Source organism: Lytechinus pictus, chromosome 12 (genome assembly GCF_037042905.1).
Source record: "Lytechinus pictus isolate F3 Inbred chromosome 12, Lp3.0, whole genome shotgun sequence".
Lineage (NCBI taxonomy): Eukaryota > Metazoa > Echinodermata > Echinoidea > Temnopleuroida > Toxopneustidae > Lytechinus > Lytechinus pictus.
Genome location: NC_087256.1, coordinates 5,956,105 through 6,028,193, shown reverse-complemented (window position 1 = coordinate 6,028,193; position 72,089 = coordinate 5,956,105). Strand labels below are relative to the sequence as shown.

Sequence of the window (72,089 nt, the reverse complement as noted above, 5' to 3'; positions counted from 1 at the left end):
GAAAGCTGCTAATGAAGCTTCCGTGAAATTGAAAACAAAAATCAGTTTATTTGAATATCACTCATGATCTCCAAAACCCCTGGAAAAAAATATTGCATACGGCCCTAATAGCCGCCGAAAAATTGTGACAGGAGCCCCCCCCCCCCCCTCAAAGTGAGCGTCCATATTATGATGTTGCCCCCCACATCTAGAATTGTTTCCGATGCACCTGTACAAGAGAGTAGAAATTGTAATGCAGGCAGGTGAATCGGCAGGAATGTATTTCTTGGTTGAACTTGTAAGGCTTAACCCTATATAGACTGGGCTATTTTGATGCCTAAGAAGACTGGGGGGGGGGGGGGCTGATTCAGCCCCCCCCCCCTTTGATCTCAATTCATTAATTATGCTAATTTATGCGTAAAATCAAAGATTTGCTCTAATTAACTAAATAAGGCCTCTAAACTGCTAACTTTTTTTTTCACAGACTCTTTGAAGGATTCTGATCAAATGTACTTTTTAAAAAATTCAATATCACAATTCTTTTCTTATGTATTTTATTGTTTTTAAAATTTCTTATGTATTTCTCTGTTTTTCGACTTTTTGTTTTTTATTGTTTTTTCAATGGAAATCGTCCGCTACTTTATTCTGACCATAAACAAAATGAAATTAATTGAGTTTGATTAGTAAAATTGGAAATAGTGATACATTTATGAATTTTGGCTAAAAACACAATTTGCATTGGATTTGTACACAAATTCACGTTTTTGAGCAATTTCGGGTCGACATGCACTTACAAAATGTTGTGTAATTTCGAAACCACGTACCTGGGCGTCGCAAATTTGGTCTCAAAAGTTGCGCAAGACTTGAAAAAAGAAAGTCATGGAACGGCGCGGCGCCAGCTTTTCGCGTTACAGATTTATCACGAAAAATGTCGAGGGGGGCTGAATCAGCCCCCCCCCCCCCAGTCTTTTTAGGGTTAAGAGATCTTCCATAACCTTAAAAAAATATATATTCTGCGCAGGAAATTTGCATTCATATTGCAGTTGCTTTGAGATTAAAATTTTACATGCAGGAATTTCTGATATTTCACTAGAAATGTTTGGCGGGGGATTTAATTTTCTTCATTATATTAGAGACATTCATGATAAAGGGTCAATTGAGGACGTCTGTTATTAGAGCAACATGATGTTTCAGAATACAAATTTACAAACGTAAATCGTGTAGTTGGTTACTTGCAAATGTATTTCTCCCTAAGAAAATTAGTCATGGCGTTTTATAACTGTATGGGCTGCAGTGATCAACGAAACTCAAAAGTTTTTCTCCCAGTGAGTGATGATTGATGCCGGGAAAAGTACCACCTTATCACGTGATTGACTTCTTACCAAATGCACAGCAGTAATCTCAGTGGAATAATAATAATAATAATAATGATAATAATGATAATAATGATAACAATAATGATAATAATAATAATAAATCTAATAATAGCAATAATAATAATAAAACAATAATAATAATGATAATAAAATAATAATAATAAATCTAAATCTAATAATAGCAATAATGATGATGATGATGATGATGATGGTAATGGTGATGATGATGATGATGATGATGGTGAAGATGATGATGATGAGGGATTCTTCTAAAGTGCACACGTCCCCGCCAGGCATGGCGCTCATTGTACAATCATAAAAATTCGTTATTGATAATAAAATGTGTTAAGTATGGAGGGGTCGTGTTTGTCATTATGACACACTTGGCGCCCCTCAAAAAAATGTTTAAGCGTGCACCATATGGCTTCAGATGTATTGTATTAATTCCTCGAAATTACAGACAACGTTTTAACTTTTGAATTAGGATATTCATTCGAAGTTATTATTCACTGTAATTTCTTTATTAATTCTTCTGTTGGGGCGGGCATCTAAGATAATAAATATTGAGCAGATCAACACCTGTGATCCATAGAAAAGTTATCCCTTTCAAAATCGAAATTGTGTCGACCATGAAGATTAATGCAAATAGTTGCATCGTAGAACACTTCTTTAAATAACTCATATAATAGTGGTTAGCGTGTTTTGTTGTAAGTAAATAAACCTGTTAAGATAAACGCTATCGGCAGATATATATGTATATCCAATTGCTAGTTCAACAAGTGACGTCTTACGTACTATTGACATATGTGATAAAGATTTAAGTACATGTATTCTGCATTAAATATTCCTCGAAAATAAGTGGGGAGTTTTAGACCTTCCCGCAAATTTCTATTGTTAATGCACACTAAAACGGGATTTGTTTTACAGTTTTAGGGGCGTACATTTCTTTTGAAATATGAAATTCCCTCCATGGTAAATTTCGTACACTTTTTTAGAAACCATATTATTAAATATGCTCTACTAGCATGTTCGCTTCTTAGAACATCAAATTCTGTATTTCAAAATCATATTCTTGCTACTCACGACGAGCTGATTCTGTGAAGTTTTTCCTTCAATTATTGTATATCATTTAGACATGGATGCATTTTTCCAGCAAAGTACACAACAATAACACAACTATTACAAACTGATAAAATTACCTTACATCAATACAAAAAAAGTAAAATTTGCATATTGGTTTTCCTTTTCCATACAAGGCTCATTCATGGATTTAATCATGTTATCAGATTTTCCGAAAGGTAATGATACTTTCATGTAATATCCAATGAAAGGCCGTAGGTTATTTGCTAGGATTTGCATTTAAAATGTGTGGGATCGATTCCCTCCCTCGATGTAAAGCACTTTTTAGGTCAGTGTTTCATTTGTCATTACAATTAGAACAGCATGATCAGAGTATGCAAGCATAACCTATGTCACAAATTGGCCTTAAAACTTCACGTCGTATCAGAAACATCCCACGTAAAACCATCCTAGTGAGCATGGATAGAGAAATGAATTTAATGATTAAAAAATTAGGGCGGAGCGGCAGGAGCTAGCCTACAAAATCAGCGTTTGTAAGAAAGATAGAAGGGTATATATAAAGCAATAAAGGAAAGTAGTATAAGTAAAATAAAAACAATGTGGTTATAATTTTTCCATCTCGCCATTTATTCCAAAAGATAACTTCATAAAACAAATGTGCATCATTTATCTGGTCATATTAACTTCATGAGCTTCTTCACTGAAACCAGAGTGCGTCGACTATATTTGGTTTCCGCGTGCCATATTTCGGATCGATATATTTATATATAGTAAAGGATAATCAGCAAACAAGTCAAACTACATCGTAGAGTACAGTCAAGTCAGAACAGTGTTAAGCAGCGGTGGGGGATACATGCCCCAGGTGAAGGGGAAGAGGCGAAAAATAAAAATAAAATAATACTTATTATGAGGATTTAAAAAAGTCACTCTTAAAAAATATATAATGAGACCATTGCTGATTGGACCAAAATAATGATAAATAGACAAAGTGGAAATTAAACCATTTGGGTAATATTAGTCTAAATGGGTTTAGAAAACTCATTTCAATCTCATGGACAACTAAAATATCAGCGACAAACATTAGAAGGGGCGTGATTTCGCTATCTATCCCGGAAGGGGCGGGGTTTGAAACACCTATTGAATAGCAATACTTATGGTGGTAAATGATAATGATAGTCATGATGCCATGAAGAACAGCAGCAATACTATGTTATTTTTACTATATTCAAGAGCTTACATCCCATTTGACTTTTTTACATAAATATATCCTCGGGTGCAATTTCTGTGTAATAGAATTAGGAACTTGTCTGGAAATGAAGACATAAATGAGATACAGAAAAGATACACACGTTCAGAAAGATGAAAGAAAGAAAAAATGAATAAGAGGAAGTGGAAGAGATGATGATGGAAAGTAAAGGAAGGAAAAAGAAAGAATGGCAAAAGGCGGCTGAGAGAATAAAGGAGATACGATGGAAGGAAGTATGAAGAAAGAGGAAATGTGAATATGAGCGAAAGGAATAAAAATGAAAGTTAGGAAGTCACAAAGAGCGGATTAAAAAAAAGGACAGAAGGGGGGGGGTGTAAAAATAAGAAGAAAAGAGGGGAAACGGAAGACAAATTAGGACAATGAATTAAGGAAAGAAAAAAAAACCCAGATATTAAAAAACAAGAGAAATAAGCTAAAGGCAAGCTCATACATTGTGATAAGATGCATGGTCGAAATGATATAGAAATGAGATGCTTACAATAGGTCCATGTTACAACGAAAACTTTTTTATAAGCTATACCTTCAAAAATCCAGTAATGAAAGTTATACAGATTGCCCCAATAGAAAGTACCACAACCCATAGTCAGACACATGATATAATATCCAGATTACAGCATATCATCATCCAATGTATAACTATCAGCATAAACTTGGTTTTGGTATTGTTATTCAGCCATTTACGCTGTACATCCAATGACAAACACATTAATTTAGGTTAGGTAGGTGTAAGGGTCCTGAACACATTAAAGAATAATTTTTTAGAAATTTGAATCTTACCCCGGTCGAGCTCAAAGTTTTACTCAAATTATATTTTCCAATAATTCTGACTCATGTTATTAATAATGTACAAAACATTATTCCTAAATGTTGGCTAATCATTTTCAGTGTGTCTGGGTAAATTATGTCAAATGACATCAAATGATTGAAGAGAGAAATATTGAAAGAACCTGCGTTGGAAAAAGGATGTTTGCGGTTAAAAAGGCAGCTTTTCTGTATCGGATGTCCGGATCAAAAGGGGCAGTTCCGAAATCCGGGAAAATTCAAACCATGTGATGGGAAATGGGAATAATTCGCTCCCTATCAAGGTGGTTGAATACATACTTTTCCAGAATACAGTCGGTAGAATTCGACTATCATTATTACAAGTGCTGACAGGAAGTTTAGATGAGACTGGAAGTGTATCTTGATTTCAGTGTAAAGCGCTTAGAAACATATAGTGTATTATGCGCTATATAAATGTAACTATTGTTATTTTTATTATCATTATCAATAATAGTAGTAGAAGTAGTAGTAGTAGTAGTAGTAGTAGTAGTAGTAGTAGTAGTAGTAGTAGTAGTAGTAGTAGAAGTAGTAGTAGTTATAGCAGTAATAATAGTAGTATATAGAAGTATAGTAGTATCATTATTATCAATATTGTTATCATCATATTTATTATTATTATTGCTATTATTGATATTATTATCATTATTATTCATTTAAATATTGACAAATATGATTGTCCAAACATATTTTGTGAGCTATGTATTACCATTGTTGACAGGTTTTTTTTAATGTTCATGACCGAAGTGAAATGGACAAATGTGTTAAAATTTATAGGCATGTATCAGTACAATAATGTAAAATGTAAGGTGATTAATGATAGATATAGACCTACGATCAATCACTGATGGGCACAACAAGCACGCATTTGGATTGTTTATAACCAGGATTAAATCGTTTGCTTGACCAATGTTGTTTCCAGGGAGAAGGGGGATTCGGGGACCATACCCTCTGTTGATCACGAATTGACCCCCCCCCCAAAAAAAAAAAAAAAAAAAAAAAAAGTAAAAAAGCAAGAAAAGAAAATAATCGATTCATGTGAAAAGAGCAAAATATTCACTTATTTAATAAGTAGGTATATTTGATAACTTAGTTTAAATGATGTAAATGTCATTTCATTTTCATCGCTCAGCGAATATACTCCGTCACACACAAACGCCTATTAAAGGGGAATCCAGCCTTGGCCATAAAATGCTGTGTTAGGAAGGAGAAAAATAAATTAAACAGAATGGTGAAAGTTTGAAAGAAATCGGACGAGCAATAAAAAAGTTATAGCTGCTTTAAAATTGAGATCACTAATACTATGTAGATTTCAAATTGGCAACTGTGTAAGTTAATTATGACAAGGGGCAAGGACAACTTTCCCATAGGCCATGTACTTTATTATCAGGGATTTGTGGTTTTCTCTTAAGTACCCACTCCCCTGGGGAAGTAATCTAAACATAACCCAGGTGACAATGACAATGACAATGACAATGATTTTATTTCTTTGACGGCTCCTCCTGGGGGCATAGAAGAAATATAACAACTTACAACAATGGCAATAATAGGCATAAGAAAAAAATACCAAGGTAACAAAAAAAATAGATTAATAAAAAGAAAGAAAAAAAGAATCAAACATGATGATAATAAACATATGTACAATACAAGAGCAGTAATAGAAATAGAAACGGGCACAAATTTACGCACCCACTCCCGACATGCCAGAGAGTATCTGGAGACCGGTACCCCACTGAGCATATATTGTTTTATGTACTCATGAAAGAAAAATATAATTTGAAATAAAACTTTGGGGGAAAATGACATTTTAGCCAAAATATGTATTGGAGTACATGGAAGAGTAGTCCTTGCCTTACATCACTAGGACATCCCATATGCAGCCAATTTGAAGTCTCCATGAGTATAGTGATTACAATATTTACAACTTTTAAAAATTCATAACTTTCTTGTTGTTTGTCCAATATTGTTCAAACTTTCACCTATCAACTTGTCTGATTTTTATTGTCCTTATAAAAACAAGTTTTTATTTGGGTTGGATTCCCCTTTAAGGGCAATATTTCATTTGAATATTGTATTCTGGGTTCAAATGACAAATTTTCACTTAAAAAAACATGATCTTTTTTCAATCGGTTGCTATACTCCCTCGCATATTCAGGGGGATGCCATCACAGACCCCAACATGGCTTTATACTCGTCTTCCCTAAGCCCATCTTCCATTTGCATCTACGAATGTTTAAATTTTTCCTCCCACGAGAAATTAAAGCCCTTCCACACGGTTAATTTTTACGCTTTCTCGCCCTCTTGAAAACGAGGGTAAAAGAAAAAATCATAAAATGACTATTTATCTGTTTTATAAGATGAGCTATTAATAGGATTAAAACCATATAAAACAATATCGGTACAAAAAATATAAACATGTACGGTGGATTCCATGAGCAAAGCAGAATGATGCATTGCAACCGAACAAGCGTTCCGGTCACATGATACAAATCTCTGCATTAAAATGTATTGAAATGGCTAACATAACGAAAAGTCAAAACGCTTCCTTCGCTTTATTTTCCTTTGAAATCTTTTGCTATGAATGTTGGTTCTCCCCTGAAATTAAGTGCAAATGAGGCGAAGTTCCAATATCGTTGACATTATAAACATAACTTCAGACTTGATAGTATAAATGATTAATCAGTCGTTAGTATCAAACCCACTTTCAACGCCTACTTATGACGTCATAGTTATGACAATTTGGTGGTTTATGGGTACCTGGTGCTATCAATGTATCATTCCATTTGGCCACGGTTTCTTAACAAAACAGACATAACAAACGCATTGTTTTTCTCTACAATAAACAAAGAGAAATTATCGCTATGTCTTCACGGAAATAGATGTAAAATTATATGTTATTTTTGTTCATCTCGGTTTGGAGTAGGCGTATAGTGGTCTAGCAGGGAAAGGAGTTAACTCCCACTTCCCTGGTTCCAGCATGGACCTAATATGTACCGGTTGCCCATAAATCTATCATCAATGTTAATTCTATATTTAGTGGACATTTCCATTGTACCAATGCTTATTAATAATTAAAAAAATAATAATGATAATAATTGGATTTATATAACGCTTTTTCCAGAGGATATAAAGCGCTGTTGATGGCATATGGTTATATAAGTGTGTTTTGAGGTTTTTTTTTAATAGGTCAAGAGGAGAAAGGTTTCAGAGAGATGGAGGGAGTTTGTTCCAAAGACGGGGGGGGGGGAGAGATTGAAAAGAGTTTAAACCGGTCTGTTTTCTGGATTTTGGAATGACATTGGAAGAAGCAGCCAATCAAAATCGAGATTGAATAATGACGAAAAGGCTACTCTTAAGTTGGTAAGGTTTCAGAGAGATGGAGGGAGTTTGTTCCGAAGACGGGGGGGGGGGATTGAAAAGAGTTGAAACCGGCCTATTTTCTGTATTTTGGAATGACATAGGAAGGAGCAGCCAATCAACATGATCAAGATTGAATAATGACGAAAAGGCTACTCTTAAGTCGAATACTCTATGAAATTGATTTCATCTTAACGTTTGAATTGTTTCTCGACCCCATTGTTGCCATGAAATGTGTTTGTGGGGGAAGGGGTATGGGTGCGTGTTTGATGAGGGAGAGAGGGGGTCGGTGGGACTTTCACTTCGGAATGATAACCTTTGAAAGGCCTTCAGCTTGTTTGTAATCATCCCCTCTGCCAAATCAGCTCAACCAAGCCCGATCAATATATTTTCGACTGAAGTTGATTTTGCTAAGCTAGGTGTTTGGTGTCATGCTCGACGATATTTTGCCATTTTGGTTCCTTTCTTCGAAACGAGACGACCTTTTCCCATTGCTATTATAACACTATATATAAAAATTCGACATTCAAAGGGGATGGCAAGTCCCCCCCCCCCCCGATCATGATCGGGACACACAACATAGGGCTTCCAAAACACCGCTCGAGTGCAACCACTTTCCTTGCTCCTTAAAAGTGGTGACATCATATCTCCAATTTCAAGATTTTTTTTTTTTTAACAATTTCATTTATTTCCAATTAAAAATCACAATATAAAAATTCATAAAAATACATAATTGAGCAAATGTAAACCATATTCATGTACATGTATTACAAAAGTCTTCCACATAAAATATATATGTATACAATAAGTTAACATTTTAAACAGAGGAAATAGGGAAATTATAAAAACCCCAAAATAGAGTTTGTCAAGATAACCCCCCTTAAAGGAATTAGACAAAATATAATTAACAAAATAAGATATAAGAAACTTATTTGCCCACAATAAAACACAAGATCAAACAATAAAGGGGAACAAACAAAAAAACAAACAAAAAAAACCAAACAAACCCTACACAAAGGTAAAAGGTGGAAAATAAATCTACACAAGTTGAAGATTGATTAAATGCTGCTTTATACTTATTTTAAATGCATTATAATTATTTATTGATGCTATATTACTTGGCAGGTCGTTCCAAACTGTTGGTGCTTTATGACTGAATGAAAATAAAAGATAGGATTTTTCGACTGCCCATCAATGATATTTATTTTTATTCCTTGTATTATAGTTATGTACTGACATATTTAATGAAAGCATATATCATTAAGTAAACAAGGTAAAAACCCAATTTTATGTTTGAAACATAAAATCAAGATGCAATATCTATTCAACTGATAAATGTCAAGAATTTTGAGTGATCTGAACAGAGGCCTACTATGGGCATAATATGAATTCAAAGAACATATTCTAACAGCTTTCTTTTGTAATAAGAAAAGGGACTTCAACTTAGATTTGTAAGTGTTTGCCCAAACAGCATTACAGTAAGTCAAAAATGGTAAAATAAATGTATTGTAAAGCAATCTCAGTATGTTTTTAGGTAATACTGTTCGCAGCTTACCAACGATACCAACACCCTTTGACACTTTGTTTGCAATATACATAATGTGATCAGTCCATGACATGTTTTCATTTATAAAAATACCTAAAAATTTAACAGAGTGGACTCTCTGAATAATCTTGTCGTTCATTGATATCTTTAGTTGTTCAGAAATATTTGTATGAAATTGAGATTTTTTACTATGAAAGTAGATTAAATTAGACTTTTCAGCATTCAATGATAATCTGTTACAATTAAACCAGTATGAAACATTGATTAATTTGTCATTTAAATTGTTGTTAATAGATAGGTAATTTTTTGTTGAGTAAAGAATGTTGGTATCATCGGCAAACAAAATAAATTTCAACTCATCATCAGAGCAATTAGGAAGATCGTTAATAAATAGTAAAAACAACAGGGGGCCGAGGATTGAGCCCTGCGGCACGCCACATGTTACGTTTAGTGGATCAGATAATGTGTTTTGATACAGAACGTGTTGACTTCTACCATAAAGATAATTCTCAAACCAAGATAAAGCCTACACTGGAATTTGATTATAGCACGTCTTACATGTCTAAGAGCTGATTAATCTTAATTTTAGGGGCTCTGATAGGGATTATGCTTTACTGATTTTTAAGTTTCTAAAATGCTATTGTAAAAATCCCTGCCACAAACGAAATTGGCAAAAATTGTTTACTAGTCATCTCAAAAGTCACGCTAATATTACTTTTCCACCATGTTCATTTCTTGGCCATTATAGATTTGTGATATAAACAAAGAAACATGGAAAAAGTATAAACACTTATACAATTTTTGACGTACTATATGAAAGAATGTTTGTGATATAACATGTTGACCCCACACAAATAGAAATGAAACTGAAATCGAGAAACGGAGAGATATAATTCATTTCATTTTATTGTTTCCTCTGTAAAGTAATTATAAGAATGGATGCATGGAAATTTTTAGATGATATCTCGTCATATTATATTATGCAATGCCAGATCAGGGAACCTCCCACTTTCCTGGCCTGATGTAGAATTCCATGACGTAACAAGAGTCAGAACACAGCAATCTAATCAAATATTTTTCAGATAATAGGGAATTTCTATCGGATTGTTTCGAGGACTTCCATATACGTAGATCATTATACTTTTTTTAAGAATGTAACAATAGTTTTCATGACCATTATACCTATACGCATTGTATAAGGAACTTTTTATTCTCCATTAGTTTGCTATATTGGATGAACTTGAAATTTGCTGCAATTTCTCTTATGTCGCTTGTACTTTGTAATGACTGTTAATGCTATGCACTCTAGGTACCAGGCAAAAATGGCAGAGGTAAAAAGTGGCAAAGGCAAAAATGACAGCGGTAAAATGACAGAGGTAAAATGGCTTAATTTTCGGTTTTAAAATTTGAACGATGATAAATCATCCAAGTACTTGATTGAATGAAGAAGACATTCAGTGAGAGCCGCAAAGAATAAGAAGAAAAGACGATTTAAAGTTTGAAGTTCACTCAAACATGAAATGCGCACAAGCAACCTCAGTGAATTTTCCAAACAGTCCAGAAAAAATGGTGTCAAGGGAACTATCGTATCTCGTCTTTAATTTAGCTCTACAACGACAGTAAGGAAAAAATGCTCTTTCAGATAAGCAAATTTTCTCATTTTTAGTCTTTTAAGACAAAATTACTTTTTTGACTATTTAAAGAGGACCTTCCCTGGTGACTTATTGTCGGTTTTTGTTGTTGTTGTTGTTGTTTTTTGGTGACAGGTCACATATATTTAAATACTTATCATTGTTATTTTTTTATTTTGGAAATATCCTTTCAGGTTTCCTTGTAATGATATGTGTAAAATATAGTGGTAGTGACAGTGTGTCATAATGATGAATCCATAGTGATAGTGACAGTGTGTCATAATGATGAATCCATAGTGATAGTGTTTTATAATGATGAATCCATAGTGATAAAGGAAAAGCTAGAACAATGATTTCATGCCAAACATCCTGATTACATCTTACTAAGATACTTTCAAATCTATTGAAGAACGCAGTCATATCTATAATCTTTTACTCAGATGTCATCATCGGATATTAATGTTTACGGATTGATAGCCACGTTACCTGACAAGGAAGTGAATTGTCTTATTCGAGGCTCGTTGCCATGGTTTTATACAAGCATTTTTAACATATGATGTGACAACCCTTCAGTGCGGTGATACAATGTAAATATCTATGTTTATGCATGTATATAGATTTTAAAAAATACATGTGTGTATAATACACACACACACAGATCTGTCGTCACTTCCCTGTCCAAAGGTTTAAAGATCAATATACTCTCTTTCTTTGGATAAAAAAAGTAGATTAAAATATTTATTACATCATATCATATTAATGAAACACTCATCTAGTAGTGAACGCTCTTCATTTTTTCATAACGGGTTTTTAAATACCTAATCAATATCATACATGTACAAATGTTATAGTCCTTTTCTTGTTCCATAAACATTTTTCGTAGGGCATTGTTTTTACCGTGTACGCTGGTGGTCAATCAAAGAAGTACTTATTCTGGAATAATCGCTTTGGATTTTTTTTTTTTTAATCTATAAATTATGGTCTTTGGTCAGAAGTGGGGTATCTTTAAGTTATTTACAAGAAAGAGTTGATCTTACGTGAAACGTGCAAATATAGAGAACGGAACGATAAAGTCGTCTTGTTCCCCCACCCCACTCCCTGCTTGCTGAGCTAGTCTGTTTTTCAGCTTCAATAGACCTTATGTATTGACGTCATCTCGCTGCTATCCTAGAGGCTGAAGCCATAGCCTTGCATGCATGGGTGATCTACATGTGGCGCATCTCTGACAAATCTATAAAGGGATGATCCGGGCTGGGGATAATATGATTTCAGCAGATAAAGAAAAATCAGCCACAAAACACTGTAAATTTTGATCAAAATAGGACTAGGAATAATAAAGGTATTGGCTGCTATTACTCAAGCATTTATTTTGCTTATATAGTTTGCCACTGCATTTGTTTTTCACTACTTTGTCTTATCCTTAAATTGTATTCATGTCTAAATTTTGTTATGACACTACTATAAATTTGTCACATTACAATGTACTTTCATGTCATACTATATTTATGTTTATGTATTTTTAATTTATTTTTGACTTTACAATAAATGCAGAAACTCCTGCAAAAAAAAAAAGTTACGGCATTTTAAAAATTTGCATTATTCCGGCAAAACAGTTCTAGGTATGTCTTCATGAATATTCAATGAGCAACTTGATGATGCCATATCCCCACTTGTGTTTTTGTATTTTATTAAATGAAATAAGGTTTATTCAAATTTTTTCTACCAAGAACTGAAGAAAATAGATTGACAACTGATTTAGTGCATTAGATTGCTACAAATTATTTCATTATGAAGGAGACACATTATTCTCACATATATGATAAATAAAACAATATTATGATTTCATGTAATAACATAAGAAAAGGAAAGTGGAAATGTGACATCATCAGCCCATCTAATGAATATTCATGATGACGTGCATATAACTATTTTCACAAAATATTGCTAAACTTTAAAATATTATTTGCGATCCGATTTTGATGGAATTTTCAGCATTTTTCTCTGTGAATTTTACTCTTCTTATTGAGATGTAAATATTTTCAGCCCGGAGTACCCCTTTAAGGCGTATTGCTATATCCTCTGAGAGAGGGCGCTATGAGAAAATGACGTCATATGCATAATATCTATGCGCGGATGCATGGGTAACATACAGAGTGCATCGAAACTTTATAAGATAATAAGCAGTGAAACGTAATAAAGAAGTACACAATATACAGCACACTTTAATTTTGCCCATGAACCCCCCCCCCACACACACACACACTTACGCACCCCTACACACACACATCTATATATACATATTTGAAGATGTCTCAGCTCTTCAAGAACTGCAAAAATTAAAATGCTTCTAAAGGCATGCCGCGCCGTCACTGCCGTGTTCGTGATACGCTATGCATATTCATGTCATGGAAGCCATTAATGTGGAGTTTCAATTTGTACCCCCCCCCCCCTCATCCCGTTTGAATATCTGTCTGATTTTTATCAATTTTGGGGAGCTATCCCTGCTGAAAAGAACAAAGTGTCGCACGTTGTGATCACACGGTGTTCACATTGTGAACTAGGTGAAAACGTTATTCACGTTATTAAAATGCTCAAATTGAATAATGTGAAAATATTTTCGCACGGTGGACACCTCGACAGTGTGACTGTTCACAGTGTATTCACAAAGTCGACTATGTGAATTGATTCACATAGTTGAAATTCTCAAGTTTAATAGTGTGAACGCGATTATACATTGTGTTCCACACTGTGAAAGCACGGTGACCCGACAATTGCTCCGCCGACATCTGCTCCGCCGACAATTGCTACGCAAAATAAGACAGTTGCTCCGCCGACAATTGCTCCGGACAATTGCTCCGCCGACAGTTGCTCCGTCGACACTTGCTCCGCCGATATGTGCTCCGTCGACACTTGCTCCGCCGATATTTGCTCCGCCGATATTTGCTCCGCCGACATGTGCTCCGCCGACATCTGCTCCGCCGAAAATTGCTCCGCCGACAATTGCTCCGCCGATAATTGCTCCGCCGACATCTGCTCCGATTATACGACAATTGCTCCGCGACAATTGCTCCGCCGATATTTGCTCCGCCGAAAATTGCTCCGATTATACGACAATTGCTCCGCGACAATTGCTCCGCCAATATTTGCTCCGCCGAAAATTGCTCCGATTATACGACAATTGCTCCGCGACAATTGCTCCGCCGATATTTGCTCCGCCGACATCTGCTCCGATTATACGACAATTGCATGAACATCTTATTTCTCCAAGTTGGTCTATGTTAAATGATAAGAAATTCATCCTGATACAAATTGTTTTGTCGTTGTTTTGTTCTTGTTATTCGTTAATGTTTTATTTATTTTATTCTCCCCCTATCATCACAGCTTTCTGCTTAAAAAACAAAACAAATTGTTCTCCCTGCCGCTGCCACTTGACAAATTGTAACGGAGAAGGGGAATGACACACTCCCCATTGAAATTGTGAATCTGGATTTTTGTTCATATATTATTATCACTGGTTTCACTCCGGTCTTGAGCGGGGAGAGAATTTGGGGGGGGGGTGCTGGACACAATATCTCTTCTGCTTTCCAGCAACTTATACACCATACATTCGCGCGGGCTCTCTCTCTCTCTCTTTCTCGTTTTGTTCTTTCACGTTGTTTATCTTTATTGGTGACCGCTTGATTTATTGTATATTTATCAGTATTATAATTATTAATATTTGTATCAATAATTTTTATTTACGTCTTCGGCCTTATCTACCCTTGCACTTTTTTTCCTTCAATTTGTTTCAAACGAAAGTATGACCATCACTGGCGTACAGATGGTGGAGGGGCGTGCTAGGGGTCACGGATCCCCCCATTCTCCCTACCAATGAAAAAAAAAGAATAAAGGAAAGGAAAATAAATGTCATCCTTGTCTCGCCCCCTCCATTTTTTGTTGTTGGCTCATTACGCTACTGGTGAGTTACTATAAAACTAGACTTCGGTTGTATTTTTGTTCTATTCTGTGCAAAGCGACAATATAAATATATCATAATAAATGAATATATGTATGTATCTCTCTCATTACGTCTAAACAAATAATGTTATTTTTAAAAGACAATAATATATATACCAGCAATAATATAGTTACAAATTCATGAAACCCAATACGCATCTCACTGAATTTATAATGCGAGCACAAAGCACGAGCTGTTATTGACATGGAAAGGGGACATTTATACGCTTTTTTTAAATTGTAAACATGAAGCATATCTCGGGGGGGGGGGGGGGATATCTCGTAAAAGAAATGAGAGCACGATGCGTTAATTTAATATTTTGGATATATTTACCAGAGTTACAATTCTATATATTTCTTTTTCTTTGTGTTATTTCTTTCGACAAACTGTAATTGAAGTATTGAAGAGTATATAGGCTGTTATGCCTGCTGATCATGATAGAATGTGGATTATTTTGCTGATTCATTAGATCTTAACATGTGTTCTTTAAATTGGGTAATTTGGGTACATGTTAGAAACACAGGCATTGTGCATTCAGATGCACATTGTGGAAATAAGATTCAGTATTCCTTGCAGCTAAGAAAGGTTTTGAAAATGACACTACTCTCAATTACATGTATACTGTGTCCATAGTTGCGAGTGTGAAAATGAAGGTGTTTGCAGTCATTAAAGTGTAGTTTTGGTTGGAAAACGTTTATAAAACTGTCGAGAACGTACAGTCTTCATGATTTCATTTATCTCATGTTCTGATCAGTAAATCAAATAAAAAAATATAATGACAAGAACTTGTTAAGTTTATCCTTCTATTTCAATCCCTTGAATAAACAGAAATCGCGATATTCAGAAATAATAAGTCTTACACCTCCTTTTTTCCTCAAGTTCTCACTCACTCCCCCTCTTTCTCTCTCTCTCTCTCTCTTTCCCTCCATAACCCTTTTCACAATCATTTTTGTTTGATTTCCGCATAAGCAAAACGACGACGACAATGATAATGATGGTGATGATGAAGATGCTGATAATGATGCTGATGATGATAATGGTGGTACAATGATAATGATAATAAGTACATGAACACACGTTTTTTTTCATATAGTTCATTCTTGGAAAATACATAGGCGGCCATATACACATGAAGGTATATCATTTATAGAAGAAAATCTTGTTTGATTGATTTTTTTTATTTTTTGAAACTACGTGTAAAATTATATCCCCCATCAACAACAAATTGTTACTTACATTATAACATCATAATGAATATAATTCGACTATTGGCGGACCATATTTAGATTTAGATTAAGATTTATTCATTTTCCGTTCACAAAGCACAACAAAATCAAAGTAACAATACATAACAATAAACAATATAAACAATGAGAACTAATGCGAACTAAAGTAACCTTGACTAATAACTATATAAAACAGAACATATGGATTTTATTTTTGGATTATTAAAAAAAAATTAATTATCCTTTTTCTATCAGTGAAGAAAACAATCATGATCAACATAAAACAAAAATGCAACTCACTATTATATACAGTATTATCATAATTAAAAACCTACGGTGTGTATGACATGATGTGGATGTGGAGACCAGACTGAGAGCACTGTGTGTACGAGAGGATATGGAAACCAGAGTGGAGGGGTGTGCCGAGAAGGTGACACGACATGTAGCCTTTCACAAGTTGGTATTTTCTTGAATATTAATTTTTACTTACTGAATATCTTGGTCATGTTTGTATGGCACAAAATTTGCCGACAGTAAACATTTTGCGTGACTACAGTACAGGTTTTCGACAAAATAAGGTGGGGTATACCGTTGAATTTCACCTGGAGCAAATGTCTCCACTTCGGAGCATATTTCGCCAGTCTGAGCGATTTTGACGCTAAGAATGGGGTATGTATAATTTGTATCTACTGTTATAACATGGAGCTATATGGTTATAATAATTACATGAAAACGCGTTTTTTTTCTTCATTTTAATCGCCAGGCACGTAATAAAACTTACACAAATGCTCCCCCCCCCCCAACCGCGTAGCCAGGATTTTATTTTGGAGGGGGCGGTACATGCACCCGAAGCGTTCCAACACTTACAGAGCGCGCGAAGCGCGCTCCCTAGGGGGTGGGTGCAGGGAGGGGGAGTTTCCCCCTCCCGCGCGAAGCGCGAAGCTTTCGGTGTTTCATGAATTAAAATGAAAAGGAGCCGTCTCTCTTGTCTCTAGTACCTATATCAGCTAGCTCCAATTCAGTTGACTATATTTTGATTTTGAACCTTTTTTTCAAAAGTGATTGTGAACGCACAAAAAAGGGATAAAATGGAAGAAATTAAAATAATAATTACCCCGCGCGAGGCGCGGAAGCTAAAGCATTTTATCAAGTTTTTTTCCAAATAAAAAAGGGTCCCAAGATAAGGGTTTTCTAAGTTAAAATGAATGCGTCCCTTAGAAAGATCAGATTTGATTACAAACAATTATATCTTTAACTCGCAAAACAGAGGAGGAGAAGGGTATATGCCGGGAGGAAGATACTCCTCCCTGCCATGAGCAATGAAACTGAAATTTCAAAGGGCGGACGTTTCATCAAATGCAGATATCTCTAATACCTCATCGGCTCTAATTCAATTGATTTTCTAAGATTATTGAACTTCATTACGAGGAAAATAGTGCGCAAAAAGTTGAAACTTCTGTGATTTATTTAAATTATATAAAAAAAGATGATTTCTTTGACTATTATCCTGCATGAAGCGCTTCATTTTGAATGATAAAGAAACTTAGGTGTCATTAAAAAATTCAAACTGAGGGCGCAAAACAGGACAGGAGATGAATGTGCAGGGAAATGAAGTTTAATAGAATTTGATAAAAAAATATTGTACTTTTTTTATTTAATACGACACGAATTGTATACTTTCCTCTTTTTAAATAGGTACCTGTTTGCCCCCAAATTATGGTTGTTTAGTAATGAGCTGAAATGCGGGAGAAGTTGCCTATATGGAGGTGACGGCAGAAATTGATATAAAGATTTTACCCGCCCGGAGTCGACCCGACCAGAAGTTGCCCGATCAATAAAAAAAAAGATAACTTCATATACATGATATACTTCAGACTAACCTTACTCTAATTCCATGGAGCTATAAAACATGTCTAATTCCACGCCCTAATGTATACATTTGAACTTTAACTGGCAAAAAACACACATAGCTGAGGTGTAAAAACAGGGTTAGAGAAAGGGTGAGGGGATACAAAGGAGAACTGCAAAATTCATATAAGTTTAGAGCAAGAGTGAAAGAGTTTCTCTTTTGAGAAAAAATAAAGAATAAAAAGAAAAACCCACAAAGCTATACCTTTCTTCCCTTTCCTCCCTTCGCTTTTCCTTTTCTCCTCTCTTTTTTCCCTTTTTTTCTTTCTTTTTGGGGACGTTTTTTTTTTTTTTTTTTTTTTTGGGGGGGGGGGGGCGACCGCCCTCCCTGGCTACGCGCCTGCCCCCCCACCATGAATAAGCATTAAGAATATCTATCCCTCCTTTGTGCTTACCCCTTTTTTTCTATTTCTTGCTATATGCATGTATCAGGGGCCGCGGAGCCGGGGGGCTTTAGCCCCCCAATTTTCCAAAGCCGTGTACAAAAAACGTAAGAATGACCATATGATTGTGATTTTTAGCATGGACAGCCCCCACTTTTGACTCAGCCCTCACTTTGAAAACCGTTCCGCGGCCCCTGTGTATATGACATTTAATATATCATGCAAGCATAGTTTAAGTTTACTTTGTAAATTCATGGAGCTATGCTCCATGGTAAATTGACGCCTTCAGCCTGTGCTAAAATTGTTATGCGTATGAAAGTACGAATAAAAAAAAAAAATAATTGTCGCATTATCGGAGCAATTTACGGCGGAGCAGATGTCGGCGGAGCAATTATCGGCGGAGCAATTGTCGTATAATCGGAGCAGATGTCGGCGGAGCAAATATCGGCGGAGCAATTGTCGCGGAGCAATTGTCGTATAATCGGAGCAATTTTCGGCGGAGCAATTGTCGTATAATCGGAGCAGATGTCGGCGGAGCAATTATCGGCGGAGCAATTGTCGGCTGAGCAATTTACGGCGGAGCAGATGTCGGCGGAGCAGATGTCGGCGGAGCAAATATCGGCGGAGCAAATATCGGCGGAGCAAGTGTCGACGGAGCACATATCGGCGGAGCAAGTGTCGACGGAGCAACTGTCGGCGGAGCAACTGTCCGGAGCAATTGTCGGCGGAGCAGTTGTCGTATTTTGCGTAGCAATTGTCGGCGGAGCAAATGTCGGCGGAGCAATTGTCATGGAACCGAAAGCACTGTAGATCACACTGTTGGACACTGTGTTCTTTCTCGCAGGGAAGGGTGTAACTTTTTATATATTTTTTTTATTTGAATTAAGATAAGACAATAACAATTATTCTCATTTTGTGCATTTGATATTCAATTGTGCACACAAACTTAGTGGAGGGAAGTGCGATTTACATCGTTACCTATTTTTAGAAGACTTTTTATGTTTGGTGAAACAGGATAATATCCTAATTTGTTCATGAATTTTCCGGCTTTACTTCAATGATGCAAACTTTTCATGCATATAGCATCTGGTATCCGGCGGATGAAGAATGACTTTGTATGTGATTCGTGGAATTTGTTTTACTCCAGAACAGGTTTAAAAATTTACTTATTTTGGCAGAATATCTCCCGGGAATTGTCCTACCGACAAGATAAATTTGGAAATGTAGATCTTGTTCCGTCCATGCTTAGGGTATACTTAAACATCTGTAAATCTATATATATATGCTATGTAAGGCATGGTTACATAATATCTTGCTCTGAAATCTGCGTATCATAATGAAAGAAATGAAAGATTATTTGACCAAAATTGCCCATGATGTGACTCCGAACTGGTCTATTGATGTTCAACCTAGGGGGGGGGGGGGGCGCGTTGATTTGATGTTCGACATAGGGGGCGTCAAATTTATGTCATATAGTTAGGAGCACCGACTTGATGTCCCACCTAGGGGGCGCCGAATTGATGTTCAACATAGGGGCGCCGAATCGATGTTAAACCTAGGGGCGCCGAAGTAATGTTTTACATAGGGGGGCTCCAAATTGATATTCGACATAGGGGGCACCGAATTGATGTTCAGCCTAGGGGGCGCCGAATCGATGTTTGACAAGGGGGCACAGACTTGATGTCCGACCTGGGGGTGCCAAATTGATATCTTTCTAAGGGGCGCCAAATTAATGTTCGACAAAGGAGGGCGCGGAATTGAAGTTCAACCAAGGAGGGGGCGCCCAATTCATATTCGACCTTTTGGGCACCAATTTGATTTTTTACCTGGGGCGCCAAACTCATGTTTGCTCGCATTAAATGCTTAGTTAGATGCCCATCCTGTTCATGATAACCAAAAGTGCTTAAAAATTCCAAATTTTATGTCAGAATATCAAACATTTTCATATCTCTCTTCGCGCTCGCATCAATTGTTTAGTAAGATGACGATCTTGTTCATGGTTAGATAAAGGCTTAGCATTAATTTTTTTTTCACAAAAGTTGGTATTACAACATATTCATGGTTATTTTTTTTTCATGAACACATAAAAAAACGGCACCTATAATTGCCTGGCGGGGGGGGGGGGGCTGCTATGCCCTCTGAGATATCAAGACTGGATCAAATGTCGCAGGAGCAAATGTCGTGTCACCCCTGTGGTTATCCCATAGTCGTACCCCTTTTTTTAAGGGCCACCTAGGATATCGGCTTGCGTGCTAATCCTTTCAGATTATTGACTACAGATTTGAAAAAAAAAATCAATATTGTTTGTCAAGGTGGAATCGTTTTGACGGCTTAGTAAAATTTCTGTTTGCATGGGCATGATAAGATAGTGTACTTAGATCCAGGTTTTTTGGAAAGGGGCACATTTTGCCGAGGAAAATTTTGACAAGCAAAAAAAAAAGGCTTTAACCCCAAAATAGGAGTATTTCGTCCGCGAAAAAAATTGACAAGCAAAAAAATAGGGTCTTCACTTAAAAAAAAGGGGGGACACACTTCTGTTTTAACGGCATTTCTACATTACAAATTTTAATTGTGCATCTCTAAAGGGGGCATCCTTTTTGCGCAGTTTAATAATCACTTGTAGGTGAAGGGAAACAACGAACTGCTCATTATTCTTTTTTTTTCTAACGTGCTTTCACATTGGAAATTTATTGATATCAATCCACTGTCATGGCCAACATTGCGGGTTCCTCTGTTATCAAAGTTTCTCTTTTTTCTTGTTATCCCTAGTTGCAGTTGAGAACCGGATCCAGGAGTAGCCCTAAGGAAAACTTATCGGAAATACATTTTCCTCTGTGCGGATTCAAAAGCAAATAGGATGAGGTTCTGACTTTGTGTCTGTCGGTTTATCACTGTTGAAATTCGTAAAATTTCGCAAAGGTTGGATATGCAAATGGGGTGTGACGTCTGTTAGAACCTCACCAAATCCTATTCTTTTATTGTAGACAATTGTCCTTTTAACGATAATTTGCGTATGTTTTTTTTTCGTTGACGGGGGTCAATGATTCCTACGTTTGAATTCATCGAACTCATAAACATTATGTACGGAATCAAAAGCAAATAGAATGAGGTTCTGACTTTTTGTTTGAAGTTCGCAAAATTTCGCATAAGTTGTATATGCAAATGGGGTGTAAAGTCACCAAATCCTTTTCTTTTCTCGAAGACAATTATTTGCGTATGTTTTTTTTTCGTTGACGGGGTCAATGATTCCTACGTTTGATTTCATCGAATTCATAAAACATTGTGGTCTTCATCTTATTTAATGAATGAATAATAATAATGAAGAAAACTCAACATTTCAGCGAAATGAAATCCTGTTTATTAAAAATGTTCTTGTTTCTCCATGTCCGTCCATGAAATCATTTTTTCCTCAAGTAATTATCACGCCACTCTATTATCAATACATTAACACATTAATCATGTTAACAATATAAAGCCTGTGATGACTACCCCGATTCTCTCGCCCCAAATGTATTGTTTTGTCTTTGTATTTAAGGTGATGATGGTGATTCGATAATTGGATGAACCGTCAAAATACATATCATTAGTACGCTCAAGAGCGAAGGCTGGGGGTGCACCCTCCAGCTGAGACAGAGGAGTTCCGACACTGGTAAGCAAAACAAAATTTGTACCCATTCTTCTGCTTTCAACAGCTGATTTTCCTTTCTGGAAATGTTCCTGCGTTAATTTCTAGTGGAATTATCTACCACAGAATTATCACATTACCATGATAATGATGATTAGATGAAGCTTATGAAAAAAAGTACATAGACGAAGAGTAGCAAACACATGGTATGGAACTAAATATCAAGGTACCTTGTCTAAGAGGAAACCAGATCCAATTATTGTCGCAGGGGCTGAAAGCCTCTTTCCTTCCTTGGAAGCCTTTCAAAGATTTGTATCTATCTGCCATCAAACGAGATATATTATCAAACCATTAGATCATGAAGGTGAAGGATACATCAATGATCAAACCGTGATCATTCTAGAACCAGTACACCATCTATAGATTTGAATATGAGAAGGAAATCATAAAAGCTTAACGCTGAAAAAAAAATCATCAAAATCGAATAAGCATACAGTGACAGTTTAAAGTTCACAAAACAGTTGTTTGCATAGTCTGATCAATATGCAATTCTACATCTTTGTATTTCATTATATCAAATATAAAATAAAATAAAATATTTTTAGAGTTTTATTTATTAGGAAGGAAGGAAAGAAAGAAAGATAGATAGATAGATAGATAGAAAGATAGATAGATAGATAGATAGATAGATAGATAGATAGATAGATAGATAGATAGAAAGAAAGAAAGAAAGAAAGAAAGAAAGAAAGAAAGAAAGAAAGAAAGAAAGAAAGAAAGAAAGAAAGAAGGAAGGAAGGAAAAGAAGGAAGGAAAGAAAGAAAGAGCCTGATAGAGGTACTACCCTCGAAGAAGGTTACTGAATGTAGACTCAGTAAAGACTACCAGTTAGTAAATCCTAGTCCATGTACATGTAGGTAGGCTAAAAGCCCTACTAGTTAGCAAAATACAAAGGACAAAAAGATGGAGCTTTAAAATACAACGTAAACCAAAAAGAGCTTATGAGTTTGCAAATTATACCACAACTATTGACAATTTGACTTACACTCTAGTTTTGCAAAATGAGGAGAGGCAAGACCAGTTAAAGAACATGTTGTAGGGCGAATTTCCAAAGTTGAAGTTAAATAATTATTAAAGACATAGTATAGTTGGCAAATTATGGAGTAGCATTTTAAAGTGGCAAAACATTGTATAGGCTCTACCAGTGCCGGGTAGTGCTGTACAATATACTGCCCAGTCGGCAAAATTCAGATCTGAAAAAAAAAACCAGAACACAAAATTAAAAAACTGGTCACTCATGTTCAGCCATGTAATGTGCAGTTGGCAAATTCATGATGATGGCAACTCAATAAGTTTGCAGTTGGCAAAAACACAAAAATGTCCTAAGTTAATAGCAGGCCTTCATTTTTTTTATAAAAAAAATTCTGTAAAAGACTTTTTTTATTTCATGGAGTCAGAAAGTGCTTGGGGTTGGGATGGATGGGAGCGGGGGTAGGTTTGGGTTGCAATCAATCAAGTCATTGGTGCAATCAATTCCAGGCTTCCAACATGCAGTTTGAAAACATTCTAATCCCTTTTATTCCCAGAACTGTAATCAAAATAAATCCACATTACAAAATCAATTTTAGTACGTTAAAATCATGTTTAAACATACTTAAAATAATGTTTGCCCATAATTAGTCTTTATGAAATGACATGCTTTCCTAATCATCAAAAGAGTCTGGTACTGTATCTAGCTAGCCTACATGTTGCTAATTATCTGCCCTGATCCATGTTAATAGTTGCTGTTACACACCAAGAAATTCGGGTTCAATTTTACACCCCTAGGGGTGCACAGGCTTGTCCCTGTACGAGTACCCCTAGGGGTGCACACGTACACCCCGAATAGGGGTGTACGCGTCTTCCCCTTAGGGTGTATAATGTAACCCACCTAAAATAACAAAAAGATTGTCAAGACTTCCGGTCCATTCAATTTCTGTATCGATTTTTTAGTTGGATCATCTCTAGCGATAGGATCCGATTCTTTTTTTTACTTGCGCTGATAGTTGTGATTCAAGTAGCTCTATTTACTGTTTCTCCAAATGTATACGTAATCAAATGTGTTTTTGAAACAATTATCACATAAATATTAAATATTTTAAAAATCATTTCACGTAGGTAAAGTGTAGCGTGAGTGCATTGTTATTTCGGGTAATCTTCGATCACAAATCAACTTTATCTATACCATACGTCTATCAGCGAGACTGGTGGGGTGCAGGCAAAGAGTACAGGGGTGTACAACAGACACATACTCTCGCATAAGAGCTAACTTGCACCTCGATGGTATTGCGAGGTGTACACACGTATCGTACACCCCATTTGCACCGAGATTTCTTAGTGTGTATTTTTTTTTTATTGTGATCCTGAAAGTTGGAACAGGTTTGCAGAGGCGGCCGAACCGTGGACAGGGGACACTTGCCCCAAAAAATTCCTCGAAGGAATTTTTTTTGTTTTCGAAATCAAAAGTGCTCTTTTTCAAAATGAAATGTGCCCTTTTCAAAATGAAATACCCTTTTTGAAGTAAAACATATTATTTTAGGTTAGAATATCACAAATTTCCAGCTCGCGCTTTGCGCTCTCATTATTCTATTTGTGAGATATATATCCTATTAATCAGTCACCAAATGCAGTCCTTATCAAGTCCTTTTTCTGGTCAGTTTACTAACAATTTCAGCTCGCGCTCGCATTATTCGATTGGTGATATATATATCCTATTAATCAGTCACTAAATGCAGTCATTATCAGGTCCCTTTTCTGATCAGTATACTAACAATTTCAGCTCGCGCTCGCATTATTCGATTGGGGAGATGTGTATCTTATTAATCATTCATTATGCAGTCCTTATCAGGTACCTTTTCTGGTCAGTATATTAAAAATTTCAGCTTGCGCTTCGCGCTCGCGTCAATTCTTTAGTTAGATACACATTTCGCGAGGATGCCCTTTTAACAGTAATTCGCGCCATAATTGACCAAAAGTGAGTTTCACAACTTCAGATTTGAATTTTTTCCAAAAAAAATAAAGCCTAAATAGGCCTGTATATTTTATCAATCAGAAATCACCTCAAAAAGGCTTTGCTCAATTACTACTTCACACAGATGACAATCTCATGGTGAAAATATCAATTTGCACCAAAATGCAAATTTTGATGCCCTGTTTGGGCTTTGCCTGACGACCCCCCCCCCCCCCAAAAAAAAAAGGAAGAAAAACGAAACCGAAAATACGTTCCCCCGGCCTTGGTAGCTTTGACCATTGTCAACAATGGATCAACCTGAGCAACCTCATAAACGGAAGCGGATCAAACCTCAATGTAAAATTAGTGGAGCCGTATTTTCTGACTACCTGCAAGTTAGCAACTGAGGCACAGTAGCCTTTCTATTTTGATTAAAAATGTGTATTTTTTACAGTGCAATCTTAAATCTTTGTAGAATTCACCTTAAAATATTCCCCAAATGCCATGAATTCAAAATCTTTTAGCATCAGAGGAAGCACATCCCCCATCAGGCTACCCCCCCCCCCCTTGCGCGTAAGCGCGCCAAATTTATTTGGCAAATTTAGCTGGTACACCCTCCCCCTAACAAAATGCTTCTGGCTACGGCCCTGTACAAAAGAAATAGTGACGGACATCATGACCCTCTCATTTGCATATAACTGTATTGTGCCCATAACTGTGAGTAGTAAGCAAACATTTTTAATTGTCAGAGGTTTCTTGTTTTACGTTCAATTTTAATGGATTTTTTTGTTTAGCATTGTGGTTTTTTTTCTTTAATTTTATTCAAATCTATTTCTGTTGGGCTGGACTTGACATTAATTTTGATTAAAGGTAAATTCCAGTTTTGGTAACGATCTCAAAATGACTTTTTACAGAATCTAATATAATGACCACCCAAGTGTCTGTTTGTATGAATAAAAAATATGTGCCAAAGGATTCTGGAAGAAATTGTGTAATTGCTGAGAAATAAGCAAAATAAGCGCGGATTCGGTCACTTCCGTCGGGTCTTTATTCCAGCAATAATAATACACTGTCCCACGTGTGCCTATCTGTGTTGGCGATCTTCAGTGTGATCGTATTTCAGCTTAGATTTTATGATTTCACAAAGTTCAGTTTATGTAACTGTACCAGATCTAGATCCACGATGATATAGTCATACTTAACCTTGGTTTTACAGACTTTCTCACGAAATTAGTGTTTTACTTCAACTACTGTAATTTAGCTTTAAGCACAAGAGGAACGCATATAAGTTACGCATCACGTTAAACAGTATTCACCCTCATGAACCATCCTCTCACACATGCCCAACCACGCGCTCTCCCCCTATCTCTTACACATACACATACACACATGCACCCCCACACCCTCCCTCACCCACACACACACACCTTCCCTCGCACACTCTCACGTACACACACACAAACAAAATCTGCCTCATTACATTGCACTACATGTGCCATGTGATAGGAATTGCAATTTATAACTTTTAGAAAGGAAATGGAAAAAAAAAACACGCAATAACCTTTAAATTATTTTCAGATATTTATTTCGTGTTACGTCAAAGGCGAAAGAGGCAAGGTCGGGTATCACAAAGGCACATTATTCATCACGGAATAATATGGAAGTACATCAGTGACATAAATTGTTCCCTCAATATTTTACAAGTAAAATCACACTTTAAATTCCGTTAAAGGCACATTGAAAACATTTTTTAGGATTTACAAAATGCTCTTCAAAATCGTCACAATACTTTTTTATCATATTCATAAATATTTGATTAATTAATAAATATATAAATAGATGCTCAATAAGCAATAAATATACATGATTTCATCAGACAAAAAACATAAACAGGCCTACAGCATAGTACTGAATACTCTTAAAAGTATAAATGTTTGAGAGGCCAATAAATTACAATATGAAAGCACATTTAAATGCATCTAAGTGACAAAAAGAGCAGTAGAACATTCATATCTCAGTATCATGGATCATTTTGTGATATCATTACTAACAACTACCCACAAATCAAAAATGTTTGTAACATTGTACCTTATATTGTCATTGATAATACGAATTTTCAGAGAAAAATGAAGACTCAAATATCAAAGATAAATAAAACAAAGCACATAAAATGACACGTAAATCAAGGCTAGTTTTAGACGAGCATGAAAATATTAAATGATTGTTTTTACATTTGAACACGAAGTAGCTAATGATGTACATTTGACAGGTGCCACATAGTGACATACTAAAATGCACATTTAAATAGCGGTATATGCATTCATTTCACAAACAAAACATTATTGCACAAAATGACCTGTGATCAGATCCGATTATAAAATCTAAACTAACTAATCAAATTCAACCGATTATAAAGATAGGCATTGTCTAGATCATGCTTGTCCAATTAATTCAAAATACAATGATTGGAAATAAAAATTTACATAAAAAGAAATCGACATAGAAGTGATGAAGAATTCATTGTACGTGCGAGGAATACATCTCGAAGCACTGATGTCATGAAATGAAATAATGTCAGATTTAGCATTGTATTCAAATGATATAGGAATTAGTAATTAATAAGGAATTAGTAATTATTAATTTAAGGGGCGTGTAATACGAATGGATGTCAAAAATATCTCCCTCTCTCACATTTACAATGCTCCAGTGCAAGAAAAACATCTCAATGGTGGGAGGTCATTGATTATTTCCTCCCCCTTTTTTATATAACGCTTGTTAAAAAAATGTAAGCCCATAAATAGATAAATAAATATATAAATACATGATTAGTACCATGAATGTTGAGAAGCATCATACGATGGAATACAGTATAAAATAGACCTGGTGGATGGACGTCATCGCACCGCCATCTTAGAGGCCGGCGCCATTACTCTACGTGCAGTTTGCACATCTCTCCGTTTACGCGTATTTCTATAGCCTCTGAATGAGGGCGCTAAGATTATGACGTCACATGCATAAGGTTTATAGTTGTGATGAATATCAGGAGAAACTTCAATTAGACAGGGAGAGAAGGCGGTTAAAGTCGACAAGGGCAGTGTATATGTATTCATCAATCCTCTGTAGAACGTAGAGGCTGCGTGTGTTGTGGATCTGGGAATTGTGGGGCACGGCTTCAAATCCCTCAAAGGTTTCAGAACCCTCATCATCGATATTAAGCGTTGACATCTTTGTAAAAGAGAGAAATATAGAGAAATTTGAAATTCGTGTAAGATTTCTATAATTATATCAAATGTAATCATAATTTGAAATAGGTTCGAATATAAACTATAATTAGAAATATTTACCATCTTGATATTACAGTTTGATACAAAGTCAACACAACATCGGTTTGACATGATGTTTCGCTAAGTAATATTTCTTTCATAGAGCGAAGTTCTATATCCTAACATATACAGTGTAGTATCATTATATGTTTGAAAGAGACACCCTAAAATTATCCTAATAAGCTATAATGTCGGTTTGTCCCAAATAAAGATACACAGCCGGTCATTAAACTGGGGGATATTCTAAAATAAGATCTTGATTTTAGAAATAGTGATCTTTCAGGAACAACAATTCCGAATTCCTTTTCGAGGTACTATTTTCCTGAATAGCAAGTCATTTATCACTCTTATAGTAATTTGCCTAATGTGATACAAAAGTTCGAATTTTATATAATTTTAAAAGTGACCAATTGCATATATTTTTAACTTAAAGCCCTTCGTGCAATGTTTTTAAGTAAAGGACTTTTATATTCTTAAAGCATATGAATAAACGAATTCCACCAGGAAGGCTTCATGGCCATTGAACTTCCCCTGTCCCCACCCTTCAAAAGGATTTCATCCATAAGGTATTGTAAAATTTGGCTCCTTGGTAGAACAGCTGAGCTGAAATGGCACAGCTGTTGAGCATGGAGAACCATGCTATTATTGTGATCATTTTATTTTATTATTTATGTCGTTATGTTAGATAGATTAAATAAAATTAAATAATATAAATTAAAATAAAAACCAAGGTGATGACGACTCACCAATTCAGAGACTTTGTGAAGTAGCCTATAGATTTGGATGGCGGAGGTGTCATAATCGTCAGTGAAGTCAACGCTGTATGATTCGGGAGAAGTCCTGAGAGCTAGGATCTCCTCGGTCTTCAGGGACCTCATGACTTCTTCGTAGGACTCAAGAAACAATTTGTGCTTGGGTAAAAGCTCTTCCTCCTGAAAGATAAAATTAGTAAATAAAGTACAACATTAAGATTGTGAACTAAGTTCTTCATCGATTGAATTGCAACGCCGTGCCACTTCATTCCGCGAAAAAAGTAAGGCATTTGATATAGAGTTTTAATCACTGATTACAGCAATTTGACAAATTATGACTTTACGTGTAACATTTAGAACACGTAATGTCTAGCAAAAATGTGACGGTGTAAAATATAATGTAGTATTTATTGATATATTGATACCAAAACGATCATCTCTTTAAAAAAAAGAGGGTTATCGAAGTCAATGAAACTTTTTATCATATATATAGGATGAAAAGAATTATTATTTAAAACCTATATCATGTCATACGAATACATGATACCCCTCCTTCCCTTTTACTGTCAAAGATGTCTTGTGTCTTTTATTTGATGATTCACTGTGTCATTGAGACCTTGTATAGGAAGTATTTGATGGTGTGAAACACGAATAACAGACACAGCGGAAGCCATGTCGTGCCATTTGTGTCCGTTTTGTTCAAGAAGACATATGAAGAAATACTTTCTATTTGGCTTGAGAGTCAAACACTCTTTAATTTGGCACAACCAGGTTCAAACACACAATATTAGAACCTGAATTATTACTATCATTGTTATTAAAACAAATTAAGAAAACCCATTGAAAATGCGATTTTGCCAAAAAAAGATGCTTTGAATTTTGTCAATGTGACTAATTAACCGTACCCGTCCCAAGAAAGAGCCACCCCTATCAATTATGTTTCAATGCATTGTCTATAATATGGCATTTAGTGAAAGCAAAATGAAGACGAGTCCGAGTACAATATCGAAATTAGAGGAAGGAAGACAGTGTGATTATTATTAATAGTGATTTGGTCATCGGAACGTGTGACCATCGTTATCGTCATTGCCCTTCAAACGGATATTGGGAAATATCAGTGAATTGCAACAATATTGTCCAATCAGTCATTAACAAATTCCCACAATTTTCCCTGACCATGACAACCATGCAGCCGGTATGAATGTCTAAAAATATCGGTTTCCGGTCTCATTTAGGGAGCTGTAAATGGGCGTGGCCCGTCAAAAGAGCGATAAATTGCCATAAAATGTTGATAAACTAATCAATCCATTAAGCATATAGACTAGTTACGTAAGGGCTACTTGCATTGACATTGATTAAAATTGAAAGAATGTACTGACCACAAATTCCTCACCACATGACACTCTTTTCCTATTTATTTATGGTGGACACAGCACCAGACAAAATGATTGTATTGGAAATCCAAAGCTAAGGGTAATCCCCTTGATGACTAATGCAACTCAGCAAATCAAGTAAGCAATCTATTTTATCACCGGTAAGATATTTGCTTGTCTATTAAAAATAAAAAAAGGTTGTTGAACTTTGCTTAAATCCAAAAGTCCACAGTAGTGTACACAAGAGCGTTTTAAAGCGGTACTGAGAATTTACAATCGAACAGTCCCTAATTCAAAATATTCCAATCATTGCTTTTTCTTGGTACTATTCTTTTAAGTATTACAAATCATAAACAAATGAAAATGAATAAAAATCCTACAAATCAAATCGAATAGAAATGATCTTAGATATAATTCGAAAATGGCGTTATTCCGGTTCTAGGGTTTTTTCACCTTAAATTTAATAATTTGAAAACATCTTCTTGTCAAAGGGCCTCATAGATTTGGTCGAAAAAAGTTTGGCTGGTTGGTGAAATAAAAGAAAAATTCGATTATCTTTGAACTGAACAATAAGACATCGATTGTGACAGTGACTTTATGAACAACTGAATATCGCCAGACAATGGAATGTCTTAACCTGTAATACGCAGTGTAACATCCATAACTCACAAATTAAGTACATGCAGGTGCACGAGCTAACTTTAGTACTTTGGTAAAAACGATATGAAAGTATTAGACGTTCATAATTTTTTGCCACTCATTTCAAATCCCCCAAATAAACACGGTAAAGATGAATTTGACTTTGTTTCGTAAAATTCTACGATATTGACAGGAGGATCTTACCGTCATGTCGTGCCTTTCGAAGGCTGGGGGCATGTCGTTGGTAACAGTCAGGAATCCTAGAATGTCCATCCTCGGGGCTTGGGCATCGCTCTGAAGAAGACGATCCGTTCTCTGTGATGGGAAATCATCATTGAAACGTGAGGCGAGCTGAACAAGGGGAACAGACAGACAGTGGAAGGGTGGAGTGATGAGATGAGGGTGAAGGACAACACAGATGGGTGGATGAATAGAAGATAGTTATGGCAGATGAATGAGGGATATATCGGGATAAGCTAGTTTGTTTGGAGGCATATCGCGGGCAAAGATTAGCAACCAGACACTCGATATCATAAGAAACATTCAAGTATTTCCGATTTTGGAGCGTTTATAAACAGTTGTTGGGACTATGGAAATTCTTTGTCCGATATGACTGCCGTTTCTTTTACTCTGTCGGTTTAAAAAGTTAATTGACATGATCGTGGCAAGTATGTCCTTCGTGAATAATTCATTTTTTATATATTGAACTTGATTTTATGATTGTTGGTTATAGGTGCCGTGTTTTGGAATGATTCCATTGATACGTTTAAGAGTTTTTGATAAGTTTCCGAAATATTCTGCGGTTGAATCGCAAAGTAGGGGTTCACAAGGCTCTTATTTCGGTCCGACTTAATCAAGTTTGTCACACGATTAAATGCCAACTATGTAGCCCCCCCCCCCCCCCACACACACACACACCATTCAGCTCATATCTGTCTACTACGAAACATGAAAAGAAGTACATGTGAACAAGGACAAGTGCACAGATGTGTTAGTGATTGGGTGGAGGAAATGACAGCACAGAAACGAAATTATCATTTGTGGTTAGTGTGGTTGAAATTGGATACACTTTATAAACACATTGCTTTAAAGATACACCCTCATAATGTATCAATATGTAAAATGACATTCGTTAAAAAGTTTTTTTTTTCAAATCTCTCTTCAACTCATACGAAAGGGCATTAGTGACATCGCATTACAAAAAGGATGCCCATTTCATTTAACTATTTTTCTCAAATATTTCTGAAATACAAGCATGACAAGTGAGATGGAGATACATCCTCTTTGCTCTGGCAGTAAATTGATGTTATGCAATCATGCATCTATTCATTTGTTTTAAGCTTCTCTCAATGGTGTTCAAAATGTATCATCTTCAGGCACGAAGAAAAGGCACAAGTTAACCTCTGTTAGCTGACCTTTTGGGTTCTTTCAGATTCGATGATACCAGATTGTCCTTAAGCAGAAAGCAGTATAAATCGAATACTTTACTCACTCCATACACAAATAATGGAAGCAATTCAAATAATCACATCAGTTGACAAAATTACCATAATTCAAATGCCAAGTATTACATTTTTTTTAATTTATTCAGCGGAAGGGGGCTTAATTATACAGAAAAAAGATGTGATTTTATGTCAAAGAAACGCCCTGCTTTATTACCTTAAAATTAAACTCCATTATTGCATAAAAAGGAAAACGTAAGATGAAAAGTGTTCTTAAAGTACTTACGAATCTGTTCACCATAGGTGTAAACTTTGCTCGTAACATTTCTATCTCCTGAACGATTAATAGATACGATTGGTAGGTAGATTGCGTTGTCCCCACCATCGTAGGCAAGGCAGTGGTTGGAGGCGCCGTTATAGGATTGGCCCTTGACACCATGAAGCAGCACATCGCTACCGTGACAAATTGTTGCATAACTGTAAGTGAAAAGCAATTTGAATTGACATTATTAGCTACCATGATGATTTGATGGTCCTATACAGTTGACAAGTGGGCGCGAACTGTGTGACTGGAAAACTCGGAACTGATTAACAGGTTGAAATATCAACGCTTAAATACTCGACACTGATCCATAACCAGAACGGTATTGCATCACTGTAACAGCTAGAGTCATGTTAAAATTTACAAGGAAAAGGCTACCTGTCGAAAAATCCCCGAGTTGTTAATTAGTTTTCCATTGTTTGGATGCTTTTGAAAAGCGATTGGTCACAATTTCTTGGAATCGGTTAAATATTAGAAAAATATTTTCACCCCTTTAAAGTTTTCTTTTTCTTCATCATGTTTAGGGGAAATGTACCGAGTAGTATGAATTATGAAGAACTAAATACGAAAGTCAATACTTTGCAAACAATTAATTTGATTCTGGAATTACAAATATGTAATTTCAACAACTTTATGATTGGAGAACCCAGGGAATTTCCGAGAACTGATCACTAAAACGTGTTTAATTGAATGCTGGGAAATTTTACCAGGTAGATATATATTTTTGTGCAGAACAGGCATAATAATCTTTTATCATTCCTTTTCGGAGATTTATAATGAGCCCCCACCTTTATCGTTAGCCATTTGAAGATTTCAGATATTCTAGTAGATACCTAAAATGGCTGGGAAGATTTTGGGGAAAATATTTACTGAATGAATCCACCCATGGAATAGAACGTTATACGAAATGCAAAATTGTGTATTTAGCTCTTCCTGAGACAAGCTCATTGAAAATATCTGTGGGAACACGTGGCCCAAAATTAAACCACCAATCGATATGTAAAATCTTAGAATAGCTTTATTTTAATAAAACAAATATTCTTCAAATGCACGGCACCCAAAACATATACCTACAAACGCACCCAAACACACACACAAATCCATGGACCCCATGGTAGAAGAGTATTGTCATGTCGACTAAACTGAATATGGGCTATCCATCAATTTAGCTTTTTTTTAATACGGAAAATAAATACTCCACTTTACTGTAGGCTATCCAAATCCACTGTAGACTTTGAAATTTTATATCAATTCAATAAGATGCTTATAAACAAAAAGGGCACTTTAGGTATTTTGTATCTTGTTCCTATGGACATCCATATTAAAGATGTATCTTGAAAAAAAAAGAGCAGAATTGAATCACAGAATAAGAAAATCTCCTCGTCCCTCTTAGGCGCCTTAAACCACTCAGCCATGGCACCTCCACTTAATGAACGGGTGCCAATTAATTTGATTTCTTGATCGGCACGCATGTTACACGAGCAAGGTGGCTTTATATAAAAATATATGGTATTACGCAATAGCAAGTCTGAGTGGAAATGACTAAAGTCAGTAGAGAGAGGGCCTTATGGACCTGTTTCCTGTCTGAGTGATGCCGACAGATCTGAACGGCTAGTGTTCCAGTCTTTAGGTCATTTACAGCCCTTTCCAAATCCTCCCATAAGCTTTCAACATCGATTAGATCTACAAGTTGGTTAAGTTTACTTTCTCAAGAGATACTTTGAAAAAAAATATAACCTTAAATGAGTTAGTAGCTAATGAATTTTTATTGACATTGAATTATTTCTTATATATATATATATATTTTTTTTTTGAGAACTGAAATGATTAATCTCGAATTTCAAAGACCAAAACTTTGGGGTCACTGGGAATATCCAGGCTGTATACATTATAAAAGAATTGAGACTCAAGCCACTGAAGCTTTCCAATCCTTTTTTTTTTCTTTCTTTCTTTTTTGGACACCGACTTAATTTCAGCCTTCTTTTGATTTGAAAATGCATCTTTTAGTGGAATTGATAAAGATTTTTTTTAGACACTTTTCCTTAAAGAAGAAGAACTATTCACTTTTTTTTAAAATTCACATTCACTCTCTACAAACTATTGTCGGGCAATGGTTTATGATTTGGTTAGACCATGTAGGATCCATATATAGACAACACTCCACATATTCAGAGACTTCGAAATCGACCGAACTATCATGGATGAAATTCGGAATAAATAAGATGAGCCTTGGTGATTTACGTGAGACAGAGGGAGAGGGCAGATACTAGGGCAAGAGTACTTTGACCCAAATGACTTCTTTCGTCTGAGCTCCCCGTCGAGAAACAGTTCTCGCGATGAGTGAAATATGGAAAAAAAGAGTTGGTGCTACCATGCATCACGAACTTGGCCTAGACCAAGAAATTACCAATTCCTTGCGTTGTCAGAGCACGTAAGATTCTTAGCAGTGAACATAAGGTGGAAGTGGGCACGGAGATGGTAGGACTTTTCAGATGTGGGGTTTGCTTGAGAAACTTTATTGTGGATTTTATTGTGGAAAGTGTACATTATCTATGAATTTATATAAATTTAATACTATATTGATTTACAATTGAAGGAATCAATTCTTTACTTTTTCATAACAGCAAATTAAAACGAATCTGCTCTACTGATCTTCTAAAACACATGCAAACAATTTTGGTAACAGCAAGCTCCCTCATCATATAATTTTTGTTGTTACCATTATTTTTCCCTCTCCAATATATTTAAATCGTTTTAAGCTATAAAGAAATTTTTGTGCAAAAAAATTCTTTTCGAAGTTAAGTAAATTATGCTACCAGCCTTTTGACGTTAATTCAATATATTATGTTGAGCTTCCATTGCTTTATACTCTGAAGGCCTATAATTTGATGTGGGCATACAAAATACACATATGAAGCGTATGGGCTTTTTCTATTAGCAAAGATGTTCGAAGGATGTTTTTTGACCTTTTGATCCCAACGTGTGTGTTAAAATAGAAAGAATATCGTGTTATACTTAGATATACGCGATAAACATGATAAAAGGCATCTAATAATTTACACAGAACTGAGCCAACGTACACACCCCACGCACGCAGTACACACCCCCACGCACGCAGTACACACCCCACGCACGCAGCACATACCCCAATCATCATTAACCAATGAACAATTTGAAGTTTTATCAAGCAAAGTTTAATTTAAGTGTTATTATTTTAATGTCATTACTATTTATTTAACACTTTGCAACCAAATTATTAGAAATGAAAATGAATGAAAAGTGATGATAAACGTTTTTGCCGTTCAAAGGTGTATGGAATTCGGAATCGGGTTGGGATGTCATGTGGTATTGATCTAATAAATTATTATCTGAAGTACATTATACGTAAGAGAAGTTTAAAAACATAAAAAAAAAACGTCCAAAGCAGAGGTCGATCGATATGTGTTTTAAGACGTGAAATTTTAACGAAAGTCAAGAGGACGCGACGTTAATTCAAACCATGCTTATCCCAATTTAGACCTAACAAAGTCAGGTTGATCCACCCCTGGAATCTGCTGAGATCATAATATGGGTTGCATGCTGGGTTATTTGGAACAGAGGGAGAATGGGGGAATACGCGGGAAACACGTCGACCTAAGAATGGCATGGTGTTATAGTCGGGGTTATAGTAAATAATATTCACTGCTGACTGGGAGCAGTCTAGAAAGACAATGAAAATTTTCCAATTGAAATATAATTTGAATTAGACATTTTATTTTCGGTGAGGAAACAAGTATATTCTTGTATATCATTATGAATAGACTATTAAAGTATCCATTGACATCCGGACAGAAATTGAAATTAAGTATAAATCACTCACCTTGGAAATTGTTGGCCATTGCTGTTGGGTAACTCGGTTGATATTTCACGACTATTTGTAGACGATTTGGTAGATGCAGCTATAAATTTAAGTGCAGATTCGGGTCAATCTAAAACCGTGTTGGTCCGGCCTCCTGAAGTTGTAATTAAGAACAATCACGAGAAATTACAGGCGTCAAAATCAGCGAATGGTATTGTAACTGCCTAGTATCGCGACTGAGTATGTTGAGCATGGCCAAGGTACCAGGTTCTTATAAGCTATGGCCCACACCGTTGACATGTTTCTTTCTCGGAACAAGGTAATGAAAAATAAAGAAAAATCCCGTTTTAACAATTTAAATTTGAAACGAAAATGGGCAACCGGGAACGATGAGGCAATTGATCCCGTTTTAGGTCAATGCGTTACGTACGAAGCACAGCCTCCCTGTTAGTGTGTGTTGACTCCAGCACCTGAAGCGAGCTGCGTGGTCCTGTATAACTTCTGCCAACTTACACAGGTCGAAAGTTACATTGTGACGTCATCAGAGCGCGACGGAGTTCCGAAAAAAGCATGAAGCAGGGGGAATACCCTTCGTCGGCTGTAGTATTTGTTTTATCTATCGCCAATGCGATTTCCTATCATTTTAATCACGTAGACGTTTGGGTCGATCGCTTTTTTTGTTCCGGATGGTATGTTAAATTATTTGAGATGACATTTTTGTTTCCGTCATCTACGTAATATATTCTCTTGGGTCGAACACCCCTCCCCACCTGGAAATTTAGACTGTTTCCCTACATATATATTCTTAGAGTGTAAATATATTGAATGCGTTTATTTAGACTTCTATCCGCTCCCGCCCTTTTGAAAGATTAATGATTATTTTTGGAAAAAAACAATAATAGACTTGGGGAACTTCTTTCGTCTTCTTCTTTTTTTTTAATCAACTGATGTTGAGGAATTTATTGAACAAAGAAGAATGTACAAATTAGGGGAGAGAGGTGATCTGCAGAAACTGGAATATCCCCGTGGAACATCATGTCCAACTAAAAAAAAACTTTTTAATTCCTTAAAAATCCTTTTATTATTTCCTTACTCCATACTACCAATATTTACAAGCAAGTCCAGAGCTGTATTGCCATTTTGCTTAATGGTGTCATTATTTCTACTTTTGTATCCTTTTTTGTATAACCTTTGCTGATTAGATGTCAACTAATGGTATGAATGGCCCATGGCGCGTGTTTAGGTTCAAAATCCTGCATTCAGTATATTTGTCTACTATGACCATATAACTCGAACGAAATCATATTGTTAGGAGAGAGGGACGGGAGGGGGTAAACACAAAATGATTTGATCGGACTTATTATGTTCCTTAAGTTATATCTTAGGGTTAGATTCGCACATATTTTTATTTTTGTGCATAATTCATGCTACCTCGATATTACATTTAGGAGGGATTAGTCAGATTTTACTTGAAATTACTAAAGTGTTCCCAAGAAACCTTCAAAATTGAAGGTCAGCATTTCAAAACGCCCACTAACTTATTGTAATAGTCATGATAATTTAAAAAATAGTCATGATCTTAAGTTCCGAGTAAATCTTAATGAAGTTTTTGAGTGGTAAATTTTTTTCCCAGCATATTGTTGTAGAGAACTATTACCAAAGTATGTGAGTTTAGCATTTTGGAAAACGTTTGGTCTTCTTGTGCCCAACCCGCGTAATCAATACAGTACTTTTCATTATTTATTTCATTAAACAAACAATAGATATAGAAATTGCACCAAAAACCTTGTGTTTAGCCTATTATTTACAATTACATAAATTGATCAAAGACCATACTGAATACTTTATTATTTATTAAGGAAAAAACAAGAAGAAAACAAGAAAAAGAACTCCATTTTGTCTACGTCCACTTTCGTTTTCAGACAAAAAAAATACATATAAATAAGAAGAATTGAATGTAACGAAGTTATTGTGAAGTTTAGACTTTAAAAAAATAATGGAAAAATAACGAATTCGGAAATGTATCATTCTTCAAGCGTATCTTCAGAATGAATGTTCTTTATTTTCAGGTGTGTGGGCGCTGTTGATGTTTATATTTTTGGTGAAAATTGTTTGTACTTTGAAATGACGAATGAAAATATCTAGATGTGTTTCAAAATAATATAGTTTTCTCCTTTATCGGAACACCTTAAATGTCTTCATTCGTGGGCTCCGTGGCATTGACTTGTAAAAACCACACAAAGATCAACACACCTGCGACCATTTAAAGGCAAGTTCGCCAAACATCAAGTTCACCGCAAGAGTTCATTGAGTTCACTAACGGATAAGTAAGACAAGCGCAATGTGATACTCTTACAGATAAAGTAAAACAAATCAGAAAAGAAACTTCCAGTATTTTGTAGTTGGAAAGTCATCATAAGTATGCCTTGATTGAATGAGATGTTCACTGAGATTGTACTTCCACTGATGTATTTCAGGACTATTGAATGAAAATCACAAAATCTTACTTCTTCGATCACCGATAATCAAGATGCTTTTCATTGAATAAAAACTAAGTTACGATATCATAATGATAACTGTGTGTTCCATTATTAGTCGACTATGAATTAAATATTGGAACAAATTAAACATGGATTTTTCGAAATTTCTATGAGTGTTTCTAAGTGTATGACACCACTAACTACACCATGGGCAATTTCCCGTGTAATTCTGTTTTGTGAAGCCCCGTAAAACTTTAAAATCATTGAAAATGTCATGCATTACTTATTTCAAATCTAATATTAATAAAACTTTTATTGTCGTGTTCGATTGCACTTTTTAAATTCACATCAAGTTGATGTCAAAGAAGGATTAAGTTTCGTTTCTAAATTAAATTATTTTTTTCTGATTGATTATAAAATGAATTGAAAATCATTTAGACTATACACACTAAAAATTTTGTTTGGATGCACTTTGGCTTTCTTTGTAATATCTTCCTCTATCAGTGAGGTAGCGTGGCCGAGCGGTCTAAGGCGCTGGTTTAAGGCACCAGTCATTTCGATGGCGTGGGTTCGAATCCCACCGCTGCCAAAATAAATCTTTTCTTGGTAAATAGATTTTTATTTCAACATTCAATGTAATGGAATTTTGTTGTTACACAGCTGATAGTTTTTGTTTTTTAACTCTGGGTATATAATGAATCATGCAATGATTATACATGACACTTTATTTGAATATTTCTCATGTGAGACTGTGTTTTCCAGAAAGGTGTAACAAATAACGATTACCCTCTAAGATTAAAATCGAAATGGATTTATATCATTCTTTGTGCACTACTCTATATAAACATAATGGAAGGATTACACATGTGCAATCAGTGTCTCATTTACATTTCAGTATTCAAGCCATACAGTGCATTCATTTTCACAATTTAGTGAATACATCTCAACACCATGGTTCTGATTAAATAATGAAACCTAAGTAAAATGTCTAAGGTCAAGTCCACCCCAACCTAAAGTTGATTTGCTGAATCGAATGAATAAGGAGAATAACAGAGGAATGACATTGATTTTCATCAAGAGAAAATACAAATGGAGGTACCGATTGAGATCACCTACTCACTATCTATTTTGTATTTTCCGATATGAATTTCAATTCACGCTATACATTATTTAACATATACGAACATAATATATCTCGATTATTTTATAAACCCTGCTCTTGCATCACTAGGATTATTTCACTTGATTTAGAATCCCATATGATATTGTTTATAATGCCAGGGTCCCAGGTTGAAATCCTAAATCGGGGCATTGCGATTTTCTAATATCAATTTTACATCATTAATATTTCCAATGAAGACTGGATCTATCGAACTTTTCGATGTTTCGGATTCTATATTCTCTACCTCTCTTCCTTTACTTTAGCATGGTTTAGAAAAAAAATCGAACAAAAATAACAGTCATTCACATGTGCGACTGTGAGCGATGTGAGGTAGCGTGGCCGAGCGGTCTAAGGCGCTGGTTTTAGGCACCAGTCATTTCGATGGCGTGGGTTCGAATCCCACCGCTGCCAAAATTATTTTATTTATTTTTCTCATTTCTAAAATTATTTGTTTCATGGCCGACATATATTGAGATCAATGAAAATTGTGGCAATGATGAAATATTATAATATTTCATACGAAATGTCAGTACTACTTTGTCATGATTGTATAGTAGTTATGTCCGTATTTCCAAACTATAGTGTTCAACAGAGTACTGACATCTAAATAAAACATTCACAAATAAACAAAGAAGTTCATTGTTGATATTATCAGCAACACAAGAACGATAATTAGACAACGAGGTTTTTATTTTGTAACTCCCAATCTCATGAACAATTGCATGCATATTTCACAATTTCTGAACCAATTGTAAACACAGTCAATATTAATTTAAATTGTACATTGAACGAAATAAAATAAAGATGGAAACAAGTTTAAAGAGCAAGTATTTGTACAAATAACTTTAGTTTAGGAAAATATAATTTGGTAGAATGGTTAGATTCTGAAATCAATTCTTAAAAAAATGTATTCATGATATTTCCCTGAAGATTCTCTATGAGACTGAAATTGCAAAAGTCTTAGAGTGGTTTCTCATATTCCCAAAATGGATCCTTGTTTCCACATGCAACATGTTTCGTGAATTTCAATAATAAAAGGTCAAACCCCTTACCGAAAGGGGGAAATGAAATAGACCGAAAATGATATTAATGCAAACAAAACCTCGGACACTGCTACCACCCTCTACCACCTTAAATCTACAGTATACTAAGAAGTAGTATCATTATCCCATCCTTTCTTTAATACTTTCTCTTCGAATACATGGTTACATGACGTCACTGGGAGAAAATGGGACCGTATGTAAAGTGTATTAGGTAATATAATGAAGTAGAAGTTATATACCCTTTCCCAAGTTCAACACCTTTTCCAAGAAATGAAAGTTTTAAACTCTTCTTTCTCTTTTTAATGAGGAAGTAGCCTGTGGGTGGTTGGTTGAATCTCCTTTTTGTTGCAGACTTGTTAAATGTATACTTGTTAATGAATGTGGCTAACACTGCACCCGTTCCCTTTTCTTTGGGAATGTAAGCGTTCGACTAAAGATCAAGAAAACATTGGTAAAACGACGAAAGTGTGAACAACTGAAAATGAAACGTCCTCTCAAAACCACCAGGTGAGGTGGATAATATATTGTTTCATTAAAAATCTTGCACAAAAAAATTGCAATTCGTTTCTCTACATCATCTACATAAAGAACAGAATAGGAACAATCCATAATTATCGAACAAATTATATTAGGGTTACAAGATATTGTCATTCAAATATTTTCAATTTTGACAAAATCTCCATATGATAACTGGATAATATATTAAGCGATCACCTGTCCAGACCCAAACACTTTATAAAAAATCACCACGCCATGTTCATGAAAAGGATTTCCCCCAAAAGAGTTATATCAAGAGCTGCTCATTCTGAAAGTTGTATTTCAAATCATTTTATTATTCCCCCTTTTTTTCTCAGAAAAAGATTCATCGCCGATTTGTTTTACAATTATTTTTATGTCCCCTTCTCCCACCCCCCCCCCCCCTCTGTCTCTCTCTCTCTCTCTCTGAAAAAAAATCGTTAAAAAGTGCCGGAATAACAATTACCTTTCTAATGCTAAACTTGTGTATTCAGTATAATTAATTGTAGTTATAAGATATATTTCACATTAAAAAAAAAAAAAAAAAAAAACTTTTATGAAGACGAAGGTAGCAAGACACAGATATCTTCTTTGATAATTTTAGTTACATCTTCGAAGTTCGAAGACTTTAAGTCATACGCTGCTTAGAATTTAACTGTTACATATTTTCATAAAGAATAGTTTGCATTAGTTACCACAAAAGATGAGGTTGTCAGAACTTATCTAATAGTTTTATAACATTTAGATTTTACCTTTTTAACCTTTTGGCACAGTATATTAAAATCATTACTCTTTGAATATTTAGGAAGTTAGTTAGATGAAATTTAATATTAATCGAGTAAAAAAAAACATCAATTGAGTGTCAACGCCGATCGGAAAGTCGACGAAAAGTGGCCGGAATCAGACGGGTAAATTCTCCGTTAATCGTTTTGCTACAGTTATACTGGCTAAACCGACTCCAGTGCCCCGTCTTACAAAAAGTTGCGATTGATCCAATCAACCACAACTATGGACGGCCAGCAATGTCAACATCTAAAAAAAACATGTTTGTTTAAAATATTTTCAACACATTCATACATTCATAGTTTTCTTGAAAATTCAGTGTGCTTCTTTTTGTTTTCAAAAGGACATTGTGGCAAATTTTCAAAAGAAAAATGGTGACATTGATGGATTTCCATATACTTGAGTTTGATCGGATCAATCGTAACTCTTTGTAAGACGGGACCCAGACCTATCAAATCCATTATCTAACCTTCCAGATGACACTACTTTTGCTCCGGCGATACTTATTGCTCCGGGCTTTATTCCATCAAAGATATCGAGTTATGGTTTGGGTTGCAATAGAGTTTTATGTTAGGTTTAGGGTTAGATTTAGGATAGGGTATAGTGTTAAATCCAGGGTTGAAGTTGGTCGTTTCATGAATGTGTGGACCTTGCAGCGGAGCAATTGTCGACGGAGCAAGAGCCATGGAACCCTTTATATGTGGATGTATCATATAGGTCCAGTTGACGAGACTGATTCTTCCTTTTGATAGGTCTTTTTGTATGTAGATTAAAGAAAAAAGAAAAATAAAGTATAGGAGTAATGCAATTATTTTTTTTTAATCATTGTTCAGCAGCACACTGAATTATTTTCGTCAACAATTACACTGGGAGATAACAAAGGTCAAATATGAACCGTTTCATACATTTATATTAGACAAACACAGCTTGGCTAATTAGCTTAGCGGAAGTAGATTCGGTTTCACATGTATTCCTGTATTATCTAAACGTGTGGGTGTGTTGGTGCTTTTTTGTCGTCATCACTTGAGCGTGTTTTGGTTATAGAATCAATTAGTATTAACGATGAAATATTTGTGGTTTAAAATTATAAATTCAAGCAAGTTTCTATGCAGTTAAGAGGGTCATATAAAGCTTAGGAAAAAACCGTATTGAGATGAAATCTATTTTAGTAATAAAAATGCCATGTCATTGGTTAATCTTTTTAATAATTTCACTTTATTACATACAAAACCAAAACAAACCACTCTTCAGGGTGAACTCACCCTTATTGAGTAAAACGACTGAGTTTCAATGAAGAAGTTAGAATAATCATAATAAAAATGCGGTTAATTTCATTATATTTGCAGGTAATACAAAGCCCCAATTAAATATGCCATTGATAGAATATTCCCGTTGTCGTAGGCTTTGGTTGTTTTAATTAGGCAATCTACTTTTACCAGCTTTTGTATCATTTCCTGAATCTTTACGGAAAGTGTATTATTATAATATTGATATTGCGGATGCGTTGTCTCGATCAAAATGTTACTGTCTGTATGCGGTCAAATTATTTAATATCCCGGGAGCTGAACATACCCCTAAAATTTGCAGATTGCATGCAATTACGGATTTATTAGGATGTCCTCTTTTACTTTCTTACTTTTTTTTAAAGTATGGGAAAAACAATGAATTTGGTGATATTTGGTTTATGTTCACTTCCTTGTAAAACCGCTGTTAAAAAAAACACAAGAATGTGTATTTAAGTTTCTCCCATACATTAATTTTCGGTATAATCGAACAAATTTGAAGTAAATATAATGTCTGCCTATGATGTCATGATAAAGTGGAAACAATTCCTTATATGAGCATCTTGCTGTTGATAATGTAATGTAGACTAATATACCAGAATGCATATAATAACCGGTAGAAAATTATATATCCAATTAATTATGACAACAGTTTGTGATGAGTACGGAAAGTTTATGATAAGGTATATGTTTCTATAAATTATTGCCACAGAAATAAATAAAAATGTTTGTAAATATACTGGTTAGACCAGGGAACCATTAACTATTATGTAGGCCTATATATAGCTGTAGATAATATGGCAATTTAAACTGACATTAACTGCAGGCTTCAAATTTTGCTGATTATAATAGGTGAATGATATATACAAGATCTGCTGATTCTCTTAATAGTCCAGGATAGAAGAGGCATAACCTTGTTTTTTTATATATACAATATTTTTTTATGGTTTCTTGTCAATTCGAGGGTGCTGATTACGAATCTGAATGATGCCACTCGTGTAACCTTGAGCATTTTCCGCAAATTGGCAAAATCCAATATGGCCGCCAAAATATGCAAATTACCCATGAAAATCATAAAATTGTCCGCACATTGGCTATGAAATTCATGAAATTGTGTGGCAGGAGTGAAATACCCTGTCAAAAAATAATTTTTGACAAAATATTTATTTTCCTGATATTCAAAATGGCCGCCATAGGCCCCTGTATACTCTATTATGTACAATATGAATAGGGAAAACTAATTTTCACAAAAATGAGCACTAAACTGCAAAAAATCGCGATGTATGAACGAAATAATATATGCCAATCATCACTACTAACGAGATATATCATTTATTATGTCATATATGGGAACATTGCTGTATTTTGACATCTAAAATAGCCGCCACTGGCCCAAACAGTATTGCGTATAATGGCAATGGGGGCCAAAAAAATTCACAAGAGTGATCACTAAAATGCATATTATTAAGATTAAATGAGTGGAATACTGACTAAAAACATAATTGTTAACGAAATATATTATTAATATGCCATGTATGTGATGAATGTTGTATTTTGATATTCAAAATGGCTGCCAAAGGCCCTAAAAGTATTATGCACAATGAGAAAGAGGAGCAAAGAAATCACAAGAGTGAGCTCTAAAATGCATATATAAGTGATAAATTAATGGGATACTGTCTAAAAACGTATTTTCTAACAAAATATATCATTCAGGTTTCAAGTTTGTGTTAAATACTGTATTTTGACTTTCAAAATGGCCGCCATAGACATTAACTGTATTATGTACAATGCAAAGTGGGAAACCAATATTCACAGGAGTGAGCACCATAAATGCACGTAATAGTGATCTATGAGTAAAATATTGTCTGAAAGCATAATTTCTATTAAGATATATCATTTATTCTGCCAGTTAGGTGATAAATACTGTTATTGGAATGTCAAAATGGCCGCTACAGGCCCTTACGGTATTATGCACAATGTGAATGGGAACAAATCATTTCAACAGATTTTGGCTTTGCTTGGCCAAATGGTGATGTATGAGTGAAATATTGGCTGAAAACATGATTTATAACAAAATGTATCATATCTTATGCAATTTAGGTGATAAATACTGTATTTCAACATTCAAAATGGCTGCCATATGCCCTTTTTGTGAACATTATTTGTCTCCATTCAAATTGCATATTATACGATAAGGGCCTATATGGTGGCCATTTTCAATTTAGAAATGAAGCATTTATCACCTTAATTACACAACATTATGATATATCTCGTTAGAAACCATGGTTTTAGACAATATTTCACCCTTAGATCACAATGCACATTTATATGCAATATTTAGAGTCAAGCAAAGCCAAATTCTGTCAAAATTCTATGTCCCATGTTACAATGTACACAATACTTTTAGGACCTATGGCAGCCATTTTGGATTTCAAAGTACAGCATTTATTACCTCCACGACCAATATGTGATGTTTTTAGTTAGAAACCATGTTTAAGACAATATTTTTACTCGTACATCACAGTTATATGCATTTTATGATTCTCACTCTTGTGAAAATTAGTTTCCCTATTCGCATGTTACATAATATAATTAGGGCTTGTAGAGGTTATTTTGAATGTCAAAATACAGTATTTATCACCTATATGGCAGAAGAAATGCTATAATTTATAAAAAAATATGTTTTCAAATAACATTTTACTCATACAACAGGATTATATGGATGTCATAGTCAAGCAAATCCAAGTTCTTACAAAATTATATGTCCCCATTCACATTGTAGATAATACTGTTAGTGCCTATAGGGGCCATTTTGAATTTCATGATACAGCATTTATCTCATGCATGACAAAAGAAATGATATGTCTTGCTATAAAACATGTTGTCAGACAATATTTTACTCGTAGATCACAATTACATGCATTTTATGTTTCTTACTCGTGTGAAAATTAGTTTCTCCATTCGCATTGTACATGATAAATATAGGGCCTATGGCGGCCATTTTGAATTTCAAAATGCAGCATTTATCACATAAATGGCCTATTAACAATTATGTTTTTTTAGTCAGTATTCCACTCTTTATCTTAATAATATGCATTTTAGTGCTCACTCTTAATTGTCATTTTTTTTGGCCCCGGCCATTGCCATTGTACATAATTCTGTTTGGGCCAGTGGGCTATTTTAGATATCAAAATACAGCAATGTTCCCATATATGACATAATAAATGATATATCTCGTTAGTAATGATGATTTGCATATATTACTTCGTTCATACATTGCGATTTTTTGCAGTTTAGTGCTCATTTTTGTGAAAATTTGTTTTTCCTATTCATATTGTACATAATAGAGTATACAATGGCCTATGGCGGCCATTTTGAATATCAGGAAAATAAATATTTTGTCAAAAATCATTTTTTGAGAGAGTATTTCACTCCTGCCACACGATTTCATGCATTTCATAGCCAATGTGCGGACAATTTTATGATTTTCATGGGTAATTTGCATATTTTGGCGGCCATATTGGATTTTGTTAATTTGCGGAAAATGCTCAAGGTTACACGAGTGGCATAATCCAGATTCGTAATCAGCACCCTCGAATTGACAAGAAACCATCAAAAAATATTGTATATATAAAAAAACAAGGTTTGGTCAAGTTTCTATGGGGCCTATCCTGGACTATAATGTAATCTTGCCAAAACCTTATTTAGAATGTTTCAAACATAGTTTTATGTATACGGGAGGTTGCCATACGCTACAAAAAATTCAACATCTGGTCTATCTTTTAAGCATTTGTATAAGAAAGCATTTTTTAACTGATTGTTGACTTATATTTATCTTTACCAATGTAAACGTCCAGCTGCATTTATTTTTAGTCTCTTTTAAACTTTTCGTGCAATAATTTGTATTGAGTGGGGACCTGGACGTTGCAAGCTTCGTCTCCTCTTTACAATGGTTATCCTTGTACATTTGAGAACGAGTCGTGTGTGGATTGTTTTTATTCAGTGTTGCAGGGTGATCTGTCTACCGTGATTGTTCATTGATAGTTTATGAATGAATCTGGGTGGGGTTGATTGGTTGTGGGTGAATGTGTCTTGGGTGATAGGTTGGATGGATGGATGCGTAGTGTGTACTCTTCTAATGGGTCACGAGGTTTGCAAATGGTTCCTGGTTCCTCTTCTCTTTCTCATTTTAACTTGTAAATACTAATTTTCAATAAATTGCGTAAATACGAACTGCCATTGTCATTCTTATTTTTTAGCTTATTATATGCAGCTGGTCGTATTCTTATATCAGTTTTGATTTTTGAATTTTTGATGTAACTTTTTAACCTTTTCAGGACCTTGATGTAAAACAGTGTTTTTACACTGATCTTGTGTTTTTCCTGAATAAATATATTTCAATAAAATAAAATAATTTCACATGTTACCGTGATCATTAGACCTCATTACCTAGCCCCTCTTTCCTTGACTTTGATTGGCTGAGAAGCACTGTTACTATGGTAACTGTAGGATAAAAATGAGACTTGTCGGATAAAACGTCCAACAAGTGCTTCTCATAAAACGCTCCCCGATGTTTAGGTCTCATTTGGCCTTACGATACTCATCGTTAAACTCATCCTTAGTCTAATATCGTACGAAGTTCAGACGGTATACGATTTGCAATTAATTATTTTCATAGACTCTCTTCTGGTATCGTATCCTCTACGATTCTGTTTAGTGTGAAGTTTGGCGTACATGGTCCGTGAAATAAATCTACGATGAACGTACATAACACGAACAAATTCGTCGTATACCAAAGCAATCAATAAATTGTAGATCACAGGTATTGTACAACATCCGCTGACAAATATCAAGTATCACCATACTTAATTTGACGAGATTCTAAAGTCATATGTCGCCCTCTATATTGATCAACCAATATTCACCCCCCCCCCCTCCACCTTCGACAAAATAGACTTTCTCGAACGTATATGAATGTTCGGCGTATAATTTCGCATGTCGCATGATCAAACAGGTTAGTCACCAGAAATTAAGATTTTTTATATCTACATGAAGTTGAAACATAACATTCTGACTCCGAATATCTCTGCTAGTAAGGAAAAAAGGAACGTCTCGTTTTTAAGCTGAAATATATATTGTTTCGCGGCAGTTGATCATCCGCCGACATTCGTTCAGTTCTCTCCATTGTAATCAAAATAACCAAATCAGAACATTTTAAGTATCAATTTTGATCTCCCATACAAATGGCACTCCCTCTGAGCGATCCGTATGCCATACTGAGTTTTGTTTTGTTTTTATTATTTTTATTTAAAAACAAGACCACACATTTATATTCATAATGCACATAGCATCTTCATTTATTTGATATAGGCCTACGATAAAACATTACAGCAATGAGCAATGTGGATAAAATGCTTTGCTCAATGGCATAGGTGCCGAGCCGGGAATCGAATCCCCAATCCCCGGATCTCCAATCCAGCGCCTTAGACCACTCGGCCAGGGCAATGGCGTAGCTACGGGGGGGCCTGGGGGGGCACGTGCCCCCCTGAGATTTGGTGTGCCCCCCCAGGTGCCCCCCCAGGTGCCCCCCCTGAAAAAATTGGCAGAGCAAAAAAAGAAAAAAGGGAGAAAGAAGAAAAGAAAAAAGGAAAAGAAGAAAGGCAGAAGAAAAAAAAGAACTGAAGAGGAAAATAAGAGGAAGACGAGAGAATGAAATAATGTGAAGGGAAGACTTGCAACAACAAAAAAATCTTTCATATTACTACATAAAACTTTTGTTTGCGCTTCGCGCCAGAATTGCCTGTTCGATGAGATTCATATCTTGTTCAATAGGCTAATATGGAGCAAGTTTTGAAGTCAATATACAACATATATTTTAGCTCGGACATCGAGCTTTCATCAATTTTTTAAATGTCCCTTTTATAGTCTTCATATCAGCATTTTTAAGCTCACGCTGCGTGGTCAAATTGTTTGATATTGTCTACGTGTATTCCATAATGTTCCATTAAACAATTGTATTCAGACTGCCCAGATTCTAGGTCTAAATCTAAAACATGCGCGATAGCCTGCATGTTCTTTATACTAAATGTACTTAAGTTATCCAGTTTCACATCAGAATATCAATAATATTGTCTGCTCACGCTTCACGATCGCATTATTAATGATACCTAATTAACTATATCCTATTTATGATTTACAAAATATGAATAGAGTGTCCCGCTTTTAGGTCTAAAATCTCAATTTTCTCCCTCTCGCGCTTCGCGCTCGCATCAATTGTTTAGTTACATACCTATCCCATTTATTAATACAAAAAGTGCTTAGAATGACAATTTTTTAGGTCGGAATGTCAAAAAAATTTGCTCGCGCTTTGCGCTCGCATTATTGAAATATATACCGTCTTCGTGGGTAACTGTAAGCAGTCCTTAACAGGTCCCTTTTCGATAATGCTAGAACAGTTAATAAAAATATCTGCTCGCGCTTGGCGTTCGCAGTAACCATCTAGTTACATACGAATCTTGTTCAGAATCACACATAACATTGCCCAGAATATTAAATTTTCAGGACAAAATACATGAAAGTAACAAAAAAAAAATCACTCGCGCTTCGCGCTCGCACTTTTTATAAGGCTTATGAGATTATTTCAAGTTATGTTGTTACGGGGGAAATATAGGTGAAGATAATTTCGGGCCCCGTCCCCTATTGGCGAAAGTCGGATCTGCCCTTGTGACACATACAAACACAACGGGAAAAAATGGTGCCCCCCCTGAAAAAGCAAGGACCCCCCAGTGCCCCCCCAGGAAAAAATCCTAGCTACGCCACTGCAGGGCATCTCCCTGAATCCTTGCAGTTTCGTGATACCTTGGATGTTGTCTCGTAGATTGAACCTTGCGATGACGCTGAGTTTTGCTCGAGGTTCTTGCGTCATGTCGCCATCTTGCGATCAACCAGTTACATTAATATTTCTCGGGGCAGTCACGAAGTTGGGATCAACAGCCAGAGTGAACTTTTCCCAAGATTATGTTAAAAAATGAAGTGAATTGTGAGGCATCGGACGTCACAATGCTTTCGAGGAGGGCAAAAACGTACTACATATCGCAAGTGGTAATTACGTCTGCCATGATATGTTACTGGACGCGTGCTGCAACTTAATCATAAGTGGCGATAGCGTTAGAATGTTACTGATCACTACTGGTGACCGGCGATTAAGTCTGAAATTGCCTTTCCATACCCGTCGCGTATACTTGGTGCACAATTTTCAGTATTGTGCGACAAGTTAATCATACCGTTAGGGACAACAGATCGTAAAACTTGCACACCCGCTGAAGTGACAAAATAGAATGAAATCTCACATTTGGTTATTGTCTAGCTACATGACTATTGACATGTACATTTTGGAAAACGATTGTCTACATAAAGGAATGTTTTATTTTGTACTTTTATTACCATCAATCGAACTGGTAAAATCAACTTACAGTTATTTCGTCTGTTAAAATGTTGTACGGACTCAAATAAACAAATGATAGTCAGTATAAGATTGTCATTGCAATGAATCATTCCATAGTTACAAATAACATTTTCAGAGGACTGCAATTTAACGAATAATTAGAATAGCATTGCACTCTCCATTCAAACTATCTAGATCGTGCATATCTTATTTTGCACTTGTACACGTGTATATTACACACTGGCGAGCCTATGTTGCCGTGTAATCATTTAAAAAGCACTTATGAAAAACGGCTGCTAAAAATGCAGTTAATGGTCACTTGATGCCTCCCCAATTTGCGGCATCAAATTCAATGGCGGAACTTAATTAATGCCTCTACGTGTCGATTTCGGCAAGCTATTCCGAACCCCATATTTTTTTTTTGAAGATTTTATATTACTATCTCTCTACTCTCTCTGACACTCACTCTTTCCCTCTCTCATCATAATTTCCCCCTATACACTTACTCACGCTTTCTCTGGTTTTGTTGGCCTTGTATTTGCCGCTTGTGGCGGAGCTCTCGGGCTTAATGCATTGTGGAGTACTACCGGATTTCCCGCACGCTACGCCGGCCGCGGGTGCACGTCGTTTCGACAACGGAACCGAGCGGGAACCGCGGACACTCCAGTGCTCTCCAAAGGGATCAAATTCTCAGCCGGGCGAACGGCGTCGTCTGCATGGGGCGGGGCGTATGTACATGGAATAGAGACAGCTTCATTGCCACTGTGATGCGGAGATTACATCTTTGGCTTTGATGTTCGAATGATGCGGGTGTGAGTGTGTGGATGTGTTGTGGCAGAGTGGTGTAAGACTGTAAGACGCGTGACCAGACACCTGAAAGCTTGGGGTTCGATACCCGACCACGGCACATTATAGGGAGCCTTCTCTATTCTCTGTAGAAAAAAATGTATCTTTTCTTCTACGTTGAAGAAATGAAAATGCAATTAATACCCTTTATCTATGTTGTGTGTGTGTTAAAGATAATGTTTTTGTTTCTGTGTATGCGTATTTGTCATGAATGGAATTTTGTTTGAAGACCAAAATGGAGCAGACAAAATATCTCGTTCGGCCGCTCCGCTCCCTCGCTTAGTCATACCTAATGGTATTTTGGCCCTGGTGTATCGCCTTGTTGCAATTGTTGTATCCACTCCATCACGAAACTATTGTTGAAATTTTTAGTCTCTCATGTACTTTAACACTGACTCCTTACGGCAATGAATCCATCGACTCTATATGTTATGCTCTGAGAGTATAATGACAAAAATGAGACGAGAGCATGAATACAGCTTTATTCACCCCGTTCATTTGCTCAACCCTATCTAAAATTAAATTAAGATGTTCAGAACAAAACGATTTAACAATCATCTTATCACAGATTCAAATTTAAAAAAAAATGTTTATGCAAATCAAGACTAGAAACATAATACCTAAGAATATCAACGCGGTATTCTTTAGCAAGCGCCCCCGGCTATTGCAGACATCTCGTCATATTGGTATTGTTAATTGATTATAAAAACTGAAAGTTTTAGCGTTGACCTTTTCCAAGAATAAAAAGGAGATATTTCTTGCTCCAAAGATCTATTATAATTTTTCTTCAAATAGCCGAAAATAATTATGTTGCACCATTCATGGTAAAAAATGTCGTTCTACATCTACTCTAGATTAAACAACAAGAAAATTATTACAATGAATTTGATATTTCAATCTATGATTATTATTCCTTGAGCGAAACATCTAAATATTTGACGATTCATGATAATAAGAGGCATATTTAAAAAAGGAACCTTGTTTTTAATTGCTATTTTTCCTATTGGATGTATCATGATAAGTAATGTAGAATTAACTTTCTAGAAACTTTTAAATTTGCTTTGAAATACCTTCCGCTTCCGCAAATTGTTGAAGGGAATATAGGCCTACTTACTCGGGAGCGAAGTATCCCCATAACCCCGTCACTATCAAATATGAAGAAGATCCCAGCTATACAAATATTAATCATTAATATGGTTATGGTTAAGAAAACAATCAAATTCTATAAGTTTCGGGTTAATAGAGCACGCATTTTTAAGTTTCTTGACCAAACTTTATTTTCAATCATTATTTTTTCTTCTTCTTTTTCATTGATAAAATAATCATTATATAGGCGGTTACCCATTCCCCACCTATAATGCCGTATGTATATTTGCAGTGGTGCTGGAGGAGAACAAACTAAGGCAAAATACACTGTAAAGACAAAAAACCCAACTGAATTTAAAACAAACACCAGAACAAAGAATAAATGCTATTCATTGAATACGAAACGAAGTATGGTTGCATTTCATCATCAATTTCATAGATCAAGGGTTATCATTCGAAGACTCGTCGTCGCTCTCCGGCAAGGTATATCATTTTTACACAATGGCTGCCATGAAGAGGCCCTGTCTTGGCGCCAAGGAATTGCAAATTGTTTCATAGCACCACATATAGATTTCCGTGTCGGGATAGACAATTCGGTGTGTTAAACCCAAAATGTATATGTAACACACGATCCCTCGTATCTCGCTCATGAATAAGATACGAATAGGAGGGAATGACGAGGGGAAGGAGTAGATATACCCACACCCTTGTCTAAGGATTAAGTGCAGTGAGAGGATTGTTGCTCCGGGAATGCGAAGGTAGAACTTGATCGGTGTGTTTACCAAAACGTTTGGGCAAACTGAGTCAAAGCTTGCGTTCAGAAGTGCGCGGTGACGCCATAAAAAGGATCTTGAGCGGTGGAACTAGAGTAAGACGAGCTCACTATAGAAGCAATCGGTTTCATCTCTTTCGCATGGAGAATGTACATTAGTAGACCTATTTCCTCTAATTTTTGTTGAATGTTTATCTTTCTAGCTGAATTCTCCCTTCATGCCCTTCTTCCAGGGGCCGCAGAACGGTTTTCAAAATGGGGGGGGGGGGCTGAGCCAAAAGTAGGGGGCTGACCATGCAAAAAATCACAATACTATGGTCATTTTTACGTTTTTGTAAACGGTTTTGAAAAAAGTGGGGGCTGAAGCCCCCCCCCCCCCCAGCAACCCCCGCTTCCGCAGCCCCTGTCTTCTTTGATGTTTTTTAAAGAATCTGTCATCCATTTACTTGTTCAATCTTTAATAATAAAAAAAATATATATCATAATACAATAAGTTTTGTTTCCGTGCATCAGTCAAAAAAGATCCCCGTGCGGTATATACCTCAAAACAGTTTTACATGTTTTTGTATTTTTTTTTCTTACAAACAGTAATGTGTGTAAAAGCAAGGTGACCATTGTCATGTTTCAATGGGAATAATTCATTTTTAATAGGCTTATTTGTATTATGCCCCCATATATTGAGCAAATTTTCTTGTTTGCTATTTGTCTCTTTTTAAAACTTTATCTTGTCTTGTTATTCATTGTTACCATGGTCAAGATATGACCACTATGTGTGTCGTGAAGTCACATTTTCTAAATGGGTCGTGTATATTAAAGATGGAAGTAAAAACAAAGTTACAAACGCAAGAAATATGCGAACGATTGAAAAAAAATGAATCTATTTTGATATTTTTCTTTATTCTCTTCATGACTTGGCCACTGCTATTATTATCCCTCTTCGACAATCACCTTGGATGATTTCTTATCCAGTGTTCTCATTGAACTATTATACCATTCCCTTGTGGACATGATCTAGATATAACTGATTGACAAGTCTAGAAAAACTCCATTGGAGTTCACGGCACGTCACCCTCGGAACGTGAAAAGTGTTACAAAATCGAAGACTATAAATATTAATTGAGAGCCTCGCGTTCTCGTTGACTTATCTCTCCTCGCGGTTCACCATTCTATTTTCGATTAAGTGATCGTATTAAGTTTAGAGTTTATTTCGTTTAACTGAAGAATCGTTCTTTTCTGTCCCCTCTGTTCTTTCTATCATTTTTCTTTCCAAAAATACGTCAGCATGTTAAACATTTGACCTTCAGATATTATCATTCCGGAATCCATACTTTTATTTCTTTTCAAAAATTATATTTATTAACTCACGATATTGATTAATTGGTCTTAAGCAAAAAGAGGAAAGAGGAATAGTAAAATGTGAAATATATAAGAAATAAGACGATCGTGGGACATGATAAATCAGAAGGAAATAATTTCGTAATTGAAAACTTATATCATACTAGACGTTAAAACCTAATGTTTAGTATACTGGTAAATTAACAAAGAATAATAAATGTCGCTATTCCAAGGAAAAAGTAAAAACATAACAAAAAATCATTTCAAATAAACATTTATTTTCTTCCATTTTAAAAAGATATCAATTTACAATATAATCCATACAAAACCAATCATCATAAAAGACTTTAAATATATAAAAGATTTGTTTACAGAAGAAGGCATATAATTCCCCCAACGCAAAAAGTTTGTGGCGGATATGCCTGTAACACAAATACAATACAAATACAAAACAAGAAAGAGATAGAAATATAAAGTTAATTTGATAAAAATCTTAGATACTGTACATGCAGTCTGTAACTTTCTGAAATCCAGTTACTAAGTTTGTAAGATAAGCCTTCAAGGTGGCCTATTTTAAGAAAAAGAATATATAGCATTGCTGACAGAGGAAGCTAGATACATACAAATCCAATTTCAAATTTTCACAAAAAATAAACCTTTGAAAAAAATGCCATCGTACTATTCTAATTTTGGAATCATGTTACTCCAGTTTGCCAAAGTTACAGATGATTGTTCATAATCTATCGATGTGATATTTATACTGTTATATCTTTTTATATAAAGATATACACAGCAATTACAAGAAATTTTTATATAGATACTTGTATATATATGTGGATTTCATACATGACCGTAAGCATGGTAAGTAGAACCAATCAGCCTATGTAAGTTACCCCTTTTCAGCGTGCATTCGTTTCAATGAAGACGTCAAGGATTGTGTACTTTCTGCCCCCCCCCCCCCATTCCCCAATCTCCCCCACGCGCAACCAACACGTTCGACTGCCGGATGAGACCATTCTCGACTATTTCGAGTACTTAATGGATATGACGATTGCTTGATAAGTTTGAGATGAATGTACGTGGAGGGGATATAGCCCTCCTATATTGAGCTGTTCTGGGTCCGAGGGATGTGTGTCAGTAAATAGTCGTATATAGAGATGTAATGGTTAGGATTAATGAAATTGAAGTGGAGGCCCAACCCTGCCCCCATAAAGGCAATAACCTTTTAGATCTTAATATCAAACTGTAAATTTTTAAGTGTACGCCACATCCAAACTGATATGATATGATGAGACAGATTACAATCAATTATTCTACACCCACAATTTTACCACAATTTGATTAAAGAATAAGAAAATTGGTTGATTTAAAATTTTGCAACTTTTTTTTTTCAGTGAAACATTTGTATGCATGTCTTCATGAATATGCAAAATGAATGTGGTGATAATGTCATGTTTCAACGTTAAATTTTCTTACATGTATTTTATGTAATGAAACCCTCATTTTCCCCATAAAACAGTGGATAAAATTATCTTGCAACAAATGAGGTTACGGGTAGGATAAAGTTTATTCAGTATAAACCTTTCAAGTAGGAAATAAGATGGCAATTTCATTTAATCAGATACAAAATAACAAGTTTGGAGATGTATCATGACCTCACTCATTGTGTATTCATGATCACATGCATATAGAAATGTTTTAGCAAAGTGATGAACAAACTCAGAATGTTGTTACTTGATTAATTTTTCATCCGATTTTGATGAGATCTTCAGTGCTTTGCTTGTTTCATTTTACGATATATATTCATTCAAATCATATTTTGCAAATGCTTGTTTGTTTAATTTGTACAAAAAAAATCATGTAATTATCTATTTTTTCTGTGTGAGTTTTTTTTTGTGACTGCATTATCGACTGTATTATCTTATCTTAAATAATATCAACTGAACAGCACAACCAAAGTAATTCCATATCTTTATCTATCATCATCTTTGCAGGTCCACGTCATTACTACCTATCTTAATCCATTTTGGGGTAACCATCACGAAAGGTTCTTCATCTATAATGAATATCAGTTTATTACAAAACGAGATATTATCACTATACTCGTAAAACTTCATCATTTTATTTTATTGCAATAACGAAAGAGCTGGTGAGGATCCTCCTGAATTGAAACCAATTATTCGTGACTATCATCCACCTCTCAGAACCCTTTTTTATGACCGAATCCCCAATGAAATTCATTGAAACACCTTTAATGGCCCTCTTTGGAGCCATATATGCCTCTAGAATCAACGAAACTAGACGTTAGTGGGTGCATATGGTTTCATCTTCCTTGCGAGAGGTACTCAGGTACATGAAATGATTAGGGTCCTTTCTCTTACCCTAATAACGACCTCCCCTCCGAAAAAAAATAATAGAAAAAACATAATTTGAAATAAATAATTGTAGTGATAATAATTATCTTCTTAAACGGAATACAAATAGATAACTAAATAAATAGATAGGTGAATAAAAAAACAAATAAATTAATAAATAAATGAACAAGAACAAACACAAGTATTTGGTAAGTACAGTGATAATGATAAGCCCCTCGACATCATACCCGCTCCACTTTTCAGCTGTAAGATTCAGTAACGCCCCCCACCCCACACACACACACACACGCACCTTCCAATACCCTTAAAATCGATCGATTCTAATGATACCTCAACGACTGGATCTCCTCTCAATTTCTTCTGAATTTATCGGTTTACATTGATATAGACAAGTGTTCTATACACAAAAAATTATAAGTCAAGCATCACAACTTCTTCTTCTTCTTATGTTGGTTTGAGTGGCGATTAGTCATATTTGACTATTGTCGCCATTGACTCTATTAATAAAAAATCTCACTTCTCACATAATGATATTATTACCAATATGATGTATACATATATGAAATATTATTCTTGTGTATCCTTCTAATATGAAAAAGGATAATTATGGTATGTACAAAAGTTTGTCGTAACTCTTGTCAAAATGGCATATAAACAAATCTTCACCAAAAACAAACCGCTATCTTCAGCTCAGTTCCAACTAGTTGCGCTCCAACTAGTAATCACAACCATGATTACTGCGATACACCGGTTATGGTGGCTTAGTGGTAGAGTGCCTGCCTCTGTACGGGAGACCGTGGGTTCGAGCTCCGGCTGAGTCATACCAAAATCTTTAAAAATTTGATATTCTGTCTTATTGTCAGGTGCTTGACGTATTAGAATGGAGGATAATAATGACATATTGCTTGATTACAGGGTCCGCTTGGTTATATAAAAAAGGAGAAAGGAAGAAAACTTGACAAATGGGACCGACATTCAACGTCACAATCAAAGAACATGAAGGGCGAAGGTAGATAAAATGGCTTGCTCATGTCGTGTGGCTTGGTTATGAGCCCCGTACTTTTATGTTTCTTATCAAGCGCCAGATTAGACCACTCGATCACGGCATCGCGTAACGCCCTCTACGTTCACCCGTGCCCTTCAAAAATATTAGTCAAGAAGTAATAAATGGACGGTAATTTCCGTTAAGCAGGAAAAATGGACTTATTGAAAGCTATCAAACTGAAGAAAAATGAACTGAACGAAATAAGCATAAATATCATTGTGAATGTAAAGATTATTGAGGTGTGGCGGTGTTATATACATCGGATGTTAAAATAAATGTTTGCTTTCCGTGTCGCTACTGTGCATCTGATCGTGGTTATAGTTTACAAAAATTGATATATGAAAATCATATCAACAGCTCCTGGCGTTTCTTGTAAGAGGTCTATTGCGGTAATGCTCAGACATGTCAGAATTAAAATAAAGCAAGGCATGGTCATCCGCTATTGGAAACTATTCTGATCAACCTCGGTCAATAAAATTAGATTAAAGTGGGAGGAACTGGTGGCTTTTAGAGAGACCCACGCTGTTCCCCCGATGGAAACCATTCTTGATGGAGTCAGAGAGTAAAATCTTTCGACTCATCACAGGAATGGGCGGATGTTTTTGACCTCTTTCAGGTGGAAAGTCAACACGAAAGTCATTGAAATCGGTGCAGAGCAAATTTGGTGTGAACGGTTGAGGTGTTTTATCACACGTACGTGGACACTTAAATACTCCCCCATAGGAGTGGAACACAAGGTTTCTGCTCCTCTTGATGCGGCAGATGGAATGGAAGAAGATGAGGGATAGCTCAAGAACGAAGACATGGAGGAGGGGGTAGAGCAGGGAGATGGAGAGGGGGTAGAAATGAATGTCAAGACATCATTTTGGTAACCCTCTGCGCTAATTTCTCGAGAGAATAGTGAGTTTCGCAATTGCAAAGGGTACGAATTCTATAACAAAGCAAATTCACTGAAAATGCCCGTCAAATCACAACGAACAGCTGAGAGGTCTTTGTTGATAATTGGTGAACCAAGACAGCTGATCGTCCTCAGATTCATAGCTGACGAAAAATTGCAAATATGTCGTTTGTCCAGAGCCACGGAAGAAACTGGCATTTTTATTCACCGATTTCGACAAAGGCTGCTTTGTCATGAAGGAACTTTGACAATAGATTCTCTACGTTCAAGTAAGCGTCTGCGTAGTAGTTGCGAGAACACCATAATAACAGAGGAACAACGGAAATCACTTCGGTACATTACAGTAATCTTATTTTACAATCACCATGGTACACCAGCGAATTATTCCGACTCCAGACCGATCAAAGATATTACGTTATTTTGAATGGTTTATCATTGGTCGGTTTAGAGTCGGTTTCGTTTGGTGTGTCTGTGGCAAAAACCTGTTGAATATGATCGGTGAGACTTCTCCCTCTCTCATCACTAGATGGGGCGCCCTCTCACGTTTTTCAAAGTTTTAAGAAGTCATTAAATAATGTTTGATTGGGTTTTGTAAATTAATGGTATAGGCCTATGACGTCAATAATCATATCTGACTGATACACACACCCACAACCTTACCTACTCACATACATTATGTTTGATGGGGTGTTGTAAATTAAAGGAAGGCCTATGACGTCGATAATCATATCTGACTGATATACACACCCACAACCTTACCCACACACATACATCTACAAATTAAGTTAAACTGACATTATGGTCATGGCAGTTAGAATAGAAATGAAATTCAGAGGACTATATACAAACCCAACTCGATGCAATCTTCTAGCCCTTTTGAAACTCTTGGAAAAAATAAGAAATTATATCAATGCAAGCAAAATATATTATGAGAAGAAAGCAACCCCTCGACCTATGACAATGGGGAGTGAATTTACGGAAAAGACAATCGTTGAAGTTTAGCTCTAGGTTACATGGGCAAGAAGACCGTATTCATGCCAAGAGCCTCTTTCAAATGTCCAACACCAAACAATTAGAAGTCATTAGAGGAGCACTTGGATGTCGATAAAGATCCGATCCTGACATTTGACTTGTTTTCTCACCAGGAGAGGAAAGTGCCTGAAACCAAGATTGCAATCTCCTTCCCCATCAACTACAATTACATTTAAAGCGAACGTTGAGTACTGGTGAAAACTGTATGGAAACTGTACTTCAAGCTTTGCCACAATAATTGTTGCAACTCTGACCTAACTCGGCGTTGTGGCGTGAGCCTGTAATCAGAGCTACATGAGGAAGTTACGAATTGTCAAAAAAAAAAAGTTACGAATTGTCAGAGAGGTTCGAGGTCCAAGCCCTGGTCACGTCTTTCAGATTGTGACGTAAAAGATCGGCCCCTAAAGTGAATAATCATGTCTGATTGACACGCGTCTGTTAACACTCAATTCCACGTACACACAATACGCACACACACATTTCTGATATTCTTAACCTAGATGTCAAAGATATCAAAATATTCATATTTTATGAAGATGTAGCTATTTGTATTCTTTCTCGATAATTCTCCTTATCCTTTGGTCATCATGTTGTTTTCATTATTTTTAAAATTACAAAAACGATTTTATCTCTTATTCGATTACATTAATAGTTGTGTCGTTCTCGTAACATTTTAAGGGCTTTTTTCTTCAATTATTTAACTTTCACACGGAGAAGCATTAAGTTATCCATGAAGAATATTTTGAAAAATATCAAGGTATAGTTTAAAAGAACGGTGTTTTGAATCGGAGTAAAGTGCATTTCATTTCAGCTTTTGTGTTCTTGTATAATCAATTAAGTTCACCTATTTCTGAACGTACCAAACAGCGCACCAATACTATATATTACGCCATTCAACCCAGAAAACTTTGGTCCGTTATTTTTCTTTGGAGAAAATTAGAGTAATCTTTTGTCAATTTGAATAGAAGGCATATTAGCTGTGTTAGCCGTCTAGATTTTCAGGAAATATCTGATTTGGGGATGATTAATTTGGAGGGTTATGGAGATTCACTGTTCTTTTCGTTCGTAATATGGGGCATTGTTCAATCACTATACATATCTAGACCAATATCTGTAATAACTATTTAAATACTTGAAAAAGAGGCAATTCGTCCGCGGTTTATGACGATGATTGATGATTTTTACTGCATTGTAAACACGATTAAATGCATATTACTGCTAATAGCATTGATGATATCTCTATGTCTCAATGCACTTGTTTAGTTTGTTTTATTGTGGCAAAAGAAATAATTATGGCCATAAAGTAGACGATAAAAGCTTTCTCGTCGCTGTACCAGTCTATGTAATGAGTTGACAAAGCATATCATGAGTTGGAGGGGAAACGTCTGCAATATCAAACAAATGTTCCATTACATGCTCGTTCTATACCCCCTTGTCAACGCTCAGATGAATTATAAAAAGGCAATCCATCTGGATTATTGGTCATATTATTAATCATTGGTCCTAAAACCATGTACTTTTACAAATGCATCGTTTTATTAGCTTGTTTACTCATCTGGCGTTTAACAAATTACCGGAATGTATTTCTGTATACCATGTAGCATTATTCTCGACCCATTTTCACTCTTATTGGAAATCAATAGACTCATTGTGTGAAAATGAGAAGGAAAACCTAAAATTTGAAGTTTAAGTCATGACTGTCACAGCGATCCCATAAACAGGCCGTAATCTATCAGTCAATCATTAATCAAATTATGAGTTTGATTATGCTCTATAATATTTTCTGTCAGTTTGACTCTCTTTTTTATACCGGTAGTCTTACTCAGTATGCCTATATAATTCTGCTAATTCTTATATTGTCATTAGTCCCTTCTTATTGCGTCATTACATCCTCCTTAGTAAATGTTCTGTTCGATGACCTTCTTACCAGCGCATGCTCTTTAGGCTCGGAATGTAAATGCAATTCATTATTAGACTTGATAGAGATATATTTTATATTTGGAGTTCATAAAAACTGATACCGATTATTTTCAACTGGCGTCCTTTGTCAACATTTTATCTTTGTTTTTATGATATCATAACTTGTGTTGCTGTTGAATTATTTTTGTAATAATATGGTTCTTGTTGGTTTTTAACGGCGCTCTCATTTACAACAAAATATATGTGCCAATCAAAATTATCTTATCATATCTAAAAATGTTTTAGTTTATTATTTTCAGTAGATGAGACCTTATATTTTAAGATTTGAGAAGTATAAGGCCGTTAATTGGATAGAAGAGAGTTCGCAAGCGCACGCAAGCTTTGTTTATACACTTAAGACACTGTATAAAAGATAACGCCTCCTCGCTTACAGGCAAAATCTTGCCGGTGTCAAAACTAAATTCTGATTACTTATAATTATGAATGTGATCAAATAAATAACTTGTTATTTCTATCAAATAGTAGTAGATAATTAATTACAATCAATTATCATCATCTTTATTTTCGTTATAATTGTAATTTTTATTATTGTTATTGTTGTATGTTAGCTTATGTTTATATACTTTTTCATCTAAGGTTTATTGGTAGATTTTCCTGATATTTGTAGCTTTAAATTAGAAAGAACTGTAGAAAGAACTGTTGCTTGGCTAGCACCGTGATCGTCTTTGGACGGTGTGTGCGCCATATAATAAACACTTTTTAATGGTGTTTTCATTATGTATAAGGAAAATATATGGAAACTAAATTTTTCAAACAATTAAAATACTTGTCATTTGTGACAGCCTCATCATCATGGGCAGGTTGCTTGATGTCGATGGCGTTTTATGAGGTCCATATTCTTATTGTTTGTCCGATTCTATTCAAGCTGTCACTTATCTGCTTTTTTATTTGTTTTATACACATTATCTGCCAGACAATATTCACATTTAGAAAATGAAAGTGGCACATGTGACATAGAATATTTTTTATAGATATTTAGATATAGATATTTTTATATAGATAATTACTGGTGATGGATCCCCCTTTAAATACCTCAGTTTAATTACAAGGAACTCTGCATTTCATATCCGACTTGGTGTTTTCTGTGACTTGTTACCCTAGTTTTGACGGAATTCGTCAAATATTAAACTAATCAAATTTCATTCATTTGAAATTGTTAAATACATCGATGGATCGATAATGTATTTATGCGTCTAGGGTATTAACGTATCGATAAAACATGCAGTATCTATAATTTTCTTGCCATACGTTGAGTATGTTTTCGTTAAGTTGAGTTGAGTTAAATAAGTCATAAATTAATCTCACATTTAAATCTTTGGAACAGTGGAAATAGATAAATGAAACTTTCAAGTCTGAAAGCATCCAAATTTTGTTCGTTAATCTTTACAGATGATTATTACTTTTTCCAGTTTGACTATTTTAAAAATTATCATTATGATTTTTTGAGGAGCGAAACACATATTCAATTTACATATACTAGTATATTAACCACTTGTCATACACTCATCAGAACCCTCAGAATTCCTTGATCAGATTTATACAACCAGCTTACTGTATTCTTTCACTATTATTCAGGGGTCTTATTAGGGCACCAAGTCACTGTTTTCACTTGAATTCATTAAGCATTACCCCCCCCCTCCCCCGCGCCATCGCCTCTGCCGTTGCCGCCTCCATTAAGGCTCATCATTGATGATCAAACTACAAGACCCGTGTAAGCCCCCCCCCCCACCCCCTGCCTCCCTCTTTGGATATTCAGGTATCTTCTTCATGCTGTCATGTCACAGTTTTTCTGCCCCTCGCTTTCCCGCTCACGAGTGCTGTCTGAGTGGCGTTGCCATCGTTTACCGCTGTTCCGCCACGGATCAAATTCCAATCCGATAGAACCCATTTACGACGCGGGCTTGAATAAATGCTTTGCTCTCCCTCACAATGCCTCACTAAAAAACGTTTGTCGGGCATTCACTTAATGGACCTGAACAGTTTCTCTCTCTTATTTCTTTAACCCCCTGTTCTGACAATGTCTCCCCGTCTTATCCTTCTTCCCTCTCTCCGTTTCTTCCCTCCAGGATCTATCGTAAATCCAAAGCTGCTATTGTCGATGGGGCATGTTCCAGGGCTTCTCTTCTCAGCTATTTTCCCCTCTTTTTTAAGGTTGCTTAAGCGGCATCACGGTTTCAAGGCATAATGGAGGAGAGAGAAACAAGAATCAGAGAGAAAGAGAAGAGGCCCCTCCTCCACTTATTCGATCGAAGATGCGGAGAGGTCTATGCAATCACTCATGCTTGCTCTAAGGCACCCCTGGGACTCTCCTGTCTAACGATCATTCCATTATCTAAATATATCAATTCCAATTTTTTTTATTCAATGGCCTGTCATAACTATTGGCTTCTGGTGTCCAAGTCGACTTAAACATCAAAGAAATCAGGCCGGAAGCTATCCACCTCGTTTTACTTTTCTTGATCTTCGATTCAAAGCAGCCAAAAAAAAAGGGAAGATCGAAAGTGCTCTCTTGTAGGAGACTCTTGTCCTTATTAAACGCTTGTTATATGTCCAACTATCCGTTAGAGCAAAGGACTTGTTTCTAAAGCACTAGCTGACGGCTATTAAGTCGTCTTTAGAATTTGATGCGGACGTAGAAAAGCTAGCATATCACCGCCAGCACTGACTCTTGAGTCTAATTTATTCCGGTCTCGAAACATCTCTTACTCCTTGATGGGTCGCGCGCGTTTGGAATTCAAAAAGTCAAGTTTTGGGGGTTGAGGGGCTCTGCGCTGAAATCTCGTCTGCGAGCAAGAAAATGGCGAGAAATCAAATAAAACTACCAGTCCCTCCAAGTTCATCTTGCGACACAGCAGCAGGCCAATAAAAAACATATTATTCAGAAATTGTTTCACTCTAAATGCCATCATTTTCATCCTGCCTGAATAAAAACATAGTTTCTTCACCGTAAGAGAGGGGAGAATAATGGATTAAATAGAGACATGCATCTGGAGATGGATGAATATAATCGATGACTCTTGAAATACATCAGAATCACAAATTGACAGTGAAGATATGCGGCGTAAATTGATAACGACATTTCTCCCATCTCGTTATAGAACCAACTCCAACTCCACGGCGTAATTAGCGACACGATACAATTCTCAAACGGTCTCAATTTCTTTACTTCTTTAGTTTTCTGCCTTGAAATACATAGGAGGTGATTGTGTATAAAAATTACAAACACGACTGTTTTTCATTAAATATTGTGGTGTTTAAAATAAAACGATAGGTTGGCTCTGCATACCGTTAGGAAATGAGTTAGTGTTGAGAGTTAATCATGACTGTCAAAGAAATTCATTATGGAAATTGCATCAAATTTGTGGAATAAATTCTTCTTTCCTTGTCTTTTATTAAATCCAAATTTTGTTTTTGCCATTTAAAATCTCTCTAATTTGTCCCATATTCCGAAGTATGGTTTAACTTAAGCTACGATCCGAGTCTGTGCTAAATTATGGAAAACATTAAACCCTGATTATATTCGTCTGTTTATTTTGTTTAATATGCCTTTTCAGCATGCTTTTAAGTAAAAGATACTTGTTAAAATACGAGCGGGAAATGTCCTGATACATAAAACCGCTGAGATCTGCATGGCATCTGTGATTGAAACACAACTTTTAGTTAACATTTTGAATCAATCTGGAGTAAACCGTATTTCAGATTTTTGGTTTTTGTTTTAGGAATAAATAAAAATAAATAGGAAGGGGCAGGTCGTCATTCTCACGAACAAAAATTATCTTGGAGGCAGTATAATCATTGATGTAAAAATTTTGATTTGTTTGTAAAGCTATGATAATAGATAAATCAAAGAATAATAAATTAGTTTTTTTTCAAGGTTTGAATTTATCACGCTATAAATGAAAGATTACTAACATATAAAACACAAAGTGCGTGGAAGGATTCGATCTAAAATCTAATAAAACAAAATAGTTATAAAATTCAAGTATGTATAAACTATTTTTTTAAGAATTCGAATCTAGATTTTGACTTTTTATTTCTTTAAGTTGTTTGTTCTCAAACCACTTCAAAGTAAGAGACAAGATATCAGAATGCAATGATTGTCTATTTTTTTTAATAGTAACCATAGTGCACAAAAATTCACTCTTATTTTGTCCTCTCCCTGTTCCTTACTTTCCCCGCCAATCCCCCCCCCCCCCACCCCCTCTCTCTCTCATCTTTATTTACTCCAATCACATTCGCCGTGTTTCATTCAATCTCTCTCTCCCATCTTCCCTTTCTCTGTCTCTCATATTCTTACTTTTTCGCTTTCTGCCCTTTTCCCTTTACACGTTAGTTGTCTATTCAGTGTTTTGCGCATTCTACAGTTCTCTTGCTTAATATTGTCACCCTCTCTCACACATTCTCTCCGTCTCTTTCACACACACACACACACACTCACATACTCCAAAACACATGAATAAAATAGCACATTCCCCAAGTTTGTGTGTACATGTTTGTCTATTTTTCTATTTTATCATGACCTTTCTCCTCCCCTCGTGCTCTTGCTTTGTCGATTTCTGTCTCACAAATTGATATTCCACTTAGCATTCCTCCGTTCTTTCATTGTTGTACCCCCCCCTCTCTCTCTCTATCTCTCTCTCTCTTTCTCTCAGATGTACTCGGAATACTGTCCATGGTTAAACATATCACACTTTTTTTCATTATTGACATAAGTGATCCACTTAAAGTGGACTATATATATTTATAAATTTATCATAATCTTTACAAATAACCTTTTTCTTTAATGGTAATTCATTTCATTTATACAAGGAGTTTGCATTAAGATCGAAAACAACTTCAGTATTTTGCAATCAATTAAGCAAAATGACATTTATTACGTCATCAGTACAATACTGATTTTGAAAAACTGAAATCCTTCTGTCATTAACAGTAGCAGATAAACATGATAAGGGTTACATTTTGTCAGCCCTTTACTTAAAATCAATTACACGGACCTCGAAAACCAGGGTATTGGAAAAAATATTATCAATTAATTCATATAATTATTATTGCCTACATAATTTTGTTCTCCATATTGATCGTCACAATAATTTTATCGAGTATGTATAGCATTTCATTTGTACGATTGATAAAAAAGTCCCCTTAAGTAGAATTTTGAAGTGATTTTTGTAATGAACTTCCTAGAAATATTCATTACGATCTAACTGCTACTTCTTACTTTTTTTTTTGGGGGGGGGGTCAAGAGATCGATATCAACAAGGACATTTGGACCAGTTTGTCACACCAGTCCAAGCTTACTATTTTGGACAGCATTTGCTGGTCTTGTGTCGCCATTTAAAAATGTCGAGTAAACATAAAATGTAACCAATGAAAACTGCCACTTAAATGCCTCTTTAAGCGTCTATACTCACCAATGATACCAGATTCTGTTGAATTAATTTAAGAGTAATTATCTCCTCATGTAACGCCTTTCATTATACTCTCTTAAACTGTGTCAATGAAGAAATATACTGACGACAAATAGACTTTTCAGACGTCCATGTTTGCTCGGCAAAGCTAATGTAAAAAAAATATATATATACACAGTACCTCGATCTCTGCTGTAACAATCGAATGATTTTAACACGTTGGGAGGATTTAAGGTCTGAATAGATGTGCAGACGATTCAAAGGCGGGAAAGATAATGTAAAGGGCTGGACGAGATTAAGTAAATAATTATTAATTGATTTGATGGATTGGATTTGACAACACGTGTCTGAAAGCTTTGCTTTGTAAGAAACCCATTTATACTCAGAGTTTGGATGAGGAGAAATGCATGCAATCAGCAGAAATCACCATAAATAAAATGAACTAAAAAGAGTCATAAATTGAATTCAGATATTTCACGTCAGTTTAGCAGACGTTATTGTTATTCACAACTATTCTTCGGTTTCAAGGGCGTGTTATCACTGCTACTCTTCTTTTTAAACCGATGTGGAATATTAATCGAATTATTTGAAAACACTTTCTATCTCAATTTCTTCTAGCCACTGGATACTTGAGAAGACAACAAAAATATGAACATTGGAAGAAACATGGAATGAGTATTCTAATTTGCTACAATGAAATGAAAGTTTTTCATGTTTTATAAAAGGAAGTGATACTGAAAACACCATTAAGTTAATTTCATTGCAACTGTTATGACTTATGGATACCATTTTAATGACCAAAGATGTTTATTTAGCAGGTTAGGTAATGATACTGTGAAGATGAAAATACTTGGAAAGTTTATTTCATGTCATCTAGAGTCATGCAGCAGTTATAATTCTTTAATTCTTACAAGTTCTGCTATTCAGTATTCTGCTTCAGGATTTGTACTCAAAGCAGGTCGTGGTGTTAGTTACCGATATATTATCTGGAATATTAGGTATATTCTCTATAGCATCTCGTGTAACAATACATGCACAACTAGACTTAGACAAGGCGTTGGGTTGATGATTCAAGATTAGTGGTAACATTCCTGTTTGTCGAGTCGGAAAATTAATCCCAAAGATTTAATAAAACAAGTTGATAGCAAGAAAGTTATCATCTATCTCCATGGGATCGAACATCTTCGTGACCCCCCCCCCCCCCCCCCCTTGCCCCGTTGGTATGTTTTTCCATATCAGATTTTTTTTTTGTTTTTCATTGAATTAGTATAAAAGTCTTTCGTAGTCAGTCAGGTAGTGCAGCATAACGGAAAATTACTACCATAACTTGTACAATAAACAACATTTTGCCCTCCGTGAGTAAATTGTTTCAGAAAAAAATTGACATAACCGACCGATGGTGAGCTGTCGTGAGAAGCATAAAATTACGAATGTAAATAATCTGAAACGTTTCTCCTACATAATTTATTTGATTGTGATAATATATGATTTTGTTCTTGTTTGCTTGGGACTCTAAACAAAGATGAGGCAAGATATAGAATGTATAGACGATTTGAACACAAAATTTATGGAGTCCCGACGACTTTATCAAAATTAACCACTTCTCTAATAATTACTACACTATATAGAGTACCAAAACTGTGTACATGATAATCTTTTTATAAAGAAATCGCTCACAAGCTAAAGTAAACAAATCAAGACAAGAACTTCTACAGCTGTAGGTTCTTTCTTTCCTCGAACAGTATTTTAGACAAAGAGATGCATTATTCCATACAATGATACCATACTGCAGTAAATATACATCCAGTGTAAGTTTAAAATCAAAATATACACATTAGAATGAGAGGACTATTTTCCCCTAGGTGGAAACAATTCATGTTTCTGAATGACAATTATCAGTTTCTATAGGTCTGTCCAAAGGATGGCAAATGTTCTCTGGTTTGAGGATGCCCTCTGAGAATTCTTCGTGTACTTCTTCTTTAATATCTGGTGGAGATGGCCGTCCTACTTCAAAGTGACATCTTTCTAGAGGAGCCCGGCAAAGCTCTATGCAAACACTCTCTTTCACAACAGGTTCAAGGATCTTAGTGTCTCTGTCGTGGTCATTGACTTCAAACCGTGTTTCGGGAATGATGACAGAATTAGCCGTTGTACTGATAGTGGGCCCGCTTACCGATCTTTCAACCCCGACGTCATTGACTGGAAGCTGGATAAGAGATTCGTTTACCTTCTCGTCTGGTTTTTCGATCTTGACTAGGCCAGCCTCGTCGCAAAGTTTTCCTTTGTTAGCGTCGATCTGTTTTTGTCTGATCGTATCGATATGTTTTGGTCCACCAATCTTGTGCTCGGCGGCCTCGGCGTTCGATATACCCTCTGTTTTCTTCCACTTCGTCCGACGATTTTGAAACCATATTTTCACCTAAGGGCAGTGTCAGAAAATGAAAAGAGACAGAGACAGAAAGATATGGATTACATGATATGGTAAAACAGAAACGGGCGAAAAAAATCGTGCAGTCCATTATCTTGTTAACACGCGAAGACGATAAGTAAAATGCAAATTAGAGTTTCCGATCCTAAAGACACGTGCGCGTACGCTTGAGGTTTATAAGGCCCATCCCTCAGAATAAGGACAGGGCGTCTCTTTTGCGGCGCAGAGGATGACAAGTGACTTCTGAGGGAGTGAAAACGCGGGAAGCCATGGGGTTGTTGTAAAATGTTGCTCTTCCTGCCTCAACTCCGACGGGCTTTCGAACCTCGCTTAACAAAGAGCCGGACGAGTTGCTACATTTCCTGAACACAACTAATAGGCTTCCTGGAGCGCCCATTACAGCGTTTAGCGCAATCAAAGTATGAGCAAAGACAAATTGGTCGCCAAACGGTGGCGTGTGCCTAATAGCTTCAGCATTCCACAAAACTGGCTCGCGGGAACGCGCGCGACGACAAATTATTGGCATGATGGGGCGAGACAAGAGTAATTACACCATGGGAACGGTAAAATGACTGAGGATATTTTTTTCCTCTTCCCTGAGAGCGTGTTAAGAAAATCACTTGTAATCCCCTTGCTAATCTAGGCTTTTTAACCAGTCAGGCATCGCGATCATTTCCATTTAGAATCGTACCCCACAACCGCACTAACATAGAGCTATATCTGTTCCATTTCCGCTCTTCATAATCCACCATTAATGATATTTACATTTGAGTGATACAAGGGCCTTTTAATCACCATTCAAAACAGAACATCGCTCAGGAGATTAAGACATCATTGGCTTCAAATTGAGCGATAAAAGTGCACCCAACTTCTCTCTAGAACGTATCTCTTTCCCCTTTCTCCTCCTCCTATACTTAGAAAGAATATATACTTCTTGTGAGAAGAAGCAAAAAATGGCGGTGAATGTCGGCAATGGCGCGAGGTTCCTGCGATCTTTCATCAATGCATTGCTAAGTCACGATCCAATGATATAATCCGTACAAATGACAGGAAATGCCACGTACTTGAGGCTACCCTACGCATAATTGCCTGCTTAAAACTGTCTTTACGTTTCCTCCCGAGGAGAACCGAATTTGGTGCGTCCGCATGTGTCGCATCTCAAAATTAATTTCGATCTCTCATCTCTGATCATTGATACGTCCGATATCTTTTGAATCCGTTTTGTTTCAGACTGTCTTTCCTTTCAAGGAACATGGTTTCTTCCAACAAGGCTCCTGAAACATGTCAAATTACATCTTATCTCA

General features: G+C 35.7%; 2 protein-coding genes and 2 non-coding genes across 5 annotated transcripts in view; 2 read left to right on the top strand and 2 right to left on the bottom strand.

Annotated features, from left to right (window-relative positions):
- Positions 1–26,748: 26,748 nt before the first annotated feature.
- On the bottom strand, positions 26,749–37,395 carry LOC129273434 (uncharacterized). 2 transcript variants are annotated; one of them, XM_054910464.2, is made up of 5 exons: positions 36,891–37,395; positions 32,996–33,186; positions 31,472–31,582; positions 29,250–29,435; positions 26,749–28,405 (listed from the first exon to the last, which is right to left on the bottom strand). In XM_054910464.2, the coding sequence occupies exons 1-5, from the start codon at positions 36,907–36,909 to the stop codon at positions 28,232–28,234; spliced, it is 681 nt and encodes a 226-aa protein (XP_054766439.2). In that variant the 5' UTR covers positions 36,910–37,395; the 3' UTR covers positions 26,749–28,231. The 2 variants fall into 2 exon arrangements, with proteins under 2 accessions (XP_054766439.2, XP_054766438.2); XM_054910463.2 differs by having other exon boundaries at positions 31,472–31,618; positions 36,891–37,285.
- Positions 37,396–39,856: 2,461 nt separating this feature from the next.
- On the top strand, positions 39,857–39,938 carry TRNAL-AAG (transfer RNA leucine (anticodon AAG)). Its single transcript has one exon. It is a non-coding gene; the product is annotated as a tRNA-Leu (tRNA).
- Positions 39,939–40,840: 902 nt separating this feature from the next.
- On the top strand, positions 40,841–40,922 carry TRNAL-UAG (transfer RNA leucine (anticodon UAG)). The gene has a single exon. It is a non-coding gene; the product is annotated as a tRNA-Leu (tRNA).
- A 26,736-nt stretch (positions 40,923–67,658) lies between these two features.
- Positions 67,659–72,089, bottom strand: part of LOC129273240 (homeobox protein HMX3-like) — a 21,931-nt gene continuing 17,500 nt past the window's right edge. Inside the window, exon 3 of the mRNA XM_054910265.2 lies at positions 67,659–70,776. Within this exon, the coding sequence (XP_054766240.2) occupies positions 70,231–70,776 (546 nt within the window). The 3' untranslated portion in view covers positions 67,659–70,230. The remainder of the gene's footprint in view (positions 70,777–72,089) is intronic.

Bases quoted from the DNA above. Each gene is read 5' to 3' on its own strand.
- LOC129273434 (XM_054910463.2), bottom strand. The intron at 31,619-32,995 runs GTAAGTACTTTA...CCCCTTGTTCAG, and splicing joins CACCTATGGTGAACAGATTC to CTCGCCTCACGTTTCAATGA. The intron at 29,436-31,471 runs GTAAGATCCTCC...TTTATCTTTCAG, and splicing joins TCGAAAGGCACGACATGACG to GAGGAAGAGCTTTTACCCAA.